The sequence below is a fragment of the Melanaphis sacchari genome, unplaced genomic scaffold (genome assembly GCF_002803265.2).
Source record: "Melanaphis sacchari strain LSU unplaced genomic scaffold, SCAv2.0 Contig44_pilon_pilon, whole genome shotgun sequence".
Classification (NCBI taxonomy): Eukaryota; Metazoa; Arthropoda; class Insecta; order Hemiptera; family Aphididae; genus Melanaphis; species Melanaphis sacchari.
In genome coordinates, this window is record NW_020271295.1 from 3,250,094 (window position 1) to 3,322,182 (window position 72,089).

At 24.7% G+C, this 72,089-nt stretch overlaps 2 protein-coding genes across 2 annotated transcripts in view; both read right to left on the minus strand.

Annotated features, from left to right (window-relative positions):
- Positions 1-37,610: 37,610 nt before the first annotated feature.
- LOC112598021 (E3 ubiquitin-protein ligase TRIM33-like) lies at positions 37,611-49,739 on the minus strand. The gene is made up of 8 exons (XM_025344325.1): positions 49,702-49,739; positions 47,789-47,926; positions 46,061-46,118; positions 45,810-45,984; positions 45,498-45,696; positions 44,671-44,817; positions 43,898-44,001; positions 37,611-37,700 (listed from the first exon to the last, which is right to left on the minus strand). The coding sequence occupies exons 2-8, from the start codon at positions 47,843-47,845 to the stop codon at positions 37,682-37,684; spliced, it is 759 nt and encodes a 252-aa protein (XP_025200110.1). The 5' UTR covers positions 47,846-47,926; positions 49,702-49,739; the 3' UTR covers positions 37,611-37,681.
- Positions 49,740-68,942: 19,203 nt separating this feature from the next.
- The window catches only part of LOC112597942 (major facilitator superfamily domain-containing protein 6-like), a 13,449-nt gene continuing 10,302 nt past the window's right edge, over positions 68,943-72,089 (minus strand). Inside the window, exons 5-10 of the mRNA XM_025344199.1 lie at positions 71,974-72,089; positions 70,578-70,699; positions 70,270-70,512; positions 69,289-69,511; positions 69,136-69,190; positions 68,943-69,025 (exon numbers count right to left, since the gene is read on the minus strand). The exon at positions 71,974-72,089 is cut by the window's right edge and continues 21 nt beyond it. Coding sequence (XP_025199984.1) covers position 69,190; positions 69,289-69,511; positions 70,270-70,512; positions 70,578-70,699; positions 71,974-72,089 — 705 coding nt within the window. The 3' untranslated portion in view covers positions 68,943-69,025; positions 69,136-69,189. The remainder of the gene's footprint in view (positions 69,026-69,135; positions 69,191-69,288; positions 69,512-70,269; positions 70,513-70,577; positions 70,700-71,973) is intronic.

Sequence of the window (72,089 nt, forward strand, 5' to 3'; positions counted from 1 at the left end):
TAAGGTAAAAAAATTAGCCTGAACCTTTTAAATAATTTAATAGATGTCTTACATATTCTTAAAAATTATAATATTGTGCAATTTAAGTTATTCACATCCTCATACAAAAATATTTCAACATTAATCAGGTTATGAAGGTCCGCGGATTATAACTATACACTAAAAATGGTCAAATTATTTAGATTAAATGATTTTCGAACGCATGTTTCTTGATGATCAATAAATTTAAGTAGCATGTAGTCGGATCATGGTAATCGAACTTGATATACAAGCACTATATAATTATAGTAGTAATATAGTATTTGCTATAAAACAATAAAAGTGTTAATTTTGAAAGGCGGACTCGACGTTGTAAACAAATCCCATAGTAACAATAAAAAACAGTAAATACTCGTATATGTTTTCTGTATGGTAAAAGGTGGACATTGCATTTTTATAAAAAAGGTGGTTTTTTTTATAGTTGGTTTCAAATGTTATATGAAAATAATGTTTTTAGTCATCGCCCTTGCACATATTATTATTATGATATGACAAAAAACTAAATGCAATACTCAAACGCCCTCTAGCATTCTCGTTTACTTCTAAAATGTAGTAAAATTTATTTTTTCTACAAAAAAGATTCCTGAAATAGTATATAATTATTTGATTATTTTTTGTTGTGTACAACTATAATATGCAATTTATATAATTTATTTAACTATTTCAAATAAATAATTTATAGATTTCTAAATATACTTTTAACTAAAAAATATCTTATTATAAAGTTTTTTTTAAAAATAAATAAATAATTTTAAAATTGAAAATACTATTTATTTTATCTATAAGAAAGGAACAGTTATGACTATTTAACATACATTACAATATTGAATGTGGAATATAAATTAATTTAAGAATAATTGTAATCATAACAACCGATAATAAATATTAACTTAACTAAACCATACTTACTCTACGTTGGAGTTCATTATTATATTATGACAAAATAATAAATCAATAAAAAATTAATAATAATAATCATTGATACAATTTAAAACTGTTAGTATTTATTATTGTTAGTTTTTGAGTTAAAACAAAAAAAACAAAATTAATTTTGTTAAATATATAATTTAGGTGAAAATTTCTGCTTTTCGTTAATATCCTGTTATTTTTATCTATTATTTTAAAGAATTCTAGGAAATTCAATTTTTATCTCTTCAAGGTATAAATTAGATCCAATTTTCTATCGAGACCAATTTTAAAGTTTAAAATCAAAGAATTTTGCCGACTACTTATCGTGTAGATATAATAATATATGAAAAAAACACACACATCATTGTAAAATCAATATATTCATTACTCCATACAAAATCAAAAAAAAAAAAATTTTAAAAATTAGAATGAAATAGTAGATGTTGCAGACATCGTACTGGTACCACCACCATCTGTTAAAATCTATATTAAATTTTGTTATTTAAATTATTTCATTCACAGAACTTATAGAAAAGCGAGCGTGTCAACATTTTTATTTCAATTATTGTACTCGTAGAAACTCGAAAAATAAAAGTAGGATTCGCTTTAAAATAATATTTTACATACAATTTGTAAGGATGTAAATACAGCGTTTAATTTAGTCAAGATTTGATAAGATAATGTAATTGATGAATTAATTATTTGTAGCATATCAATCACAAATTTCCATACTAAGTTAGTTCACAAATCAATGATTTTAGTAGTTATTTGTAAACTATCAATTTAGTAACTATTCGGCGTTCGCGAGTGTATAGTGAAGTGCGTTTACAGTAAAATAAACTAATATTGATATATAAAGATTAAAATACAAATTGTTCATACCATTAAATAAAAATTTCTTGAATTTTAGTGAATTAAACCGTTTTAAATACATTTTAAACTAGGTACATTTTTGGCATTTAAATGCATTTTTGACATATTATTTAATGTATTTTTAAGGTTTTTTACTGCATTAAAATGCACAGCCCTAGTTATAACTGTATATCATATAGTGTTTCAACTGTCACAGTTCACGAGTATTTTTTTGTTTTCACATCATTTCCTACAAAGCGCCTTGACACGCATATTGCTGAAGTTGTACGGGAACAGCGTGGTGGCGTGAGAAATAATATTATGCACTCGTATGTACGCGACAGGTAGGAATTTTTTTTGCTCACGATCTATGGATTAGTTTATTTGACGCACGGTGTAGGACTTGGTGTTACCATATCCAGCAAATTCCACACTACGTACCCGGGCAATTGATGAAGTATTGGAAAAAAAGGCGCATCCGTGACGACCTCTGGACGACGCGAAAGACGTGGTCGCCCACACAACCACCGCAAACGCGCGTAGTAAATGATAATATACACATTGTTAGATTTATATGATTTATATTATTACTTATATTATAAATAAATATTACAGTACTACACAGCGAAAACAATATTAACAACTTTATTATTTATGTCATGTACGATTATCGTCGCTACTGTACATACTCCAATGGGGTGAATTTGGCGTGGTTGTTATCCCAGGGTGGAATATTTAAGGGCTTTGAATTCATGAAGGCGTGTTTATATTTTATAATATACATATTAAATTGTTAGAATTCTTACTTTTATCATATTTATTGTATTTTTACTTAACTTGGTTTACACCATATCAACGAACTATGTCAACGCATGTCATAGATTATCATGCTGCCAATATTCCGATACTTATCCTTGAAATTAATACCTGCCCAGATACTTCTACAGCAGTGCTCAATCACTTGAAACAATGTAGTCCATTTAATAGATATGCGTGAAAGCCAATTTTTTTTTAACATTCTTGTCTTGCTGCAAATATCAAACACAATATTCTAAATCATTAACGAATATTGATTTCCATACCTTTTTCTACGATATCTTCTATTTCCAACATTATTATTTTTCATGTACTCTATTGAAAAATTGCATAGTATGAATTACAACTGTAATCTAGAATGTTAGAATGGCGATAAACTACGTATATTAAACTGATATTAAATCATTTAAATCGTTATCATAATATTATATTTTTGTTAATTTTAATTGGTCTCACACATAATGATTAATGTATTGAAAAAATAAGCACAGAACGACTTTTAGTAGATTTTTTGAGGCCATGCAATGTGCCAAAAGCATTATCGGTATTCACTGAAGACGTTGCATAACAAAACTTATTTTTCATAAAGCTGAATAGAATACTAATCAACAATTTATAAACGACAGCAATATTATTTTAGGTACCTTTACCTATATTACAAAAAACCCGTCCACTTACACTTGTCGCGTAATCTCCGTTCACCAACAATGCGAAATGTTTGTGTTTATAACAATATACATTGTTGTAAGGAAACAGTGAACTAAAATTTCACACGAGCCCGAAACCACTGCTTTTTATTCGCGGTGGCTGTGGTGTATGAAAGATTTCGTAACGATTTCGTTTTTGGTAAATGTTTTTTATAATTTTCCGTTCTTTGAATAATAACGCGCATACTATAATGCATAATACATAAACAAATATGTACTTATAACTGTTTCTGCTATCACTAGATTAATTTTTTTTTTTTTTTTTTTTTAGTATAGGCATACCTAATTTTAGTGGAAACAGGTAATTGCCCGCGTATGATCTTGTTTCGTGTAACCCATATAATTTTATTTTAGGTTTAATATCTATGAATCTGATATACGATAAACTATGATAAATTAAAATAATTTAACCAGAAAAAAAAATTCTGGATACAAAATATCATAAAAACTATATTAAAAATATGTATTGAGTTCTAACATACAATTTCGAAATCTTAGAACTTTGAACATTATAATTCGTAAATATTATATTGTACAATATTACTGTACCGCGTGTACCTATATATAATATTAACGATGATGTGGAAAAATATAAAGAGAATATTTTGTCTTTGTAATTTGACGTCATTTATCCCCAAGTAACAAACTTATTAATATATACGTACATCTATATAATATTATTTAAATGGCACTCTAATATTTGAGATAAAGTAATAAAAAGCTTAGGCCAATCTTAACCTGACCTATAAGATAAAACAAAACTAAACTTCAAAAACCTTTTTTATTTAAATACAACCAAATAGTATAATATAATTTAATTTTTTCCGGTTTTAAAATGTTTACTGTGAGTTAAAATGTAACGAACAATGTTCGAGTTACTAGAGTATATAAAAGATCTTCAATATGATATATTAAATTATGTAGATATAAAAAAAAGTTAGTAGTAAATTTATAATTAATTAGATTTCTATTTTTTACTTAAGCATTTTAAAACTGATTTATAAAATTTAATTTACTTAATTTTTATGTAATTTATTAAAATAACTAATAAGAAAATAACTCGATTAGTTATGAAGTTACGGAGAACAATGTAAAAAATTATATGACAATTTGGTTTTATATAAAATTATTTTTGTTAATTTTTATTAATACTACACTTAGATTTTTCGAAATATCTTTTCTGAAGCAATCCTCGTTACAAATTTAACAATGTTTAATTATTTTTAATAACTTCAAAATAAGTTTTACAATAGTTAAAAATTGAATAGTTTCAAAAAATATCAAGCTAAAAAAAAGTTTAAAGAATATTTTGATTTAGAATTTTTTAAATCTTATTTTCAATTCATTTTATTATAACGCATCATCAGATTACACTTTATACCTAGTATGAACATATTAAACACCTCAGTCACATTAAAAATATTATTTATTTTAATTATTTTATATAATTGGTTACGATTTAGACTATTAAAAGAAAAACTCTCCAAATAAATAGATAGAAAAGTGTATTCATTTGATACTCGAAAGTGTAAATGCGGTATGTCGTTTTCCAGCCAGATCACTGCTCGATGTTCCATCAACATATTATAGCCTCTTCAACAAGTCAGCAAACACGTGACTCCATTGTAATTCACTTATGCTAATTAAAAACCCCTAATATAAATGATTTGAATGTTCAAAAGATTAAAAATGTGTAAAGATGTACATTTTGACGAATAAAACACGTCATACTCGTATCTATACATTATTTTATAAATTAATTGAATGCATGATCACCTATTTCTTTAAATAAGAGTATATTTAAAAGATATTATTTTCTTAGTCAAGAGTATATTTGGTAAAATTTTGATTATTTTAAATGATGTTTAATACTACTAAACTTAAAAATATTATATTTTTACATAATTTTTAAGCAAATTTTTCATTTGAATAAATTTTAAAGAAATAATTGAGGGTACACTTATTATTTAACTTATATTTTTATAACTTTTGGAAAATTCAATCACTGTACTTATGTGCAAATTATATACAATTTAATTTATATATACATATATTGAAATAAATAATTTGTTTTAAATATATTATTGTAATTTCGTTATTATTATTTTTTTTTAAATTGTTTAATAATTTCATAATTACTGTGATTTTATTACTATTAATACAAAAATAACAATTAATTGTATCCATTAAAAATAATGATAGCATTGTATAATGTGTGTACCTTTTGCACAACGTGCGTACAATTATTTTAACTGCGAACTCTACTGCAAAGCATTTTATATAAGTTGACTGAGCAACACTCATATTTATGTTTTATATCTATACGAGTATACTAGTATACCTATGTAGTAAATCCGAAATGTATTTTATTGTTAACTGGTACTGCATTTTGCCAATCCACTTCATCTTAATTTGATTAAAATGATTTACTTGTATAACTTATTGACACACTTTCTATTAATTATTCAAAAAATGGGAAATTTTGAATATATTTAAATTGTTTTGAACAAAAATATTAATAACTATATAATAACAATTTATTAATATTATTATATAAATCAATTTTTTACAATATGCAATTTTATTTGTGTAGTAAACAACAGATATAAACCACAAAATCACTATTATGGAACTTAATTATATTTTTATAACATGTTCTAAAATATCTCACAGATTTATCCTAGAGTACCAATTTTTTTTTTTTAGAAAGTTACTAATGTATAAAATCAAATTCTCTAAAATTTGTAATATATTTGCTATATATTAATATAAAAGTGTTTTAATCAAAGAAGTAAGTCATTGAACATAATATGTTGAATTTGAATTAAATGATAAATCTTTGTATACGAAAAATTCTGAACGGAAACGATACTGAATTAAATTCTTACATTGACTTTTTTACGGTTTTTTAATTTCAATACAAAATAAATATTTTTAAATTTTAACAATTTACATCCTCATAACTCCCATAAAAGTCAAAATATCGTAAAAAAACCAGCCAACGTAAGAAAACAGATAATTTCCTTAAATTTAAGTTTGGTTGTAGGTAATTTTACTCTATGTTAAAGTTAATATCATACAGTTGATTCTGCAAACACAAATTTTATATATTGAGCATAAGTCAGAGAAAAAAAACAAATAATAAACTGACATCCATACTAATTTTATATATCAATTAGTAATATGTATTTATTTATGTTGATTCATCATATTGTCAAATGTGAAAATACTTAATATTTTAAAAGTAAATTGTAATAATTTCAAGTAATACATCATAGTAATATAATTTTAATATCAGTGACAGTCATTGAAATGCTATGTATTATGTAAAGGCATCGATGATGTACATTTGACAACAAGGACGATAACAGCGACCAACGGTATAATGTTATTATCATCATAATTAAAATAACGTCAACACAATTTCATACATTATCTAAATATAACAATGGCGAGGATGGTCAAATAACTTACAAATATGTACAATAATAATAATAATAATATTATTATGATAAGTGATAACAACAATAACAAGAGTATAATAGCATGTGTGTTTTGGCAGTGGAATGGTGGTACCTATGCATAAAGATAAATATGCACATTTACAATATTCGTATAATTCAATATAATTTTATATAATATGAGTAATATTTTCTTGTAAGCTAATAAACAAAAAGTTTGAAATATTTTATGACAAATCATAAAAATGAACTTTATACGTACACGTTTTAAAACTTAGTTACCTACCTACTTAAACTACTTATAATTTATAATACAGTATAGTATCTACTATTTTAATAAGCTAGTACTACAACAATTTAATTTTCAAGCTTCACATATCTTTAGAACATAAACAATAATTAAATACTAATTAAATCATTCGAGTTTACAACGGATAAAGTTATGTATTTTAAAAGGAAAAAAATTAAGTGCATTTTATTTTTCAAGTTATTCGTGTTTACAATACCTATACGTAATACGTATGTATCAATCTTTATTAACATTCAAAAAGATATTTTCTACCGAAAACTTAAACTATGTCCATAAAATGATAACATTTTATCATTGAAAGAAAGTTATTTTTTATTAGTTATAATACGGGTGAGACGAATATTGTATTGATTTTACAATGATGCATAGTTTTTTTGTGTGTGTGTGTGTGTATGTCTGTGTACACGATAAGCTATAATGAATGAAATGCTTCAATTATCAACTTTAAAGATGGTTTTAAATAGAAAATTAAATCTAGTTTATACTTTGAAAATACGTATAAGAATTAAAAATTCTCATTGTTTTTTTTTTTTTTTTTTAAATCGGGAAAATTAAAAAAAAAAAATTAAGGAAAAACAAGAATTTCTACACCAAATTAGTTGTTGACTAAAATGATAAAGTTTTCAAAATATTTTGAAATTTTGAAGTTATTTATACTACCGTCATAAGCTATTAGACAGTGACTATTTTTTATCCAAATCAAGTTTTTGGTATCTTTTGATAGATATTTTAATTCTTTATCGATTCTTGTAATAAAATTTAATATTTTTTTTTTTTTAATTAGAAAAATATAAAAATGTATGAAAAAATAACAAAAAATACAGTATTTCCATGAATTAAGATAAAAAGTGAATAAGCAATGTATTCATGTACTAGAACAAATAGCAGTGAATGATCTGGAATTATTACTTTTTTTCTAGTTATTATTATGTTCACAAAGCAGTATGTTCAACAACATTTAAATTTTTGACTTAAACTTTATATTAATCTCGAAATAGATTTAATATTTATACTACAATTCTACAGATAACTTAATAAAGAATAATGTAATATTAATTTAAAAAAAAAAAACAATTTTAACCATATTAATTGTTGCTGATTAATTCGTTAATAAATATCACATTTTCATAGTGCTACATTTTTCTATATTTGCGTTATTAATTAGAGTAAATACGTATCAAAAATGAATAACAAAACAAAAAAAAAAGGATCTACCTTATGGTTTTTAAAAAACTCGCATTAATTATACGAGGAAATCTATGAAACAATTTAAACTGGTACATTGGTTAATATATCCTGTTGCTTAAGACGACTTATATATTATTATTTTGCTTAATAAAATGTAAGAATATTATGTAGCTAAATAATTCCAATCATCATTAGGATTAATTAAAGAAAATATAATTTAATTAGATATCTATAATAATTATAATTATATTTTATACATTAGAAGAGGACTTAACATCAATATTTAATGTGGAAATGCTTTCAAATGCAAAAGAAGTTTCTCAAAATCCAGAAAAAGAAATCTTTACCTTGGCCACTATGTGATTACAGTACCTAATACTAATATTACCCTGCATTTTTTTACCTAATTTTATGCTATTCAACGATACTTTATTTATTAAATTTATTTTTGTTAACAGTTATCAATTTATGACACCTCAATTCTGAATAATGCTAAAATTATGTTTCTAAACTCAATGATTGAGTATAATTATATACTCCCTCTCTAACTATAGAAAATGTATCTAATTTTGAAGAAAACTACCATAGGAAAAATATAATAATAAAATTAGAATATATATATATTTATTAGCTTGCTATATCTTTTATAAGTAAGTACCTAACTATTATGTTTTAGACTGGCTTATACGAATTTCAAAATATTTTTGCAACCCAAAGAATATGAACAAATTATTTAAAATGTATAGATAGTATACATTTCAATAATAGTCAGAGTAGTAAATCATTGGAATTGGATTTTATTTATTATAAGTTTACCATTCAAATTGACCCAAAAGTAATTATTATTTTTTTAATTTTTTTTTTATTACAATAAAATTCCATTAATTAATAATATGAAATATTAAACTATAAACAATAGAATATAATTTAATAAAACTAAATATATAATTATCTGAATTACCAATTCTTTAATAAATACATAATAAATCCCTACATTATTTTAGATGGAAAACTTAAATTATCAGGTTGAAAAACATAGTGGAGGTAACAGATGTTATGTAAATATTTTCAAAAAATTAAATAACGTGGTTCAAAGAAAAAAAGTTATTTATTTAAAAATGCATTAACTAAACGTAATGAGACAAAAATAGATTAACAACGGCAATAGCCAATAAGCATAGCTTAAAATCATATTGTACAACAACATATAAGCAGAAGTGTAAGGATAAAATCACTAAAAGTTTAAGAAGAACTATTAACTAATAATTTTTGAATTTGTTAAAGACTGAAGGACATATTCATATTACGTTCAGTATAAATAAAAAATATTAAATGAAGAAGAGGTGAAGCTATATAAAAAAAAAAAACTCATATATGCATATAGATTTAAGAGTAAAGATAGAATAAAATTAAGAGTTTGTAAGACTTTTTTCTTAACAACCTTACAGTTTGTTGCCAAAAATTATAAATTAGTTCTTAATGTATGTAATTTTATAAGTCTAATTATATTAAATATCATCCAAACAAAGATAAAAAAAAATTTATCAAACAGCATTGAATAAAATTGATGTTGAGTCTTCAAAATTGCACATACAATCATTTGATCTTCTCGTTACACATTAAAAAGAGGAACATAATGCCTCGAGCAGAAGATATTCCTAGGAAAATAAATACTAGGTATATATTTTATGATTTTTTACAAAAACACTTTGATCATCAATGTTCCTACGATTTTTACAGAAAACTGTTAAGAAAGATGAATATTTATTTCACAAAACTAAAATATGAAGAATATGAACTATATGGAACTTTTATTCAACATAATGATGTACATACAAAAGACAAATTGGATACACTCAATTGCATAACATTTGAAAAATACGAAAAGCACCATAAATAGTATGTAACTGCTCACGTCAAACATGAAGCACATTTAAAATCTGAAAAAAATAAAAACGTGTTATTTATTTCTGTTGATTTACAAAAAATGATCATGCTCCCACATATGGACTACATCGAAGCTATTCTTTTTATAAAAAGAACAATCATCTTTAAAGAAATTTTTTAAGACTGGGTCCAAGAAGTGAACATAAGCTCTTTGCATTATATCATGAGGGTATTTTTGGACGAAAGCATAAAGGCATGGTTAGTTGCTTTAAAAAGTTTCTTTTATTCGATAAAGATATTGAAAAAATCATAATATACATAGATAATTATTCTACTCAAAATAAAAACTGGTGTTTCTTGACTATTCTAGTGTACATATATAATTCAAAAGAAATTTCAGCAAGTTAAATCAATTTACACTATATAACGTAAATATTCTTTCTAAAGAGCAAAAAAGAACAAATCATTTGCACAAACTGTAAAATTTAAATTGTAGTCAAACGCCTATTTATTAAATACAGCCAAACAGAAACAGCCAGAAACAATCATAGCATCATCAAGTTCTTCAACCAGTCTTTAGGCCCAGATGAGACATTGATCAAAAACTCACTAAGAAGCCAAGGCTTAATTTTTAATAAAAAATAAAAATAAAATAAATGAGTTTAATATATATATATATATTTATTTATAAGTATACAAAAAAAAAGTATGAAATAAACTTAGTGATAAAGGCTAATAGACCGTCTTCACTCAGAATCGATTTTCGTGTATAATAATATATCGTTAAATTCAAAGTTAATACCCCCCGTAGTAGTGACCCACTCAACACCTAATACAGAGCAATGAAGTAACCTACTTGCCTATCATTTTTTAATTATATTTTATAGTTAAAACAAGCTTAAAAGTACTTCCACTATTTTTAAAAGATACTAAAAATGTATTTACATGCTCTCTTGCAGTATGCAATTATCTGTCATTACTTAAGTATACAAGTTAAGTTTCATTTTCTAATTTTTATCGTTATGAAATATTAAGTTAAAATAAAAAATAAAAATTTACTCAATATTTCGTGAAAAGCAAACAGTCATTAACAATGAAAAAAACAATGTTTAATAATAATATGTACTGGGTGTAGAATAATAATGTCTTTCAGTCGTGAGTAAATAAAAACATTAACATTATTTTCAAATTCATATTGCTTCATCTTTCACTATTTAACTTATATAAAAAATTTCAAAAACAATAAAATAACATACTTGTAAATGGCATGTATTTACTTAATATATTAATATATTAATGTTTGTATACCAAAATATTTTAACGATAACACTCATGAAATATTAATAAAATAAAATACACTTGTTATTAAAATAAAATGTAAGTATAGATAATATTATTAAAAAACCTATAAAAAAGGTATAAATAACTCAAAATAAGTTGTTTATGTATCTAATAAAAATAAATTGCTTAAATTTTTATAATAAAAATGATTTTTCAAATTGTTTACATTCAAATTTCTTGCATACATTTTTATTTGACTTCGAAGACTAATAATTATTTGTTAAAGACTCAACTGCCCCCAATTATAAATTATATTTAACGCAATGTACAACTTTGAAAATTTTTAAATTTTAAATGTTGATGCATGATGGTTTATTAATAAATGCTTACGAAATTATAAAGTAATAGAAAATTCGATCAATGCTAATAAACCTCAGATAAAAATAGTTATAGGAAATTAAAACTGTTTTCTAAATTATTTAATTGTCTGTGATCATTATTTGTGAAAAAATAGAAATCGTGTATACTGAACACTAATATTATATTGTATAAAAAAATCAACAATCTGAATGAAAGTACCTAAGAATTAAATATTGAAATAATAGACACCTACTTTTTTACTGAGAAAATCAAAAATGGTATAATTTTATAATAATATACGTATAATTTTACAGCTATATTATTAAAAATGAATTTTTTATACACGTATACGGTATAGTTAATTGGTCAAGTAATTGATATGTTTAACTGTATACCGTTGACGATTAAAATTTCTTACTAAAACGTATAAATGTTAAAACAAATATTAAATCATGTCAAATAATTATTACTTTCCAATGGCCTTATGTATTTATAAATTTTTTTTAAGAAGTCGTGTTATCATTATTAAATAAAACAAAACGGCAAGCTACAAATAAAAAAAAACTTTTTGACCCTATTATTATACACATTAAAATAATAACTAAAACTATCGCTCTAAATGTCGAAATATATTTTTGTCTAACGTAAAAATGAATTTATTGTGTTTTAAATTATAACATTATGTTGTCAAGGCTAATATTATTATTTACAGTTCATAGGTCACCAACTGGATATCGATATGTGTTTAATAAACTAATATAATATATTTGAATACCGTTACAAATTATTGTGTTTGAAAATATAGGATTTTAACGCGATGCCTAGACGAAACCATAATACATAATATTATTATATTACGTATAACGGTGTTTGGAGATATCTGTCTGTGCTTTGGCGAGGGAAGGGTAGAAAAACTGTATATACATCTTTACATAAAGTTGAGTGCCATAACAATTGGACAATCGCGTAGAATCGGCGGTAATTAAACGATCGTGACTTCGCGAAAGTCACGAATTCAAGATAACAATGCGACTGGCCCAACTGTTATTAAATCTTGTGAAATTGTATACACTTCGTAATAGGAGGGAACGTAAGTGTGTGTGTGTGTATGTGTTAGATTTTTTTCCAACACATTTCGGCCATCTCACAAGAATAACAATGCACCTTGTTACAGATGAATGTGTGACGTCGTGAAATTACGAGTATATAGTAACACATATATTACATCTAGCGCATTTGACGGCAAAATAAAAGTAGTATACTTGTTAAAAAATACTCAAAAACGGAAAATTTGAAAAGAAACCAATATTAATTTTAAAATATATTCGATGACTTTTGACTGAAGTTTAGGTAAACAATACCTAGAAGGAATACACTCACAAAACAAAATTTATCAACAAACACTTCAATATAAAAAACGATTTAGCCTGTAAACGAATTATGTATATTTTTATCTAAATGATAAATATCCAGTCACAGTATACATTAGTATAGGTAATAAATTTAAAAAAATAACTTTTTTTTAGAAATTCTATTTAACAATTTCGTTAGAAACACAGTATCGTGAGCTCTTACAATAATAATAAGTGTATATATAACTTAAATCAAATCACAATTTATTGGTATATCGAATTTTATACCTACTGAAAATCGCAACTGCTCGCATTAAGATGTTTTAAACATAAAGTTACTTATAAATTAATGGATAAAATGAATTATTGAGGAAGATTAAAATTAATGAATAAACCAATAAATAATATTTAATCATTATTGATCGTTACTTACACCAAAATTGCATTTAGGTATAAGTTCTCTTTAATTATTTTTACATTTATGTATATAATAACCAAACATATTTTTAATTCGAGGTCTCAAGTTTATTTCAAAATTGACCGTATGGAGGACGTTATCATTTGATTTTCAATTAAGTATTTTTTTCCTCATAAGCTTAAATATTTATTTAATTGCTATAAATACATACTTGGATCTAAAAAAAAAAAATAAAAAATAATTTAAGTTCCGTCAGAAAAAAAAAATATAATAGAAGTTTTTCGATTAATATTACAATTGTCGATTAACTGTAAACAAATATCTACAATTAAGAAAAATATTTTGCTTATAAGCTGAAATCTAAGAGGGAGGTGTATTTAGGCCATAGTCCAGGGTTAAGTTTGTCGTGAATATATTAGCCCCCCTTAGTTATACAGCTCAATATCTTATACTGCCTTTAACCTAAAATTATTTCTGGTAATTTTTATTCAAATTACTAATAAAACTATTTTATTTGATATGAATCTATCTAAATATTATTCACTAAGAACTCGAAGGACGTATTTATAACGATCAAATGAAAATTATATGTATATTATGTGACTTTGGAAAATACAATAATATTCTTGTGCCTCATATTAAAATATAAAACTATGTTATTTCTATTATTTCATTCGCAATTTAAAATCATTATAGATGTAATGGAATACAAAATCCTCGATAATAAAACATAGATTTTATTTTAAAATAATACGGGTTGATTCATGTACTATTGGTATTATTTTTTAAATCGTATTACTTCATGAACTCTACTGTCTGAGCTTTATAACAAAGTACACCCGACATACAGTACATAAAATAATGACTATAATATTATATAGTTGAAATTTACTAGATAGGGAATTATAAATAAATTTATTTTTTTTCATCTTGGAACATAAGATGAATTTTACATTATGATAATAGTTATACATATATATTATATTAGAATATAGTGCACGTAAAGCCAATATAAATGCGATCCAAACAAGTCGTAAAATATAACTACATCGATTGCAATGTTATTTCACTAGATTTTTTTTTCAGATTTTTGAGTGCGTAAAATAAAAAATAACTCTCAAACCAAACTCAAAACACGGTATCACTCATTAGTTCTAAAATAAACTTCCTTGTTCTTACTGTTGCTATATATATAATACATGCAAGAATTATGAAAAATAATGATGATAATGAAATTTTTCGTTTCTTTTATTCATCGTGTATTCATTCCAATCGTGTTGCATAACAATCGTTGAAATCTAATCTCCATTTTAATATAAATGAGAGTGTTTAAAATTTTTTGTTAATCATTGTACGACATTTCGAAGGTTGTCCCAATAAAGTAATATTATTGTGTTTGAAATAACAGTGTAAGTGAAGTTTATTAATGTATGATAATACTGATAAAGTACCTAGGCATATGTACATTCTAATTCTGCAGTTTTTTTTTTCATATTCTTATTATTTTATACTTCTCTTTACTTCTGTACAATAAATTTAAAATTATCGTAAATAGTCGCTTATTACTTAGTACAGGGGTTCCCAACCTTTTTATCATCGAGTACCACCAGACACTTTTATAATCAATACGCGTACCACCTCAATTTTAAAACTAAATTAGGAGTCAATTTTTTTTAGCGTATATTTTTATTATTTATTCAATTCTTTACATTTTTATTATTTGATATTTATGAAAGTAAAAAAATCATAATTTTTAGTTAAATCTAAATATTTAAATTTTAAATTACAATTTTCAAATTAATAAAAAAAAATAATAAATATAAATAATAATAAAATTAAATAAATAAAATTAATGTGATATTTGTTGTTGTTTATTTTTTACAAGGTCATCAATATACCATATTATATAAAATATAATATAAATAACACAAACGTTAAAACACTTAAAACTATAAGAATGCGCTTTATCGATAAGAATAGATTATCTAAAATTCTAAATTGCTACGATTACAAACCCCATGTTATCGACATTAAATTTATTTTGATAAAATAATAATTTTATAAAATTAGCTAATATCAAATAAACTAAACTAAATAATATTGAATGCAAATAGTAATAAAAAAATTTCTTCGCGTACCACCTACGAGCCTTCCGCGTACCACTAGTGGTACGCGTACCACGGGTTGGGAACCTCTGACTTAGTATATCACAATTTCTAAATTTAAAACACGTGACTGTATAGGCATTCGCCTTGCGCGTAGATATACGTATAGTAGGTACATTTATAAATATCAATACTTAATTACATACGTTAAATAAACTCTTTTTATAACACTAGACGGTATTGATAACATGATTCGTGTGTAACTAAAATAACAACTAGTTTAAACTTTAAATCACTGAATAATGGTAAATTTACAAAAATATGCTGAATAAGTCAAATATTACACGAACGAACAGAATCTTAATCACGATATATTATAGCTCTAAATCCTACCTTATAACCTGTAGGGCTGTGAATTCCGTGATTTTGCATAGGTACATATTGGTGAATCGCATTTTAAATTCAAAATAAGCGATATATTGAAATAATTGAATCTAAGATAGTATGAAGATATCTACAAATAGTTTTAAAAATTTTAAAATCTTTGGTAATTTATACTGTTGGTGATTCAATGATAAATAATTTAATATAATATAACTTGACAACAGTAATAATATTCAATTTTTTGATAACATTTTGTTTTTATACCAATTAATGTAAAATATTATTTTATTAAATTGAATGTATGAATAAGGATATTATCGAAAAAATCTTTCATCACTAGAAATGATTTATCTATAAATTAGGTGTATCAGAAGTTAAGATCTAATATGAGATCTTATATTAAAACTTTTAAAATACTAAAACACTTTAAATATGCAATTAGACATCTTGAAAAAAAATATATAAACAAATCATAGCACATTTTTTGTTGAAATAGTATACACGATACTTCCATGGTGTACTTCCTTTAAATTATTGTAATATTTTAAAACAATAACACCAGTATTTATCTATACTATTTGTTAAAACGCTTTCATTTTCTAGAAGACAAAATAATATAATTTAAATTATAGATTTACAATACACTTATAGCGCCCTTCACAGACGACTGAAGTGTTGAAGAATTACTAAGTATTTAGGTGCTAAATAGTAGGTATAGACTGTTACAACTATTTCATAAGATTATATTATACATAAAATACGCTCAATATTATAAGAACACTATTGAAATTATAGATTGTAAACGTAAACCAGACCAATCTGAGAGATACACAAATACTAACCTAGTACGTCTTGCATTACATAAAAAATATTACGTTTGTTTTCACTCGCAAAATAATAACATTACGAGTACATATAGTAACAATACACCGCAATACCTAACACCTATGAATTATTCAACTATGACGTCATAAACGGTGATTATAACTTATAAGTAAGATTTACTCACTTGTATAAACTATAAGTCTGTCTAATCTATTATAACGTCGCGTGCGTGCATATACCTATAAGTAATCGTATAAAAAAATTACTACCGTGAACAATAAAAATAAATAATTGAATTTCTAAATTCTTGAATTATAAATTTATTTTCACAGCAGGTTAGACACGACGATCGTAGTAGTAATAAACACACATAATATAGCTAATAATTTAATTATTTGAGTGCATACAGACAAGGTACATATCAATTAAAATTATTACTTTTTTTACATGTTCCCATTACCCATTAATTTTAGATTTTATGTTTTCTGTTTGTCGAAAAACGATTGCCAATAATATTATTAAGTATTTTACATTATATAGGTAGTTATTTAAATTTCATTCTATATAAATCACCTGACCTTCAGTCGATCAAAATTGCAAGCCCAACACACTCTGCAAAATGAACTAGATATACACACATACACATTCAAGCATTCCCGCCATAATGTACTACACCGGATAGTTATCATTATAGTTATTATTATAGCCGAGATATTATAATGTACATTATGCGTACGTACGCTGCACGATAATGACACGATACCTACACGCCAATTTGTCCGCGATGTGTTTTTAGCAGCGTTGTGCAATACACACACATAATGTAGCTGTTGCTACTATATACATAGTATATAGACTATTTATATAGCATAGTATATTATATCTTATAATAGCTAACTTTACTTTGAGTTTGTATTTCGATATCGCTCGTATTTGCGGTACCTATATTTTTTTTAGTTTGCGTTACTTACAAAAATCTTTTTAGCGCTAGTTTGATTATTATTGAACTATACCGAATTACGTTAAAACCCCACCAAAAAGTAATATCGTAATATTTATTTATTTTTTTATTGATATTAAAAATTGTTATATTGGAATTGGAAAAAATTTAAATAAATAATTTATGTCAAAATAATCATTTTATAATTTTCGTTTATAAATCGATAAAAGTATATTTAAAATCTATTTATAAACCAGGAGAAAATTAAATTGACATAAAAACCACAAACTTATAAAATCAATATACTATTTTAAATTTAAAACAGAAAAAAACCAATATCAATAAATGGAATTGAAATAATTTCAATTAAAACCAAAAAGTTTAATTTCGAATTCGAACCCTGATTTATTTTTATATTTTAGTACACATGTAAATCAAAACCAACCTGTTTGAGTCTAATAATTGAATGAGTATATTAATTACTAGACCAATACTCATAATAATTTATAGGTATGCTATGAAACAACGAATTTTACTGTTAATATAACTATAATAAAATGCAATTTAAAACAAAAACAAAACTTTCATTTTGTGCTATAGTTATACGATATTCATATTTCTGCAATAATATTTGTAGTCCTGCAGTGTAATTAAAACATATTTTTAATTGTAAAATGCTAATTGAAAAAAATGACAATTTTCGTTGGGGTAGGTATAGATAATATGTGTAAAAATTTTAAAATATGGAGTATTCAGCTACTAAATTGTTTTACTTTATTTTGGTAGATGTTTTTTAAGCACAGGAATATTAAATGGTGTAACTGTTTCCTAAATTGCGAATAACTATACAATGACTTAAAATATTATATTTTATTACAATAATGAACATAAAAAAAATTAGAGACTATAGCTATTTACGCGCTAGTATTACTCGACGCGATACCAACGTGGTGTAGCATATCTTATGTAATCTTTAATAATTTAATCCGTGTCACACATAACAAATGTAATTATTTATAAATTATCATTTGTTTAATGGTTATTCATAAATTATGTATTCAAATACTTTGGCGCCTATTTTAGTATAATAATTTGCAAATTATAATATGATAGATGAAGATACAACGCGATAAACATGTTTAATTTATTCGACACGTCATCTGTATATTTATTATTATTATTATTTAGACTTTGTAGTAAAAGTATATTATACGGGTATTTATGTAACACATTATTTCTTAAACTTTATCCTGTATGAATTTCAACAATAGTGCCACTAAAGCAATATCCATTAAAAAAAATCAAGTATAAATTCCTAATAAAGAAAAAAAACTAGGTATTTTGCATTTTCTATGATCTATATTATATGCATCGAATTAAAAGAAATAATTCTAAGTTATGCATGTATAATGTATACACACCGACAAAATAATTTTTCACTTTCATTCACACGCGGAGTCACAAACTAAAGGTTTTTTGTGTTTAAGACATTTTGATAACGATAATTTATTTTTAATAAATATATTATATTAATAATTGCAGCAGTGCATATATGTTACTTATATTATATATTATTGTTAGTGAAGTTGACTTATAGATAGACTGTAAAATGCAAAACATTTATTCGATCCAAAAAAAATTTAGCATAAGGTGAAAAAGGAATTAAGCATCGTGGATATTATACTATAGCAATAACCGTTTTATTGTGAACAATGCGGTTTATTTAATAATAAATTAATATATACATGAAATATGATGAAATATTAAACAACCATACATTATACAATAATCGATGTTCGATATTTACAACTAACACACAGATGTACATTCATCATTATAGTTATTCATATCGTTTAATATCTCCGTCCCTTTTCATATTATATAAGAGAGTATAGAGTATAATATAATAATCTTTAAATGTTCTATTCAAAATCAACTCAATCCATATTGACATCCTAATTAATATTATTGTAACTTTATATGTAAATATAGTAGGTATTATCAATTTACAAATTAAATGAATAAGCAACTCTGACCAAACCTCACTAGGGAGCAAGTCACAATAAATAGACTCAGAATTCATCACACAAAAATTTAAAATAGATAACTGATAGTCAATTACAGTACACAAATTTAAAAACACTGTCGTCCACTGCCCATATTTCTAAGTAGCCAGAAACGAATTTCATGGGTGTGGTATGAAATGTTGTCAATCAAAATGTCGACAAGTTAAAATGCCAATAGTTAAAATATCGAAATGTAGAAAATATCGACAGATTAATAAAATTAGTCGATTGTCAAAACAATATATATTGAATGCCAGTATTTTCCATAACTTAATAATAAAAACCGTTATACCTGGCAATATTACATAGCATAGCATAGACATTGGAATGTCTGATTCATATGTTAGCGTTTTTCGGTTTCGGTTTCTTCAAAAGCTCCAAAAATCAACAATAAATACGAAAATTATATTTTGACAAAAATCGAAAAATAAAATGAAAAGAGGGAGAAACGAATTAAAAATATTATTTTACATCGTGAAAATGTAACTGTTTTGGAATTTTTACGTAGAATTGCATATAATATATTATCATAATATTGGAATTTATTTGTACCCAAATAGTTTATGTTGTAGTAAATATTTTTTATTTTAATTATTTTAATAAATGGTTGTTTTTCCCAACATTTTTTTATTTTATTTATTTTGTCAACAAACACTATGGTAATAAAGATTGGTTTGTTGATATTTCGTTTTTTTCGATTTTTTCAAACTCGTCATTTCAATCTATCGATATTTTGTACAATTAGAGATTTCAAATCTAATCTAAAACTTTATCATTACAAATCACACACAGATTAGGGCATATAAATGTTTAATTAACCGAGACTTGAAATTTTTAATGTTTAATTTATAACTATCCCTAAAAATTATTAATTTTAAAAATACCCTTAAAATTCCGATATTTTAGTGAATACCTTATTGATGCGAAGTCCCGAACCCTTAAGGATTTAATGACCTTATACTATGCTTATAATGAAATTAAACACGAAAGTAAGTAGACACGACGGTATTAATTCTTCACGTATCACCAATATTTTATCTATTTTAATTTCTTATTTAAATTTATTATCAGCACACTAAATTCACTTATACATTCAGTTATAAATGTATTACATGCTAAATAACATTATTTAGTCTTAAATCTTAACTATTATATTATAGAAATTAATCATTATTCATTACTCATCATGTTAATATCATCTTTTTCTGATATTAATATATATTTATGTTTGTTTTATTATTTACACTTAAATACTTATCATATATTACTGTATTGAATATTAATGTTTTTTAGGAATATTTTCATTTCTTATAATGTTATGTTTTAATTGTCAAAACATAATTACTTTAATAAAATGTTAGTAAAAAAAATCCTTCATTGTTTCTTGAATTTTTTTCATAGGACATTCGAAGATTATTTTTTTTCCTGAAAACATATACATTTTATACAATATTTTATATTATGACCTTGTATTATAAAAATCATACTTTTTCATTCGTCATGTCTCCACACGTTATTGTTAGTAAAATATCTTAACTCTTGAAGCAAAACGGAAAACCAGTAAAAAAAAATGACCGACCGCACGTAGAGTTAAACCCGAGTTTCCCGCTGGTTACACATAACATTGTACAACTAAAATCTATTATAATATAATATGTCACTGGATAGCCTTGGAATTTTTACTGGAGTTTCCGTACTATTCATCACTTGAGGAACCTATGGAACATACCACTACGCGCTATCAAGCCACTGATTTTATCATACAATTATTACATTTGCGTATTAGTAGATGCCAACAAGCAAAATCGTCTCATATAACTAGATAAACACTGTAAGCTCTTTATGACCCCTTTCATTCTTAATTTGTTCACGATTTATGCATAACACAAACCAAAAGACATTTACTTTTTTCCCTTCAATTTGTTCTCATCGGTAGAAGTCATGTTCGTTCTGCATTGTTATTGTTGGTTTTTATATAAATTCTTAGTGTAATATATTATTTTCTATTTGTTTCGTACGTCACGTTTCTATAACTGCAACTCAGGCTACTCAGATATCATCGATTACGAATTTAACGACTCTTCAACTGTTTATAACAGTGTGCTATAACCACTGACCGGTTTAAAAGAAATTGCGGTCATAGTCACACAAATATCAACCAAATTATTTGAAAAAAACAAGTAGTGAGAAACTAAAAATAGTGTGGTTCTATTACAGTACGTCATTAATATATATTTATGATGCTAATCAAATTAAAACGACTTTATAGCCTTGATTCTATATACACTATAGGTTAATATACATTTCTTTTCTATCACTAAATGCATTTTAATATTATTTAAGATATTCAAATCGTTTTTATTTCTTATTTTTTAATGACTCAAAATTATTTTACTAAAATATGCTATTAATAATAATGATTCAACTCAATAACATTAATTTATTCGAACATCGCCTATTATTTTTTCACTGAATTGAACTCTTATTTAGATATAGAAATAATAATAATTTTTTAAAAGCTAAAGAATAATAAAAACATTGCTCGTTCGTTTCTCTTGTAATAAATTCACGCATCAAAATGAAATTAAAGTATTTAGAAAAAAAACTGGTAGTATAAATTATTTTAGTATTACTGTGCTACTTATTTGAACCGACTAGCTTAAAAGTCGTTTCCGTCTTAATTCTTTCTAATGAAATCCTCGAATCGTTTAGGATTTGTACAGAACTCAGCCCCTGTACTTTCCATAGATGTTTCATAACAGTTTTTAATACGCATTTTTAGTTGGCGTGGAAATAGAAGATACATTTATAATCCTGAGAATTATCTGAAGCTTTATGTAATACATTGACTTTTCTTTTACGGCCAACAACTTCGATAGGTTCCTTGAAAAACTAAACAGGGAAGCTCTATAATCTATAATAAGCTGTAGGTACATAATTTAAAATCGATGTATAAATATCATCATAAAAATGCTTACATATAGCCATGTCATCATTAACTGAAGCAAAATTTTTGTATCAGTTAAATGATAAAAGAAACTGCGAGCTTTTTCCAACATCTGCGTGATGAAAATCAAAATAAGAGATAGATGAATTAAACTCGGAAAATTTAATAAGTGGAAGTCAATTGACTAGGTTATATGATTTTGATTTTTAGGAATTAAAATTATCAAGAATTAGAGATATGTATAAATGAGAGTAGCTAAAAAAGACTAGATCTAGTAATTTATCATATGCATTATAATTATAATTATTATTATTTTTAATTATAATTAATTTGGAAAACATTAAGTACAGCAAATGTTCTAGGTAAACTAGCACTCTAATTTCACTGTTTGAATAATACACTAAGTCTCAAATTGTTATACACAACAAATAAGTCTAGGTACGCCTTATATATCAAAATACAGCTATCTAAGACACATGCAAGATCGTTAAAAGGAACTTGGAAATGATGGTAAGTATCCAGCATTTAAGTTTCCAGGAAAAACAGCTAATAAAGTAGATTAACAACATAATATTATGTGATAACAACAAAATTATTAAACTTACGACTCACATATACGATTAGTTGAACTAGAAATGTGTACTTGAAGCGGTGCACACGAATTGCGTCCCGAAATCAATTTCCAATGAATTGCATCCCGACAATATTTATCGAGTACACGAATTGCATCCTAGTGATATTTATCGAATACACGAATTGCGTGCCAACGATATTTATTGAGTAATACGAGTTGCGTTCCAACGTAAAAACATAATTTTCCTATAGACTTAAGACTGTCAAAATCACATTGTAACTATCGATAAGTTAAAAATATGGTTTTTTTTTTTTGTCGTTTCAAGCGGCTGCTTGAAGATATGTGTCTAAGTAGCAAAATCAAAGCACAAGACAGCAGAACAACATGATGAACAAATTTGGTAATAGCTTAAAAATTACAAGATCAATTAAATCAAAAAAGCACTAAATTTAAAAGACAAAGTGAAAACTATTGCAATCATATTTTGATATTATTTATACCACTTGGCATGTAAATTCATATAGAAGATTACGTGAACTAGAAATTTGGATTAGTGCATTTCAAGTAAACTATAACTTATTAACTAAAAATACGAAATCATTACAAATATTATAAACATAATATTTGCTTAATTTTTGTTTTAGATTCCATCGTCAGTATGGCTAAGTGGATTTTTCAATCCTTGATAATTTTTATCTGCTATAGTCTATAATGCACTGCAAAGCTAAAAAAAAAAAAAAATGGAATGACCTTTAAATAAAATGTGATGTAAAAAAGTGTACCAAGAAGAAATTATGTAAACAGCAAATAATCTTAAAAATTGAGCAAATTGAACAAATTTATATTAAATATTCTAAAACTAATAATTACGTTTAAGAATTATCTTATAATATTTTAGGATAGCACCTAGGGACGACATTATACCTAATAAATGGATTATTATTAGAAGGGGCTCATTGAGACATAACTTAAGGTTGTATTGTCAAAGTGATTACAAAAGATTAATTTCCTATAATGCCAGTAATACATATAGAATCTATTATCAAGAAAAATCAAGATTTGCAAAATATGAAAAATGCCCAATTTACAAAATTAAACAAAGAGGCCCAACATACGTGTGGACATTTAATTAAAAAACACAGCTAAAAACATTCAAATGGATTATAGCTGGTGTAGCAATATTTTTAGTATATAGTTTATAAAAAAGAGTAAGTAACAATTAATTTATATTTAATTAAAATACGTAAGTTTGTATATGTTTGTTTAGTTCATCATACAAAATTAATGTTAAATAAATTTTCCTGATGTTGGGCCAAATATTGTATAATTTAATAAAAATAATGAAAAAAATAAAGGTTAGTCCTGCATATATTATAATACCGTATAATTTTAAATTGTAATGGATATTAAAACTTCAAACTCTAATGTTGAAGTATTAGTATAGTCCTAATATAAATTTAGAAAAATGTCAAATTTTTTTTTTTAAGTATGTTAATTTGGAACAAACACATGAAAAATATAGTATAAATAGTGCGATAAGCTTAAACAAATATCTTAATCTTTGTATTGATGTATATTAATAACGCATTATTTATTTATTTTTTGCATCTATATTAATTGTTCGTGGTGATGTTAACCTTTCCAACGTTACCGTTTATTTTTCAACTTTTAAGTTTTAAATGTCTCGCGGCGAATAGTCTGATGGCAAAATAATTGCGGAGAATTTTTCCGACAGTAAATCGGTTACAGCTAAACGATCTGCAACGGTATTATATATTCGTCGACCAAAAAGTTCATGATAAAACAATCTACGATAAAATGACAAAATGTAATGTCCGATGACAAGACGGTTGCAGTAAATCAACTGTTATACATAAGATAAATTATTAATTTAATTATCAGTAATCATTTCTAAATAGATATTGGTTTTATACACATTTATTATTCATTTTTATTATTAGATTTATCAAGTGTATTTTTAATGTTCTTATAGTTATAATTTAACATAATAGGTTTTATTAATATAGTTATATTCGCTTTATTGAGTGTTAACAGGATACTCGCATCCAGCATTTTTTAAATTTGAATCGATCATAAAATAAATCTCTAAAATGTTTAATAATAAAATATACCTATTAATAAAATAAAATATAATATTAACTATATGAATGCAATAACACCAATATGAATTATTCCGTAAATAAATAAATACATATAAATATATTTTCATAATACCTCACATATTTTACCGTAAATGGTTATATTTATCATAGTTTCTATAATTAGTTGGGTATGTAGTATACATAAAATTGATAGTTTTTAAAAATTATTCTCTACTTATTTTTGAATATTCAATAAAAAAAACACTAAAAATATTTGTAAAAATAACTTTAAATTGACTTTAAAGTCATTAGTTTTACGATTATATTTATGACTTAATTATTATTGGTTGCAATATTTGCAACTATCGCATATAGTAAATAACCTAAAATTACTTTGTTAATTACAGAAGTTGACAATAAAATCGATTGCGATCATTTTAAATGGTATTTAAAATGTGTTTTTGAAACCGATAACATTTTGGTTCGGTTTACTGTACTATAAAGATTAATGGTGCAAGTAAAGAGAAATCTGAAAATCAGACCGTGAGTCAAAAAATGAATATCTACGAGTAAATAAGCACCTACCTGCATACAGCGCATTTATTATAATACAATAATAATGATGTTATCAGAAAACGCATAGTATTAGATATTAATATATTTTAAGTATGCAATCATCAGAAACGAGCCCGTAGCAACTAGCAAACATACGTAATCGGCGGCTTCGTCCCACGCCACGTGCCGTCGGATGTAAGAAACTCAATGGGTGCTCTTGTGATCATCGTACAAATAATAGAAAATTTGTACAAATTACGAAGTATTATAAGCTACACGTGGTAATCAATGAAAATAGTAATTTAATTAAGGAAATAGCAATAATATTATGTTATATGTACTAAAACTCTATGAGATGTATTACGAAGTTCACCGGACGTATCATACATACTTGCATCATTAATATCAGATTAAAATGTATTTAAGTATTCACAACTTTTTTTAAATGTTGAAAGCTTGATAATTAAATGTATCAAGATCATCTGTATTACCGATAATAAAAAAATATTACATTTTTTATCTTAGCTGATGAAGCATTTCTGTTAAATGATAACATTATGAAACCCTACTCTGGCAACTATGATAAAGTCAGTACAGGTAAACGATAATTCGAATTAGAAATATTCCACGAAAATCGACACAATTATCTTAAAAAATCCATGAAACTTTTGCACAGTGCAGTATACTGTACGTATAACTATTGGACGTGTTGTATCGAAACATAATTATTATAAATATTATTGATTGTTAAATAATTTCAAGTTATTGTTAATACGAGTATACACATAATTTATGAAATTTATCTTCCAATATCGATTTATTGTAATACATATTATATATATATATTATATAGGTATATATCAATGATATAACCAATAATAGCAATAATATTTTATTTCACTAATGGTCAACGAATTTATTTTTTAGTTGAAACTACCGATATATTTTGATTGTGTGAAAATAATATTTAAGATTAGTCAGTCTTGAATAAAAATGAAGGTAATGACAGCTTTACTAAACATCTATACGTTTTTCATCATTTCCAATTGCAATGGAACATTGAAATTAACCAATGTAAATATATTATATTATAATTTATACCTATAAACGGGTAACTGCCATAATTTTTGAATCACTGTCAGTTTGCAAAAAAAGCAGTTGCCCCTAGACATTTTTTTTACATCGGCGAGCAGTTTGATTCTTGATCAATTTCAATATTTTTTCCACTACCGCTCTTAAATGTCATCATTGAAAAATAATTTACGAAATTGTTTCTTGTCTTTAGATTATGAATACTTAAATATTTTAAAATTTATTATTTGATAAATTTATAAGTAATAATGCGTAATAATGCTGTAAAGTAAATGTACCAAAAAAAAATCCAAGATTATTTGGTCTTTAAAGAAATTCTAAAAAATCATAATACTTTTAATTGATGTATAATTGAACTCATTGAAGGGTACATATATTACCAAAGGAAACAGAGTTGGATATCACTCTGTATAACTGTATACACACATAATTATTGATAGTAGAGACTACCACAAAAACCACAAAAAGTATACATATCAAATTATGTAGTCTGTAAAATCCTACCTAGAATGTAAGACGATTTTCTTCCTACAATATAACCTACCTTTACAATATATATTTTAACGATAATTTTATCATCTATATTTCGGATCAAATGATAATTTAAATCATTCAATAAATTACGATGATAATTTCGTGTATTATGTTGTAAGAGCATGTCATGAATTATGTTTTCCCGTGATTGACAACCCTTGGTTTTAACGTTTATTAACTGATAGTGGCTCGGTGCATTTTTCTATAAAGTATCCGGACGACGTTTAGAAGTAGCTCATAATATAATCAACATGTTGTTATTACGTATATTATATTTACTTTGATTATTTTTTTTTTTATTATGCATATATATTTTATGCATTAACAATAATATGTTTTAAAATTAAATTGTGTAAAATATTACATACATGATAAAAATGAATAAATAATCTGCTTTTATAAAAAATTCATTTTTATTTTAAAAACACCTTGTAATATATGAATCACATATTATAAAGTTCATACGAGCGTGTATTATTGAATTTGATTTTCCGATAAAAAATTTTAAAAAATCGACGAAGCTCCAATAATTATATAACCATACAGAAAAGTCAGTATACCTGCTACCATCATATGTAACTCAATGTGAAATCATATGCATTTAAATTCGTTTAGTAGCATGTCATCTCATGTATCGCCAATACGCATAGGTAAGTAATGTAATGTGTAAAGTAATGCATCCGTTTATGTATAGTCGACGCCCGACGGGTTACCTGGTGATGGCAAATAACACGGATGAATACGCGCGTACAGCAATATAGGAAAGACATTATGCAAGTGACAGTACCCAATTTTGAAATGACAAATTGCCGCACGCGCGCATTAATTATAAACATTATAATATTAAACGCCGTCGGTAAAACTGTGACGCGTTATGTAATAATATTCGAGAGGAACACTATGTAAACATTTCGAGATAGTTCAATTCACAATACGAACCGTCTTATTTGAGCTGAACACGCGGGTATTCAGATATTCCATTTTGTTTGTAACAATAATATAATTTCCAAACAATTCCATATTCGCATAGGTACACCTGCAGAGTGACTCGCACGTAATGTTCGCAATCTCATAGACCGTATAAAGTATAAACAAAATACTGTCGATTAGTAAAAGAACCTGATTTAGGACTATTGAAATACTATATCCACCAATATTACAAATCACTGTACCTACTATATTGCACGAGTATATTAAACTATGGACACAAACCCATCGTTCTGATTTAAAAATAAAACTTTTTTAATTAGCATAAGTTAAAAAATAAAACAATATAACTACTAGTTCATTTAAAGCTCATTTAATTTAAAGGTATTTTAAGGAGGCTTCATTTTTTTGAAACAAAGCTGCAATATTAAGTAGACAAACCCATTCACATATCACAATAAACGCTATAAATAATGTTTTCCCTGTTACAGCAGTATTATATATATATTATCTATTGTACAATAAAAACGGCAGTTCATATTATTAATTAACATAAATAATCATAGATATGTTTGACATTTTTTTTTTTTTATTATATCTTAAACAAAAATTATTTTATTTTCGAAACCAGACTTATAGTCAAAGATAAAAACTATAGACCCCCAATAGAACCAAAATATAATTTAGTTTATAAATAATTTATAGAATAAAATTGTTTTAAAATAACATATTAATATATACTCAATTACCAATAATTAAATATTAAAATGTGAAATTTTGAAACTTCTATTTTTATTTAAGGTGATTAAACTTCATACCTATTTTAGAATCAAGTTTTATGGTCTGACTCTGTCACTAAGTTTATTATAATAATTACATACAATATATATACTAAATATTTTTATGTATTATATACTTAAACTTATGAGTCATATATTTAGTATAAATAAATCATAAAATATTTGTACAAAATCGAATGTCCAGACGTCGAATCGCCAGAATTGTAATATTGTTTATCGACGGTTAAAACGTTACTTCTCTTCGGAAGTTTATGTCCGACAAGTTTTGTATGGTTCAGCTCCGGGCAATTATAATAGATACGGTGATGTCCACCTACGCTTCCTGTTTTTGTGCGCCCACTATATAAAGAGTAAAAACAACTATTAATAATTATACGATTCACGCGGCTGTAGTTCGCAGTTCTCGTAAAATTGACCATGCGTACCATTAAGGTCAAAGTCAAGCGAAGTCCGGAAGCCCGTGTCGTTGCTTATACAATTTTGTATAATATTATGTTATTATAAATAATAGTATTATGTATAACACGGGAAATATGTTTGTGTGTGTGTGTGTGTGTGTTGCCGGGCAAATAATGTCACGACTTTTAGCCGATCGACCGGTTTTTGTTTATTATTTTAAGTATCGTTTTATAATTGTTAATAATAAAATAAGTTTATAACATAACTTGTAATCGCGATTATATACATTGTATAATCGAGTTATGTATTATTTAATTTAAACAACGAGTAAAATAGGAAAAACGGTATACGGGAAAAAAGCGACGCCAATAGGAATGTATGATGGACGAAAGGGCACACGCCCTCGACCTTCGTCGACTATTCGCCCTCTGTATGTATATATAATATATATTGTTATTAAATGTATCAATCTATAGGTGTTGTTCACGCATACCTTCCTACACAACTAATCACACACTTCCTGGTTTCCACCCGCATAACAAGAACTTTCATAGTTAATATATAAACGTTACATGTGTACATTTTGTTTTTATTATCATTTTATGATATACATATATACCTATATCATATCAAATTCTTACTAATAAAATATTTGACTTGGTATCGCACGCGACACGGTAAAGAGCTAAAGAACCGAACCTATTTCCTTATATTATTATTATGTAGATCCCGAGTGAAATCGCGAACGTTTAACCTCTCCTGCGGACGTTATTCGTTTGCTTCCTTATCCATTGTTCTCGACGAACCCACACGGCACACACACACACACACACACACGATGTTATTTCTCGTTATCCCGAACACAATATTATCTTCAATTATTTCAAGAGCCAACAAGAGAAACAATCGATCAAACTCTCGCGATTAACTTGTTTTTATATTATAAAGATACACAGCCACACAGATCTCATATAATACCACACAGTTTAGTTATAATGTTACGTGTTTGGTGTGCATCGTTACTTCCTATGGAATAATCGTATATCCTACACCTAATCCTATTCCCTAACTGAAAATGTAATTATTGACAAATATACATTAACTAACTTTGGTTCTAATAATAGTATTTAATTATTATATTTATTATAATATTATTAAGAATCAAAATTATAACATAAAAAAATCGATTAAAAACAAAAGTTATTTTTCTCTCTTTTACACCTTATGTGAGTGTGAATGTGTTTAATCAAAAATCATATGTAAGCCACATTGTCACGTTTCTTGAAAATATATTTAAGCGATTCAAGAGTTTTTTCCATTCCTTTGCTTCAGCAATAAAAGTCACTTTCGCAAAATATCCAGAAATGTTGCTAAGATTTTTTTTTGTAAATACTTGAACGATAAGACTATTGTTTACTATAATGTTGATATATAAGTTGCGTACCACTAGACTAATAGTAGAGAGCATTGTGTTGATTTTTTGACTTTTTGACATTGTCTATTCAAATTATATAGATTATATAACATTATAAATGTTCAAGATTTTAAATACAATTAAACTACCAAAATAAATTATTTGATCCAACAAAGTATGAGGATCTGCACCTTTCCATGATAATGTATAGAAAATAATAATTTACAAGTGAAAATTGCAACAGAATTATGAATTAATTATTCAACTAATATGATATTACGGTATAAAATATATATATATATTTTTTTTTTTTTTTTTAATAAGCTAAGTTGTTTTATGCCAAGCTAGTGAAATTTAGCCAAAAATAAACAAAAATTGTTAAAAAAAAAACTCTGATTAAATTGAAAAATGTATAAGTTTGTCCATTAATTTTGATTATTTAAAATAAGGTATAATTCGTAATAGTATAGTATATTTTTTTAGTATTTATTTTTTTTGTTTAACAAACTATGTTATACATCGATGTTTAATAAATCTCACATTAATAAAATGATAAAAAAATATAAAATAAAAAATAATTACAAGAAATGAATTTTTATACATTGAAGGGCTAAATGATTGAAAATTCACAAATAAATAAAGAATACCTAAAAATATAATATATTTTAATTACAAATAACAAAATAATTTTCCAACACAAAGAATATAATTTAACGTAATTAAATCAGTGTTTAATATAAAAAATGATTGGAGATTTCATATTATTTTACAACTAGATATGTTCATAATATTTTAAGTAAAATTTACTGGTAAATACAATACTAACGTTAAATTTAAATTTATTAATTTGACTGCAAATAAATTAGTATAAGAATATTACCTTTTATTTATTACCTATTACTTTTTGAGATGAATTTTGTATAGTATTATGTATTAGAAAGTAAAAATCATACATTTTTTTGTAATTTAAAAATAATCATTAATTTACATCACCTTAAGAAATTAACTATTAAATAATAAGTAAACAAAATATAATGAATTAGTTTGAAACAAATTAAGCAACATTAATAATGAAAAAGTAATTGGAAATTTAAATGATAAAGCTTAGAACGAGTTTCAGAGTTGCTTAACACAATAACGTGAAAACTGAGGCTCATCTTTCAAGGTTAATTAATTATAAATTAACACCATAGGTACATAAACATAATATTATATTGAAGAGGGTTGAGTTATGTAGGAGCATAAATCAGTAGCTAGTTAAATTAAGTTTAATTATACAAGCGTATAACACTTAAACGTATTAAATATTAGTCCAAGATCGAATAATAATTGTATAAATAAAATAATTGTAAGTACCTACTACCTACCTACTAAACGAAATGATTGTATCGTAGACAAAGCCTAATACTAAATTCTAGTTCTTACTTTTTTTATTTTAATTATTAATATATCATAAAAAAACTAACTTTAAGGTTTTGAATATTTGATTTTTCTATATCTTAACTAGATAAATTAATTTTAAAATAGTTTTGAAGTTGATTGACGTTTTATAACCAATTATAAGTGGTATATTACTGCAAATTTTCCAAATTTATTTATAAGTAAGGTACGAAATTAAATTCATAATGTGTAAAATAATATGTCCTTAATTTATCTTAACGTATATAATGGTTAACCTAACCTATAACAAATCCATCAAATTTCGTCAAATGGAAAATCAATAATAAATATTATTAGCGATTCTAGGAACAGTATAGATACGTACACTGTTCCATATAATTTGTTAACACAGACCGTAATAGAAATTGAAATTTTTAGTGCCATAAAGGTTTCGCAGAAATTATAATAACAAAGTAGTTTATTTCTATTTCATTTAAAATTATTTACCACAGTGGCACAGTGTCATACACCTTACATATAATATTAATACCATCTAAGTAATATTGAACTTCCTTAGTAGGTGTGTGACGTGTGTAAATTCTAAATGATATGGTATTTTATATATTTCTTCATAATTGAATATATTATTAATTTACTATGTCACTGAACAATCATAAAATATGAAAAAACTTTGGATACTGTTGTTTATGTATATAGGCCAAATTTAATAAATACTAGCAAGCTAATTCGTAGTTTTCTAGAAAATCACCATCAACAATAAGTTAGAAATTAGAATACATGGTATTTTATGTGAATGTTTAATTTCAAACTACCAAACTCTTAATCTTAAACCCTGAGGTATACAGTGCCTTGTGTATTTTTGAACAATATTAAATCTTTTACAAAAGTAACTCAGTTAAAAAGTTATTTGTGTTAATTCCTTTAACTAATACATATATTATGTAAATGTAAGTTCCTACATGGTAAAAAATCAAATGTCAGTTCTTGAACTAATTCTGTTGATTTATTTTATTTTTATAACATTTGCATCCGTTTGACTATATTTAATATATATATATATGATAAATTATATACATATTTTTTAAATTATTTATTTATGAAACATAATTTTATGAAATATTTTTATTTTTTTAAAGACATTATGTAATATTTTTTTTACAATTATTTAATAAATTGACATTTATAAGTATAAATAATATAATATTATAATAAATATTAGCATCTAATATAAACAATCAAATTTCAATAATCACAGATAAACGATAAGTAGCTTTTTATGTACACGACAATACGAGGTGGGCGATCATCATTTCCGTAATCCCGTCAAAATAAAAAATGGTTCGATTTTCGTTTCCATCAAATCTTTTTCTATCTATATAATTGAGATAGATTTTGAAAACCCCTAATCCATTTTTTAGTGATAGCTCTGGGGTCTTATTTTATGATAAGTATTATATACCTGTAATATTAAAATATAAAATCTAGTTGACTATTACTCTAATGAGACCCATAATAGGGCTATATTCACCAGTAAAGGTTGTATAAAACTTGCAATAAAGACCATAGTTAATAACTAAGAGAACAAGCCAATGATGGACTATAAGATGGAGTTTAAAAATACGCTTAACATCTCTTCCGCCTTTTGACTACATTTGGATTAACATTTTTAGATCCTTGAGAAGTTAAGAATTTTTTTTTTCGAAGATTTTATGTCGACACCGGAAGAATATTAGCATATGTAAGTATACTGATTATTTCTAACAATTATATTTTCGAAAATAATAAATTTCCTCCAACAATATGGTCTGATTTCAATGCAAGTATAACTAAAACAACAAATAATTGTGAATCTTTTCACGTACATTTTACTGAATATTTAAATCTTATAAATCACATCCACAATTTAATACATTTTTAAACATTTTAATTTCATTCATTCAAAATAATATATTCATTGCAACTTAGGTATGCAAAAAACTTACAAAATATAACATAAAAAGAGGATTTATTAATATATCAAACACAATAGAAGAATTTAAAAACAAAACTATTTCAAGAATAACACTTTTAAAAGAGGTATGCAACAATTATTCAAAATAATGAATATATTATTATGATAAAAATGTTAGTATTGTTAGAAATATTTGATTATAATGTATAAATATTATAAAAATAAATATTTTTTTTAACTTAATTTAATTTAAATTCTATTTTTTTAATTTTAATCAGAAAATTATGTCAAACAAACTTTTGAGGATTAATGAGAATCTCACTCTCATAATAGTCCTTGTGTAGTTAAATAGCTTTTAAATTATATTTTTAATCATGTTGGTAGAAATAAATTTGCTGGAAATGAAAATTAAACCTTTTTCATTTTGACGAAAAAACTAGTAACCCCACAGGTCCATGAAGTTAACGGTTAAAAATACCTCCACGGTACCACAATAATAAAGAGCATAATTTTGACACTTCAAACCTTTACGACTATGCGCGAAATTGTAAATTACGTTGTCAAATTTATTACTATAAATATATATATTTTAAATGGTAAATAGTAAGTTTTGGAAATTTTTCCTAGTACTATTACATTACTATACTTAATGGTTACATATATTATACCCAATATATTATAGTCTTTGTCATTCAACAATTATTATGGTTATAATCGTTACATAAACATAAATATAATAATTACAAATATGAATAATTCGAAACAGCTTAATTTAACTTGATACTTATTTTCAATTATGGCTGTAAACTTTAGTAAATTTTCTGGCATTTTATTGTTTGCATAATCTTCATGTTGCTTGTACAAATAAATTCAATTTAGTTTACTTCTTTTTTTGAATTTGGCTTATTTATTTTATTGGAAATAGTTGATAATTCTACCCAAGTTTCATAAGGATGATCTACTTTAGTAATATACGCCATCGCATTTCATTTTGTATTTAATTATAGTGATAGTAACTATAATGCTATTTTTACTCGTATATTGACAACATTTATACCAGAATACTGTATAACAAAAATCAAGTGTTATCAGTCTAGTTCTAACATTTATTGCAATGGCGTACACAAGTATTTTTATTATGTGGTGACTGGTGAGACAGTTTACATTCAAAAAAAAATATATATAAACACATATATTATATATATCAATAAGTTTAATACAATATAGGTATACACATTTTAACCATTTTTATACATACGTATTACAAAGACCGATTGGGAAGGTATGTGAATGATATTCCACTGATTCACCAATTTTATATTTGACAACGTTGTGTTGAAATAAAAATAATGTAGCACGCGTAATCGTACGCTTAAAAGTGTTGCCGATAAAGACTAAATACAATCGTTTGTTACCCCTATTAACGACTTTTAAAAACTAACTGTGGAATATCAATATTTATAAATGGCTCTGCTGATAACATTGTAAATCTCAGTGATATGAATATAAATTTAATATTGCGAATACATGTTAAATTGATTAGATAATACTTTTTTAAAACTAAATTTAAATACAACTTATCACCCCAATTTCAAAATTAATAAACAATCACATAATAATATTCTCTTTAAGTTCATAATAATAATTGATAGGCACATGGGTACATAAATATTTTAGAGGCGAGTTTATAAATTAGTAGTAAGAAAATATTCAAACTACTTTCATAGTTTCATAGCCATGTCAACAATTAATATATTTTAAGATAATTTTGGGTTGTGGAATTGTACCTAATAGTTGTGATAAATACAATATTTGCTATTGATATATGTGATGATAATATTAGTAGAAGTTTAAATTATAACTGTACTTCGATTTTAATGATTTATAAATTTTGTAATATCAAAAGATATTAATATATTATTATCGATTTTAATAATATTTTAAATGGCCATAACAGATTATAAAATATACAATTATAAAGATTGAATTATTAATTTATTTATTCGAAACTATTAAGGAATGCATATTAATTATTATAGAAATAGTAAAGTTTTTTTATACTTAAATAATATTGGAGTTTAAGAAATTGCTTATAATTCGCAACTTAATTCATTGAAAATCACTATTAATTATAAAATTAAAATATATCTTAAAAAAAAAAATAGAATGAGTTTATTTTTATAACTGTATATGTATTGCGATTTATTAATTTTCAATACCTAGCAAAAATACTATAAATAAAAAATGATAATGAAAATTAATTGTTTACATCAAAACATAGTTGTACGAGTATAATAATTAAGTGCGAACTAACTACATTCTACAAACACATAAAAAATCTTATACATACATTTTTTTAGATTTATCTACTTAATATTATAAATATTATAAATAAATACTTAAATAATATGTAATAGCTAATGCATTATTTTTGACAAATAAAATATTAAAATATTGTTTTACATAAACTTATAATAGTTAATTTACCTAAATTAATAACTTAATGGATAAGTAATGATTATTGTTTTATGGAATAAAAATAAAAATATTGTGATGTTTAAAAAAATAACTTAAATTTTTAATTTTATCGTTTTTCAAAATATTCTATAGGTATTGGAAATTTAATATTATATTTGATTATTCAAATTCGTTCACTTACAATTAATATTTAGAGTTAATGGATACATTCTTACATGAATACTTAATATTTTAGAAACATAATATTACAAGGCCGTATCTGTGAAAATTGAGAGTTCAACCCTCATACACCAAAAATGTATTCTGAGTACAGCCTTGGTTGCGTTTATTAATACAAATCATAATACAGTATAAGTTTAGTATAAATATAAAATTAAAAAATGGTTGGTAAATTACTTTTAATATTTTCGAAATACAATATAATATACGAGTAATGGAGTACACCAATAATATAACTAGATTATCATAATAATACTTAATATTTTAGTATTATAAAAACGAAATAATTTTTAAATTTAAGATTTAAATCCATGAACTTACAACTAAATATGATGAAAAAAAAATTATATTCAAAATAATTTTCTTTTTAAGACCGTTGTTTGATATTTCAAACGGCCATTTGTTCACTGAAAAAGATAAAAATAATCGTTACTAATTTACTTTTCTAATATTGCACAAACGACTGAAATAATTTTGTTAAAATGGCAACGTCAAATATTTGGTTTACGTTCGCTATGTAATTGTTACTCACATGGTGTACGTTTTCTTCGTGTACGCGTTTTTTTAATGGTTTTCAAGTTAATACATTTTAAATTATAGCCTAATAAAATTATTACTAATACAACCATATATATATATATATAAAGTAGTATGACCTATCAAGCAATTATATATATATTACTTTGACACAAGTGACCTATACAATATGATGTCTACGTATAAACATTATAAGTATCTTACCTTTTTTCTGTACCAGGTGTACCTTACTACCTGGATATTTATAATGTCTGTAAGTTTTGACCTACCGTATGGACATAATATAATTATAGAGTTTAATTCGTAGGTGAAATAAAATTTATTTAATTTAATATCTCTTTAAACGGGTCTCACATTATATAGTGGTTAATTTAATCGACATGCATCGATAATATCATGCGAATTTATTTTAAACATTACAAATGTTCTACACACATGTGTGTAGAGTATATGAGAAAAAAATGAATTCATTTTCAGTTTTTGACAAGGATTTCGCTAATATATATTATTAAAATAATGATAAATGATTGTAAAAATGTAAATGAAACAAACAGGTATAATGATTTATACATTCTATAATATCTAGGCATACTCTACATATACTTATAATAATATTTGTTTGTTAATCAAACTAAATAATATTTTATACTTATATACAAACTATAGGTCAGTCACTTTTAGTTTAATACATTTAATAAAATTGAAACAAAAAATTAAAGTTATAATTTTTACATAAGTATTCAAAAATTATGAAAAAAAAAATTTATATCACTACTTACGCCATAAACATATTTTTCTTATATAACTATTCATTAAACCAAAATAAGTTTTAGAAATCTCGAATAATTCTATTTATAATAATTTAATATCATAAAAAGGTGTTCTGTTAAATAATTAAAAGTATTTATACTGATAAATATTTATAGTTTTAAAATTTTTTGTGTTCATATAATTATAAACATATATTTAAATACAGTTATGATATAATGTTTAATATAATATTTAATATATAATAATATATATTTATATTATAATATTTAAACAAAAATTAATATATATTACATTTTTTCATTATTATTATTATTATTATTATTACCTATTATACATACATATATTTTTTTTTTTTAAGCAAACTCATTAAAATAATTTTGAAACGCTATTTTAAAGCTGGACTTAATTTACATTATAAAAAAACTAAAATCATGTACCTCTTTCGTTCTAAGCAACCTTTTAACTTTCAGTATTTATTTTTACATTAAATATACCTAATTAATATGTCATTAAATACAACATTCTCTTTTTTTTTCAGATATTAAAATATTATACCCTTTAAAATATATATATCTGTATTTATTAATACCTCGTATATAAAGTTAATAATGTAATAATTTCATCAAACATAAAAGCATTTACAACTATAAACATAAAAATTGTTGTTAAAATTGTATTTATTAAATTACGCTTCTATTAAAATAAAAAAAATTATATATATATAATTTTAATGAATAATGATATTGTATTTTTATAGAATATTTTTTTTTATTATTATTTAAAACTTTTTAACTATACTATTTTATTACTTATAACTATTAAAATGTTAATCAATGAAATATTTTATCTAATCGAATAGTGGTTTATTGTTTTTATGTATCCTAATACATAGAACTTATCTGGTTTTTCGATTAAGATATTTATGAATTATTTATGCACACTAAATCGTTGAAGAAGATTAAATGTTTATTGTAACTTATTAATAGCCACTTGAATTTATACTTAAACTTGTAAATTATTGAAAACTACAAATAATATATTACATTTTAAATATTAATATATTTTATATTTTATATTATATTATGGTTCAAAAATCAAAATTGAAAGACGAAATAGTTTTGAAATCAACTTCTTATATTATTATGAATATTTTTCATGGTCCATTTTTTTTTTTGTTTTATGTATAACTCGATATTACTTACTTTTTATAGTAAAATAAATCTTTAAAAATTATTTTTAAGAAGAAAAAAATAATTTATTTAATAAAAATGCTTAAAATATATAAAATAGTACCTACTTAAAAAAAAAAAAATTAATTAAACCGTTTTCATCAAGACTTAACCTATTGTGTTATTCTATTATGTTATTGTATTTTGATAATAATCTTTCTACACACATCAACTAACGTTATGGCTGCATATACTTAATTTAAGTTATACTACATTAATATTTTATGCAGTGCTAGTATGAATGTGAAAAACGTATGTATATATATATTACTTAGAAAAAACTACAATTCCAGTATTAGAATAATACTAAAATATCAATTATCTTTAATATCATAGTAATTTACGTATTATTTATTTATTATTTCTGCCAATACTATGGCTATTATAATAATATTATAGAAATTGGTAAAGTATTCAAGAACATTTTTCAAAAACGTGCAAAAAAAAAGGATGTAACTGATAAGACCAAAAAATCAATTTTTCTTTTTCAATTTATACATACAAATAATATATACAATCTGTAAAACTTTATTAACAATAATAATATGAGCTATAAATAAATATAACGAGAATTACATGAAAAAAGAATAATAATTTATATTTGATTTTTTTTTTAAATTTTTTATATACACATATATAGAATCAAATTTAATATTGACTTACAACTGTAAATAAATTTATTTTAGCTCCTTTTTATAAGTCAATCAATAAATAATGCATTTTTCATCATATGATTAATTTATTATTATAACATATTGTATGCATGTCAATATTTATTATTAATTTATTATGCACTTTTCAATCATCAATCACATGACATAACTAGGTAGATATTATATTGATTTATTTTGATCGATAGTTTGAGATAGATATTTATTATTCCTATATTACAAATAAAAAATGACTGAAAAGTTATATTGCTTTCAGATCATTTGAAAAAATAATAATTTTTGATTGTATAACCAGAATGAATTTTTTATGTACAAAAAGTTGGGCAATAAATAATTATTTTGTAATTAAGACGCTAATGACCAATCCTGCCAAATTAATGTTGGCCAAAGACGAATAAAACTTATTTTCTTTCATAAAATAATTAAAAATATATAATAAAACCAAAAATATAGAACGTAACTTTGGAAATAATTATAACACCATTTTATTTTCATTCAATATAAAAAGTTGCAACTCATCAATACAATTTCGAAATAAAATTTTAAAATGTTGTTGATGCTAAATAAAATGTTATAACATGTTTTTTTTTTTTTTAAAACACTTATGAACACACTATACAATAAATTAATTTGTACGGCATACAAGCTGCTATAGTTATGACTTATGATCTATACATATTTTTATCGAGAAAATGCTGACGAAAACAAGTTAACTTAAACTGCTGGGTGCATTTAAAAAAAGACAAATAATATAAACTTTAATTGAAAAAAATTCTGAATTATGAATACTACCAATAACTAATAACAATACATTGAATATAATTTATTTATAATCAATAAATTAAATATTACAATATTATTGTCAATCACATGATAAAAACCTTTAAGTATATTTCAATTATTCAGTTTAAATTATTCGTTCATTCGACCGTTTAAGTACCGAACACTAATAAAGAGGTAATTATCGGCTTTACAAAAACATTGATAACTATTTTTCTCTTGTTCCAAAATGTCAAATTACTCCGAGCTGTTTAATTTATTTGATTGCTCATTAATTATTCCCATACATTATTAGAAATCAGAATAAGTTATCAATGATTTCAAAAATTAATTCACTGGAGCTAAATATAATTGGTTGATAAGAGAAAATTATAAGTCTAAAATTTAAACAATCAGAAAGATGATAATATTTTTATCTGTTCAACATTTTATCAGCAATATTTTTCCTATTTACTTTTTGTAAGTAGGTACTTAATACATTTATTATTCGTTAATCATTATTTTTGAAGATCTATAACCAATTTAATGCATATTATAATTACTGTGTTACTCTAAAGGTATTATGACTCATATGATTCATACTCTTCTAAAAATAAAATAATTATTTATAATACTAATCATTTGAAGCTTGGTATATGACCGTATGAGTAATGAGGAAATAACTAATTATGTATAATTGGTAATAATTAATTAATAGTGAATAATGTACGAATAATGTAATTTTTACTAAATCATTATCTCAGTTAATGATACTGTTTTTTTTTAATTTCTATGCTTCAAACAACTCATTGTTGATAAGAACAATTTTTAAACTTATAATGGTGCCAAACTACAATTGATTTTTTTTCTATAATTTTAAAAGAACAAAATAGAAATAAAATAGATTTTTAACGCCTTCGTAAACATTATATGAATGAAATACTATTAGCCTGGACTGAAGTAAATTAAATATTTAAATGAGTTGAATGCTTAATACTTTACAATTGTGTTCATTCAAGCTACTTTTAGTTAAGTTATGGATGAAAACGATTTGGTTCAAAGTCTGTCTATAATTAATCTGCATTAAATACATTGCATCAAAAGTTTTTATTTATTGTTTAAAATAATGGACAACTGAAAATATTAACGCTATCTAGTGATAAAAATTCGTACAATATTTAAAGACTTTTGCCATCTATGTAAACATATAAATACTGCTAATTTTCATTTCACTCTTTAAAGAAAAATGTAAATATATTATTTTTATAATTATAGGTATACAAAATCTATTGAATTAATCTTCGAACTCCAACACATAAATATGTAGTGCATGAAATTACATAAAATATAAAAATAATAAAGATGTAAAAATAATTTTAAAACTTAAAAATTCCTTATTCAACCAGTCTAAAAAATTCTATGTTTAATAAATTATAAATAGTTAGAGTTAAAAAAAAAATTAGACTTACAATTTTTTTAAATCGACAACATTAAGACTACCAGTTTTTAGAGCATATTCTCATTTCGTATATTAAAAAAAATTCAATGATTTGAAAATAGTTTAATTATTTCCTGTCATTGTTTAAAAATATTAGTTAAAACTAAAATAACAAAATTATAAAATTTCAACTATAAAGTTAAATTGTATCTATCCATAAATATATAAAATACCAAACTAGATTTTCCAATAACGTTTCGTTTTTTATTATACGAACCTGACAATATAAACAATAAAAAATATAAATATAATTATGAATATTAATCAGTTCTTTTATGTGTTTTTTAAACCCTTATAAAATCAATCGTTATTGGCCACATGTTATTAGGAAATCTATGAGGGATATTGTATTAAATTTTATAATTTAAGATAAAAATAAAATATCTTATAATTATTAACTAGAAATTAATTTGTGAAATTTCGAGATTTTAACAAATTATGTCGATGTTTTAACTTCTAACACAATATATAAAAAAAAATATTGTGACTTAAAATTTTCAATATTTTTTAATTAAACGAATAACTTATGAGGCGCATCGTATTCAGTTTTCAAGTGGATTTACCAGCAATACATTTTTAATATATATTTATAGAAAAAAAAATTTAAGCGTACTTTAAATAGCTCAAAGAGACAACAATTTTGAAAATGTTATTAAAATAGAAAATGATAATATGAAAATGTGTTGATGAAAATTTCATGCATCTACGATTATTTGTTTTTTAATTGCAACAAAAAAAAACATAATTATTCTAGTCGTTACTATAATTTTTATAAAAATTCCTCTTTTTCCTAGTAAAATTGTTTTTTTATTTATCCTGATTATTTTTAATACACTGAAAATGTTTTTATTTTTAACTCCCCAAAAGTATCAAATTGATCCAATTTATATCAGTAACCACCCCCAATGTTGAAAACCGATATAATTATACTACTCCAAAGAGTGATAACAGACATAAAAAACACACGTTATAAAAAAAATCAATACATTATTTGTTAGGTTTAGAATCTAAAAAATACTTAAATTATTATTTTATAGTATTTTAGAATTATTGTTTTAGTATTTATCAATAAGAAATACAGCGTTAATAATACAACTTAATCTATCATTAATTATGTAACTATTGTAAAGATAAATTACCTGATTTTCCAGGCTTTCTTCGAAGGAGACATTATCCACTTATCGTACATAGTGTTGAAAAATTTAAGAAGGTCAATTGCGAATTTTAAATATGGATCACCAACCTAAAAATGTGTAAATAATAAATAATATATCTACAAAATATAAATGATTCAATTCAAGAATAAACATTAAAATGTATTTTCTGAAAAATTGTTCCATATACATAACCACAAAAATCTATTGCTTGCAAAATTCGTTAAAAATATAACAATTCAATAAATCATAAATGGCATTCTCAATAGAAATAGATTGTTTAACAAGCTAATTATAAATAATAAGAGAAATATGAGCCAAAAAATACAAAAAAAATTTTATCAGATGTTCTAAAAAAATATTAAATTATAATTATGATGATGATTACAAATTTTAAAATTTATTAATTCTCACAGCTCTTTTACTTTTATTAATGACAAAAATATATATTTAGCATCACAATAATGAAATTTAACTCCTTAACTCAATACCACATGTCCACATACATCTGCACCATGATTTAATAAAAGTAATAAAATTATCAAAATTATCATAAGAAACATCAGTATAATTCTTATAAACAAAGCTTATATAATGTTATAAGAATAAAAATAAAATTCTGATCTTTAAGTAGGTATTTTGCAGATAGAAATTTAAATTTAAATAATATCCAACTTGACACAAAATAGTCTTTAAATGGTCAAGAGTTTATATAAATTAAATAAACACTATTACTATACTTAGTAGTTAGTACTCACACTATAGTATGACATAGCATTAACAAACATTTGTTTTATATCTTCCAAAAAAATATTAAGTGATTTATAATTATCATTTGTTAACAAATCAACTTTAATATTATATAATCCCTTAAGATTTCGAATGTTTTCAGGATACCTCTGAAACTACAGCATAAAATAACAAATAATAGTAAACTGAAATAATTGCGAAGTTACTTACTTCAGACCCGTGCGTAAAAGGAGTAGGGTTAAATCTCCATATAACCAAAAATAATTTATAAATTGTGTTTTTATTTTTGATTAATTATATTATTAAATATTTTATAATTTTGTTTGTAATAATACATAAAATAATGGTACACTACTATTAAAGTGTTATAGTCACTTTTGTTGTTAATCGATATCTTTCGTTGTTGTTATCGACAAAGTATAATGACAATACTACTTTTTTAGTTATGTATATATAAGTATACATGGGCGTCCATAGACATTTTTCTAAGGGGTGGGAGGCAAAATTAATTTGAAAATAAATGAAGATTTTTTTATACATTTATGTATAGAATATTATAATGTTTCGTCACTATTACATTAAATTATTACAATTAGGTAAAAAATTTAAAATTCTAGGGAGGGAAGTGCCCCATCTTGCCCCAGTGGGATACGCCATGGAAGTATAGATGAACACATGAGATAATATTCAATAATTAATAATAAACATAAATATACAATACTATTTACTAATTGTTATGTATCTATTTTCTACATTCTTTCAACCCCTCTCCCACCTAAAATTATGAAATTCTGCGCACGGGTCTGTCTTACTTATTAGTTAATATTTAACTTACAACAGCTGGATTGGGTGCGTATATGAAATGATCAATTTCTTTATTTCGACAGAATAATTCCATCAATATACGCTCAACAATTTTTCGTCCGACCGTACCAACAGAAATATCATCGATGTCATGATATTTTCCTAAATCCTTAGAAATGGTAGTTATATCTTCACACAATGTACACTCCCATTCTTTTTCATTTTCATTTCTATTATAATAAGTGTACTAGCATTATCTTAAGATTTTAAAGTAACTTTTTTGTTAATTAAAAAAAAAAAATAAAATTTTAAATTACATCAACTAATTGCAACAATGTTATACCTGGCAATGATTGTAGGAATATGGCATTCTTTATGATATTTTCTATTACAACGATAGCATTTATACATTTCATTCGCCCATTCATAGCAGCATGTACATACAGCATTTGAACTATTGAATGCATATTCAATATCTGGAATAAATGCATCTGAACTATCGGACGAATCTTCAGTAACTGAAATAAATGCATACGAAAGAAAAATGATTAAATTAATTATTGTAAATTTTATTATAAATAATGAATAGTTAACCTGAAGATGAATCACTATTTTGAGTTGAGAATTCGTGTTTTTTATGTTTTGATGCTTTCTAAAAAAAATTAATAAACTTATAATATTTATATTATGATATACAAATGTATCTACTGTAGTATTTTAAGAAGTAAATAAAGTTATAAAAAATTGTCCACAACATTAAGCAAAAGAAAGCTAACATGGTCATCTCAAAAAAAACATTTGACAAAAAAAGCTGAATTAAATAAATAAAATGAATTTAGACAACTAATGAAAAAGCAAAATAAAAATCTAAAATTACAAAAAATGGGATTTGTATACTAAACAACAATATTAAAAGCTAACGTTTTATCTCCCTTTTAAGTTTAATTGTAAGTTAATAGAAATGTCTTACTATAATATAATTTTAAATACTACTCACAAAAACAACTAAATATAATACAATATTTGTAGGCTTAATAGAATTTGTTGTGATCAAATATTATACCTAACAATGCAAATCGAAAATATTTAAGAAAATCAAATGAAAACTACATACGAGTATAAGTATACAACGAAATCATTAAGATTCTATAAATTTTACTATGCATTAATCTATGTAATAAAATCAATAAAATTTTTGGGAACCAAAAAGATAGTCATAAGGGATAACATAAGAAAATTGAGAATTTTTAGCAATGTGTTACCATTTACCTTTTTAGCGTCTAATCTCTATCCTATTTAATATTTACATGAAAAAGTGATATTTTTTTCATAATTCATCACTTACTTATAAAAGGGACCTATTAAACATAAATTTCAGAAAATACATTTATGTAGATGATATTGCCTTTGTAACACAAGAGAAAATTTTCAAGGCATGTGAAAAAAATTCTACCACTGACACGAATATTCTAAATTAATAATTAAAAGCTATACACTACGATAAAACTCTTTGATTAACGTGTCATTTTTCTATCTGATAGATGTAACATGAAATAAAAATAATTTGTAATTAATAAGAAAAGTGAATGATCATAGTTTAACTTCTTTTGAGTCACACTAGATAGGACATTGTTATGTAAAGAATATTTAATTACTATTGTGGTGTAAATTTAAATACAAACTAATATAAGTACTTGGAAAATTTGCAAATACCATCTGGGAATCAGAATTTAATTCATTAATGGTGATGACCATTACTTATTCAGTTGTTGACTATTGCAGAACAGATTTCCGTCTTAATATAATACCCAAATTTTAAAATCAATACCTAACTATAGTTAGCGCTATAATCAGGACAATAATTAATATAATGACAAAATTTAAATCCACACTAATATAATGACCTAACTCTACTCTAAGCTCAATCTAATAAAAGTAAGATAAACGAATTAGTACGAGAATGAAATAAATGTTGCCAAAATATCAGCCTGCGTATAAACAATTATAGTGAAAACAGAAAAATTCAAAGACTTAATATTCATAAGCCTTCTTAGAAGCTGCCTCAAAACTACAAATGGACAGTTAAAAACAAACACCAATTAGCCATTAGGATTAGGTATTACGTAAATTGAACACCGGTCAACGTTCATTTTTCATTCCTGTCCATTGTACATTTGGTAATAAAATGTTAAGAACCAATAGTTATAGCAGTGAGTATGATTATTTGAACGACTGGTAGTGATGGCCAACGCTTTTTTTTTGTGTACGAGAGTCCAGACTATAATAGTATACAATAACGCACAGATAAAAACTCGTGATTACCTTTGAACTTGGTTCATTGTTCTTTGTATTGAGCTGGTTGTTATCTTCGCTTTCCATTTTATCCTTTGTTACGTCTAGTATTATGAAAATTAGTTTATAAGTTTGCCTTTGATGACTCTTCTAAATTTATACTCTACTCTATAAATAAATATTTTTAAATTAATTACATTGTTATAGGTAATAATATTTATATTTATAAATAGTACCAACACTTTTTAATCATTATTTTTAAAAATGATTAGAAATATCAATAGATTTTTTAACGAAATGTTCTTAATTTATTCTCATTATTATTCTAATCACGCAATTTTCACAAATTCCATTTCGGCATTTTAACATTTTTAAATTTTTATCCGATCATTTACAACAACACACACTTATATCAACTACTAAAATTAATAACAGTTTGTCTGTAAATTATAACAAAATTATCATTCATTACACCCACAAATTTTATTTTGTTTTTATTATTATTAAAATTAAAGATAATATTTATTGAAAAACATAGAAGAAAATGTAATGATATAAAAATATATATTGTAAATGGGTCTTATTAAACTTAGTCATAAAATCTATAAATTATAATAATAATTAAAAATATATATTATATATACCTACCACATATGTAAATATTATTCACGAAATCCAACATTGTATTGTTAATTAAATAATTAAAAATTAAAAAATGTACGACATAATTATTCATAACTTATTTTAAAATGATTGAAAAAAAGTTTGTCAATTCAAAAAAGAGATTATTTCTATTTGTAAATACTATGTAAATTGTAATAACAATCAAAAATTTACAAAAAAAAAAATTAATCGTAAAATAAATTCATTTTCAGATTATATTCATCCAGAAATGTTTGGCAAACTTAAAAAAAATAATATTTTTAAACTAAACTTTCTCGAAATATAACTAATAAATATTAGAATGCTTTCAAATCAAAATTCTTGATAAATAAGCAACAAAAATTATATTTTGTTTAAAAAATATAAAGTAATAAATTTTAATAGTTTTTTAAATATTTTTAACTAGATAATGGTTTATTTGACGTAGTATATTACAACAATTACTAATAACAATAATTGATAGGGTGGTGTCATTTATTGCTGTTACTGTGATAAACATAACCTTAAAAATATTAACAAGCGTTTATTTTTCTATGTATATGACAACATGCGTGTATTTTTTTAATTTTTTAATTTTTTATTGATCTTAAAATAAAACATCAGCTTCTATGCCCATTAGTTTGAAAAAAATAGGTATATACATAATATTCATTGATTTTAGAACAACAAAAAAAGCGAAAAAAAATGAATAGACAAATTAGTAATAAATTATGTAGGTGAATTAAAATACGTAAAAAGGAAATTGTCTTTATTTACAGCTATAATCTGTTGATTTTAATTAATTACATTTTTTAATTTATTTTTCACCCTAATCTTATTTAATATTATTTTTACATGTTTTTTTAAAAAAAAACTATTGCAAGGTTCGATTTTTCGATTATTAATGAGCATTGTCAAGTAAAAAAATATTGTAGAATACTTAAAATTACATTTTATTAAAAAAACATTTTTAAGTATAATAAGAACATATGATATGATTTAATCACCTTTTGAACTTAATAGCAATTGATAAAACTCTAATACCAATTAAATTATTGCGAAAATTTATATAAATAACATTCGGTTTGTAAATCAATATCCAATTATCACACACACTAACAATAATATATGATACGTTGAATCAATTTCGATCTGCTTAAAAAAAAGAAAATCTATAGAAAAAATGTTTGAGAATTTAAAAATATTTGTATAATTCATAATAACATTTAAAAAAATGTTATACCTATACATTATAGAAGCGAAAAAAAGGGCATTAAATAGAAATCAAAATTTATACTTACTAGAAAACGTGGTCAGAGAGAAATGAACGTCAGTTATAATACTACGTCCGTTTAAATATGACTCCCGTCGCGCACAGTGGTCGATGGATGCATCAATAGTAATACAGAAATTCCATTGCCCCACCATAAAACATCGGCTTACGGGGATGGGGGATTCGAATGATGTTTTTTTTCTTTCAATCACGTGAAATGATTTCAGTGGTAACAAATATTTGTTATTTTTTAATCCATGAACAATTATTTATTTTAACAGCATTTATAAATTTAATTAAACAAAAATTGTCATAGTGGTATTATAGTCTGAAATTGAAATATTTAATCAATCACTTTCAATAGAAACAAACACAATTTTCTCTAATATATTAATTTTATGCAACATTATTAATTATATATTATGTTACTCTAATCACAACATGCGTAGATTGTAGGTATATATTATAACACAGAAATATTTATTTATTAATTTAGTTTGTATTGCCGAAGAGAATCGAATATAGCGATATTAATTACAACTATTACACAAATTATTATAATTCACTTAGCCAAATTACAGATAATTAAAATTACGGTAATGGAGTATTGACAGTATAGGATGGCCACGTTCACAGGGGCGATTGTAAATTCTAACGATTTATAGATAGTCGATTTTTTGGTTGAATTTAAAACATTTCCACCAATGCGTTTTTTTACCTGAAAAAAATTTTAATTCCACCGGTACGTATTTTTGATCTGAAAACATGTTAACTCCACCAATGAAAAATAAGTATTTACTAACTAGTGATCATTATTAATTATTACAAGTAGAAGTATCTAAATTTTAAATATATTACCCATGTAAATAGGTAATATACTAATATACCTATTATTTATTGTAACTTAATGTTATTATTGATTACTATTGTTTTATTATTATTGCGTGTTTAATAATTAAATACTAATCAATTTATCGCAAATGTAAAATGGTAAATCCCGAATATTTAAATAAAAATAAAAATATACTGGTAGAATTTACATTTTTTTCTCAGGTAAAAAAATGTACCGGTGGAATTTACATGAAAAACGGTTCAAAAAGGTCGCAATCGGTGGAATTTACATGTGTCCATTCACAGTCAGTTATTTGAGCAGTTATAAAGTAAAATCATCTAGGATGATAGGGTCGTAGAAGAGGAATGATTGTAACACAATGCGATACAATATAGACCATCGATCATTATTCATTAGAATAGCAAACACCTGTGCCTGTATCTGTGATTCTGTCGAAATTCCACACGACTTCGGGTTGATGCGGCCGTAAAAATGTTTCTCCCCACTGATGATGTTATTGCGACGCACACCAGACAAAACCAGTTTTTCAATAGAACGATACTAACCGTGTCTCGTGTCGAATTGTATTCAGGGCTGTTATATAATATATAGCAACAACCCTAAATTGTATATATCATGACGGTATATTTTAATATATACATTGAAATGTTAAATCGCATTCAGTATAATTTCGATATTTTACTTAAAAATGTATCATTTTCGTGTAAAATAATCGATAGCCATGATTTCGATCATAACACTATGTGTTACATCAATGTAATATTATTTCGAAATAGTAAAATTATGCATGTTCGTGACATATTGTCAATTATCCCGATTGGATCCGTTTATGAGAGTAATGTTCCACCTGGCTTTTATAAAACTATATACATCAAATAACATTCACCAATGAATAAAAACTGTAGTTATCATTTTTTTAATGTAAATTTTGCGTTATGTTTGATTTATTGACTGAATAGAGTTTTATTTACACAAAAAATAATAAATTATGTTAATATTTATTAAATTAATAAACAGATTTAGAACGACGTACTTAATAACAATTAGGTGTATAAATTATTGACATTCAATATAACAAAAAAACATAAAAAGAGAAATTGAAAATATATGTTAAAGCTATTTTATCAAAAAAATATTCAATATAGTGAAGAATAAACTCTACAAAAGTTTTTTATTTAATAACATCTGAAATTACTTATAATATTTTATATTCTTTTACAATATTTAGGATATTTAGGAGTTGTTTTAGGGATCAACTTTAAAAATTTAAATGGTAAACTATACTTTTTTCAAGTATAATAATATGAAGAATTGTTTTAATAAATTCAAATGATTATATAACATTGAATAACTCTATACTTGAGAGCGATTCACAATTTTTAGAAATTTTAGACTACACTTATGATCGGTGATGCACTGACGCCTCTATTAGCCATTTAGTATTTTACACTAATGTCGTAAAAATAGAACTTTCAGTTTGATATTCGATAATCACTTAAAAAAACTGCTGCTTGGTGCATGAGTCATGCAGTAAGACGGGAAACGATCGTTTTTCGTGTACAAGCTGCACAAATATTTAACTCATTTCTTATTAATTTATCAAATCATCAAAAAAATTAAATTGATAACCATAATATATATAATAAATTAAAAATAGTTTTTTCATTTGCTAATTTTTTAGATGGTGTTGTCCCGAAAAGCAACCTTGGTGTAAAGTATAAATTTAAACACAGATATTGTCATCGATAAAATATTTTAAACATAATATATAAAAATAATAACTTCAAATAGGCGTTACGAATAAAATTCCAATTGCAATGTAGTATATTAAATAAATATTAAATCCTTGAACTATTTAAAAATAAATTGCTTATACATATCAATAATTAACTTTATCTTTAACTGAATATATTGTATCAATATTTAAATAGTCAAAATGTCAAAAACAATTAACATAAAAATAGAAATACTTTTATCGCCAAAACTGTCTTTTTTATTGGTGCATTAAGATTAATTACACAAACTCATTTGATATAGAAGTGTAAAGGTTAATACCAATATTTCGACCGAAAAGTAAGAAAGAGCATTATAAATTATAATTATATAAATAATTAATACTTCTAATATTAAAATTAATGTACAAACCAGCAAAATAATAGACATATGGGTTTTTTAATATTTAATATATCTTAATAATTAAATTAATATAACATTATAAGTATACACGCATTTATCTGCACCATTACTTCATATTAAAAATTCATAACTAGGTGTAGATTGAACTAAAGCAATATATTATACTAAACTTAAAAAACCATTGCTAAAAATATCTTTTAGATCTTTACATTTTTAAAAACGTTTTCTAACAATATTTAATACATACTCAATTCAGAAATCCCATTTTAAATACTGGTTGAATGATTTCTATGTACTTACTGATTAAACTTACTTTATGATTGGGTAACAAATATTTTTTTTTTTTAATAATGTAACAAATATAATTCAATTTATTACAGTTTGATTTTTTTAATTATACATATTAGTATATGGTTTTAAGAAGTTTTTATTAAACTTTTTTTCTTTTTTGCAATATTTATTGTACAATTGACTAATTTTTTGAATTTATACCTACATCAATAATTGTTTTACTACTAACCAAAATAACTGTTCGTGCAAATTATCGGACCTTACGAAGTTATAAATATATCTTATCGCCCTATTCGTGATTCATCTTCCCTGGGGTTAATGGCCTCCTACAATACGACATTTAAAGTTAAATTGCCTGGTGTTAATCTCCGATTGCTAGGTTAACGGCCGTCATATTATTGAGGCATACGAAGATATAAAAGACTCGTAAAGATTATGTACATTGATTTTTCCCTACTTCGCCTAATATAGGGTCAACGGCCACGATACAGAGCAATATTTTCGGCGATATCGGAATCGCTTAAGAAACGGAAAAGGAGTTCCCCGTGCAACACTTACTTGTCAACAGTTTGTCGTCACTTGCCGCCACAGATTCGGACACTCGGTTTGGTCTCTTGTACAACGCATAAGCGTGCGATCGCGTTAAATCCGACATTATTTGTCAGACCGGGTTTTCTGTGTTGTGCGATCGTACCTTTTTCTTATAGTTTCATACGTCATCTCGCGTTCCGAGTCGTATACTTAAATATGTAAATCGTGAATCGCGATTCCGCATCACGTAAAACCTAAATATATATATATTGTGTGTCTCACTGTTTTAATATTTCCTATAAATTACTTTGTAATTATAACAATTCTTATAGTGTTTCGCGTCTGTAGTCTTGCGATCCGAGTGTTATGCATGTATATATTGTACGTCACGGTTTCTACACTATGTGAAACTTAAATATATAGTTATATTGTCTCGCAGTCATCATTTTACGTGGTCACTAATAATTGTATTGTCGCGTTGTCACCCCAATCATCGCCGTATTAATATAATATTGTACATCGCAAACTCCACGGTGTAATGGTCAGTTAGTGTGTTTTGAGTACTGTCAATTATCAACAATAATCTTTCCATGGCTAAATACTTAGGTATGTCAGCAACTCTGTGATACGCATGTCATGACGTCCGCCGGCAGGAACTTTTATCACAGTTATAACTAGTTTCAAGATTTAGCCGATTAAAATCCTTGCTAGCTGACGTCATATTACCATATAATAAATTAAGATTTGTTTATTATTCCATGAATGCGCTTTTTAGAACGAATTTTAGTATTATTGCTGACATACCTGAGTATTTAGCCATGAATTTTACTGTCAATTTATTATCTACTTGTTGTTGTTGTGCCGGTGCGCACCTGAAAAACAGCTGACCAATGACCTGACTGTCGCCGTCAATTCGTCACCGATCATCAACACTATAATATTTGGAACTGGAGTCGCGTAAATATCGTTATTTATATATTATATATTATACAAGTTGTACCACGATTTTGTTCTTGTTATCGTGTTTGTTGAATAATTATCACGGTCTTGGAAGACAAGGTCAGGACTCTTTGCTTATCATTGTGTTCGCTTAGAGAGGATATTTTAGTGCCTACTCATTTAATTTAATTCGATATTTTCATAGCGCCTCTATTCCAACTTTCAGAATTTTACTATTTAACAACTTAATTACCATCGCTCATTGAGTAGCGGCATGAATGTAAGGTGGCAAAAATGTGATAAATTTTGAAAAAAGCCTGGTTACCAAGACACCAAATAATAATTAACTATAATAAGTTCACAAATAAATTGATGATAATGATTTACTTTAATAAATAACCATATTATATATTTTATAATTTTAGTATTTACACTTTACAGACCTACAGAATAAGTTATAAGCTATATACTAAGTTATGTACTACCTATGTAGAATATAACTTTGCAATTCATTGTCATGACTTGTATTTACCGATTTACTATCTACAAGCTTAAATGGAATAGAATTAGGGTTAAGCCTTGGTTTAGACAAGTCCATCTATACAGAATTATATTTAAAACAGAATATTTTTAAATATCCATAATACAATATTTACAATAATCAATCAATCAATGACATTTTGTTGAAATATTTACTATTTGTATGTAAGTCGAATAATATGAAAACAAGAAAGACATTTTGTAAATTTGATACTCACAGAAAATATAATATTACCATTATTTATAATCTTTTTTAATCACTTATTGTTCTATATCATCAAAATTAAAATTATATTCATAAATAATAAAATTATTTTTAAGTTTGATGCCAAGATTAGTTTCCCCCTGGGATTTAATTACATCATTTTTGAGACAACTAAACTTGGATAATTTTAAATTTTTATTGCAACCAAAAAAACAAAATAAATTGGGCATATTTAAGTTTAAAGAAACAATTCTTTAAACCAATCTAAAATAATAACAGTATGATGTTGTATTAACAACTGACAAACATGTTTGTGAAAACAAAATTATAAATTTACTATTTAAGAAATATTAATATAATTTCTATGTCCATGTAATATGTATATAAATCACAAATGAATATCTATTTATGCCTTATGGGCTTATGGCTCTATATTCTTAGACAAACAAAGCGGTTCACCAAACATACTCACGCCTTTTTTACTCCAATAATGCAGTTATTCAAAATTTTCAAATTTTTTTGAATAACTGCATTATTAAAGAAAAAAGGCATGAGCATGCTTGATAAATCGTTCTGTTATAATAAAACCATATTTTTAAATTACTTAAGGAGTGTTCTGTGGAAATAAGAACTTTTATTTTTCTAATGAGAAAACCCCTTTTAAACTGTAAATTATACAGTTTATAATTTTTCTGAAATTTTTTTTTGACGTACAGTATCAACTCATTCGGGTAGTTTTTTATTTCCTTATTAAATGGAAAATTGCGAGTGAGCATAGTTATTGAATCACTCTATACATAATATAACTGTTTTCTAATTTTAATTACAATAATAATTATTTATTTACTGTGATATTAATAATTTTTTCTTTGCTGTTAACATATTTAAAATTTATACATAACTTAATAAAATTCAGATCGAAGCGTCCCCCAAAATAGCAACAAAAAATTCAACTAAAATGTCCTCTCTAAGCGACCGAATTGATTAACGTTGTTAAATAGGAAAGTATCCCAAACTTATCTTCTAAGACCGTGATTATTTTTATTATTATTATTATTATTATTATTATTATCATCACGACAATAGTTATTGTAGTATCACTATCATAATATTTATTTTGTAAACACATTGTCGTTGATAATATTTCATTTCACATGTTAATTGTATTATAATATAATCTTTGCGTACATTTTACGTACGGCGTAAATATTTACAACTTTTTGTATGGTCATCTTTTCCCTTAGGTAATTCTTAATAATTATTAGTACATATTCTTTTCGGTAGTGTAGTCATCGAAATCGACCGCTTAAACCGTAGGAACCTCGTAACTAAATTTGATAACCCTCCAATAATTATAAATTATCTTAACCTAACTTGATGTAGGCGAGTTTAGAATGTTCAGATAAATAGATTAAAGATTTTCAACTAATTTTCTATTCAATATATTATTATTAGGTTATAGTAACAACTAACAACTAACAATAGTTGTCAAAATGCATCGCAAATAAGATATATTTTAAAAAATGTGATGTAATTTGTTCGAACATGGTCAATATTCCAGAAAGAGTTAGCTGCTCATTCCTCCGTCCTCCATACCCTGCATCGTTATCGTGTATGTCGTCGTCAAAAACCGGCTTTTCGGACCCAACGTAACGTTTGTCACACTATCTTTTTCACCGCTCTGGACAACGGCACATGGAACGGCATAATCGTCGTTACGTAATTTTTTTTTCAGTGTCGCTATTTGGTTTTGTTTTCTGTTCGTGTCGGTATAAACGTCGTGTATGTGTCATCAGTTTTTACCACAAATATTGGGTAGTCATATTATTCGGTGTTCTTTTTTACTCGGTTGTTACCTTTCGTATTTTTTATTCGGTCCGCACTGAGACCGGCCAGTGCATTTTTACTGTCTGCCGCCAATCCACGTGGTTGGTGTCCAGCGTCGTGGGTGCACCTCTCTCGCGATCATTTTAGTTATAAATGTTTTTTTCGTGTGCGAACTTGAGACCCGGTAATACGTTATACGTCACTCCCGTTCGTGTGATCTCAAATCGCCACTATCGTCATCGCAATCCGGCCGAGCACGCCAACTCTCCGAGACACTTAGTGAGTTCAAGTCTAATGGTCAATAATTGGTCATCGTCATCAAGGAAAGGAAATCTGGGTGTTGGAGGTTGGTCCATTCCACGATAGACGCTTGACCCCAGTCCGATAACAGTGTTATTGTAATCTTGCATATCTCCTTTATCGCATGTTGTAGCATCTGTATGTATTGTTGTGTATTTATATTATTTTTAAAATTGTATTGATTTTTCTATATACTTTTTTGGGGTGCCCTTTACATGTATAATTATTTTGTATTATTCTCGTCATAGTAGACTCATTTACATTGTGGGGTTGTGTTCCCTATAACTAAAACACTGTGTGTTCTATTATTATTATTATTATCATCTTACATATTATTTAAATTGATCACCTACCTACTAAATTGTAAGATTTATTGCAGCGAAACATAATTTATTTATTAGAATATAAAAGGGCAATTGTAAATTGCGCCGACAGTGAGCACTGAGCAGGTAATAAAAATAATAAGTAAATTTTGCTCGGTGTTTTTCGGTATTTAAAAAGGGTATAGTAAATTGCGCTCAGTATTTTTCAGATATAAATTTACATGTAGTAAATAATTATATCCATAGTATCTAAGTTACCTTTTTATTAGTATCTGTTATTAATACTTTTGTACATTTATCTATTTATCGTTCAGTTTTCACACCAATGAATCTACAAAGTGTTTAAAATCGTTATGATATTAGTAATACAATGACTTTTCACATATTATATTACGACTACTAATATTTTAGTAGGTACGTTTTCTTCACACCACACGACAATATCACGACTGATATGCGACTGCATTAAGCCAGAAATAAAATAAAATTATAATCATAAAAATTATGAATTTTCAAAATTAAAACGCTAATTGTCTTTGTGAAATAAACTGTAGTACAATATTGCATGTAAAACACGTCATATAATATTGTAGTGTAAAAACGTGTAAAGCATTTTTTAAAACGATAACAGAAAACAATAATATTACAAAATAAAAGTAAATCATAATCATGATATTAATCTCATTCTCAATTTTTATTTACTAATTTATTTCTTTTAAGCAAACTGAGCAACACGCAACTTTTTTGAAGATAGTGAAAGTTGCCTTCTCGTGATTTCCTCTTGGTAATATTAAATGAATATCATGAAAATAATATTTCTATGCGGCGAAATTTACTACATAGAAATTTATACCTTAAAAATGCAGGGCGCAATTTACGGCTGAAACCCAGTAGCACGGTTGCTATCAAACAATAGGAACCCAAAAAACCCCAAAACATAACATGATGAACACGAAAATAGGTACGATGTTGCCACTTTGTACCTAATTAGCGAAATTTGAAATCTATAGTGATACCTTAATAAAATAATGTTAGGTACAAAAGATATAACATTATTATTAAGATATAAATTGAAATTATTTGTATATCTAGGTTGTGTGAAAATGACTGATCTACATTTTTGAGGATAACATCGAAAGGCACTTTTATTAGAATATTACTTAGATCTTTCAGTGGTGGTTTTAGGGGTGAGGCAAGTGAAACGATGCCTCACTTAAAAATTTTGGATAAAGAATAACATGTTGCGTTAAAATAATTAGTTATTATTAAATTACTTTTTTGTTTCTTTCATTTGTATAATTTATTATTAACAGTCAGAATTCTGTCATAGTAAAATATCGAAAAAAAAGTTGTATTTTAATATAAAAATAATTTTGTAGTATCAGTTAATATGGGAGTACGGCCGTGCGAGAATGGGACATAGGTTATGACAGGCCAAACATCACAATTTTGTTGTCCAGCGGTCGGCTGGTCTCGTAATCTTCCGACCGTACCAGTAAGAGCAATCCACTGCCGGTGCATCTCATGTGCTGGTATATTTAGTATTACTAAATTATACGTAACCCACACTAACACGCGCCGTACACATTGCACATGCACTCCATAGGCAATGATTGATTATTTTGTAATATAAAATAATTACAACCATAGGAGTCTTCGATTACAATACTGCAGCTATCTTATATTTGTATTTCATATTTTCGTTTATTAATGCTATTACAATTTAACTGATCAGTAATCACTAATCACTTTTATTTTGTATTTGTCGACTCATAGACTGTACTTCTGTAGTCTCTTATTCGCACAAATATGTATAATATTATAATATTGTATATATATATGTGCGTATTCATATGTACGAGTATATATTATATAGAAATGTACAGTATAAAAAAATGTACGAAAAGAACCACTACATGGTATATTCTAGGCAACAGTAGCAATTTAAAGCTGCTACTGGTTAATCTTTTCAGTGAATTAAATATTTTTATATATAAATTTATGTTTTTATATATAAATGTATGTAAAAATTTAGTCGCTTCACTCAAAATTGAACCCTAAAATCGCCATTGGATCCTTGAGGGCAGAGTTGAGATTATCAATAGCAAGGTTAAAACGCTTATTTGAGGAGAAAATACTATATCATCAGCATAAATGAGACATTTATGACCGGACAGAGAAAGAAGTTTTTCAACAATACTCATATATACATTTAGTAGAATTAGGCTAAAACAACTGCCCTGTAGAATGTCAGTAAAAAGTTAGGAATTGATTTTTAAAGAAATTGAATCAACATTCAACGGTGAAAATTATTTGATTGTACGCGACATACTAAGTGATGTACATCGATGCGTCGTGCAAATTTGCTTTACACGCAAGAACAAGTAAATTTTGCTTCAACAACCAACCTTACATACTAATAATCACTTAATACTTCTAATCGGACTAATCGTATTATTATGAGTTTTGAATCACTTATTTATGTAGGGCCGATAATAACGTCGATTGTAATTTAATATGATTATCGCGGTAACTAAAAATAGGAGGGTAAAAAAACAAAAAAATTGACGGGAGTAGCATAGATGTGGTTCATTGCAGACGTTGAAACTATCCGTGTCGACCTGACCATTAAAAAGATAGGTAGTACAATGGATCAATGGCGTATTTATAGTACGTAGTATATTTTTATAATGTTCTGATTAATATACACTACTTCCGGGAAATAGGCCCAAGTCGTACGGAAGTACTGGCGTTGATTATCACAAGCGTCCTGAGTAGAAGCAATTTAGTCGTATCTGTTTGTAGCAAGTATACCATAGAAATAACAAGATAGAGTTAGTCTACGTATACACCGCGCGCTCTAGCAGTGTTATACTGTCACCAGTTTTCTCATCATTGGTTTTAATAATTGTGGTAAGAGCGCAATGTCCTTATCAACCCTTTATGAAACCACTACTACACCTATTTAGTTTGTTGTGAGTTGTTTACATTCTAGAGAATAGTACTATCATCGTCCACTGATTTTTGTTTTTTATATTTTAGTATATTCTAAAATCAATGGTAAGTACTAATTATTATATTATAATTAATCTAATTATAAGCTATTTTCATTGTGACAATAAAAAAATACATATTATATATTAAGTACCTTTACAACAATAATCGTGCGCACGAGAGGTGTCGGGTATGCCAGACTCCCCCCTCCGACACGCAGTTGATTGGGGCCCCTAAAATTTAAGTCCTATAGCAATATACATATATGGGTCCATATTTTAACTGATGTTATTAAAATAAAAATTTAATTTTTTTCCAAGATATGTGGTTTTTAAATTATGTTTCGGGACAAAAAAAATTATTTTTATTATTTATTTTGTTAATTGCCATTCGTATTAAAACTATGATAGCTCAATAATTACAAAAGGCACAAACAGAGAATATTAATAATAATATATAATATAATAAAGCCAGCATCCAATATAAATATAATCCTGATTTTAATCGCAGTCATGAATTTTGTATTGAATACGGGTAGAGGGTTAAAATAAATAATAAGAGATTTAAGAAAGTTTATTAAAATTACACGTTTAGCTTGCAGAGCAGGACAATTAATTAATAAAATATGGGAAAGATCACAGACACATTCATATACAGAATGAAGTATCGTTTAGGCCAAATTTAAATGAGTTTCTAGGTAGTAGATAATGTTCCATACATAACCAATTGAATTGGACTATGTATGGTCTATATAAATGTAAGTTATTGAACCAAGTTTTTTTGAAGATAATATAGATGTAATATTTCAATATCTCGACGCAGCGCCTGCAGAAAGGTTTTTCCAGTGAGAAGACCTTAAGTTAGAGATATATTGTTTTACCAAAGAGGTGAAATCAGTCTGGGGTAGCTGAAAAAGAAGAGCAGGCATGATTAAATGTAGATTTTTCCAGGTTGTTAGCAATCTCGTTGTCGTGTATCCCAGTATAAATTAATAAGTAATATAGAAAAAGTGAATGTTATAGTTTAATTGAATTAGGACAAAAATAAGTGATTTAATACAAAGAATTAGTGGAGATAGATTAAAGTTAAATGGGTTGGAATTTAAGGCTTGAAGACACGAAATGAAGTCTGAGGCAACAAAACAATTATTAGGGATAAAATTTAAAACTAGTATTAAGGCCTTGGTGATGGTATAAGGATTATACACAAATAACAATCATCAATGTTTTTAACTAATACTAGTAATTCATAAGTATTTAAATTCTTGAATAATGTCCACATATTTAAGAAAAACAATTTCAAATATGGATTAAAATAACATTTATAAAACATCATTAGTACTATAGATCATAATAACATAAAAGACTCTTCTATTTTGGCATTCTCATTCTTAGAAAACTGATTTATCAATTTATTTATAATAATTTGTATTATACATATCGCTGAAGTGACACTGCTTAAAATCTTGAGCGTAATAATAAATCCGAAATGATCAAACTTGTAACCACTAACGAAAATCCCGAATAGCATTCCTTAAAGGAAATAAATGTTTTGTATTATTAGTTAATAACCGAACAAATTTATTGATTTAATTAATATACTTGTTATGCTATATATGTACTTATTCTCATTAAAGTAGTCTCCATAAGCCTTAAAAGTGTCCAGGAGCTAATTATGCAGCGTAAGAAGTGGCTGTTGAATATCCCAATTAGATAGAGCACGCTATTGTGTAGTTAAATAGAATTCGTTATAATCGAGTATGAAAAAAATCTAACGACGAACACAACAAACATAAAAAACGTATTCACGTGGCTCATGCGTTCGATGGCAAAACCTATACAAAACATAGTCATAATAATTTTACAATATTAAAATATTTTAAGGACATTGTACGAAAATGTTTTATTTATTAATAATTTAATATTTATTAGAAAGCAAAATAATAGGAATTCCCTCGAAAAATGTAATTAAAAAACTCTTAAACTGTTGTATAATTTTATTTCTGGTTGGTAAATGTTTGTTAATTTTTCCAAATACCTTTAATATTTTAGCATGTTAATAATCTATTTCATATTTAAATTTAAACTACAAGAAAAATCAATTACATTCAGTTGTTTGGATTCTGTATTTGAATTATAATATTTTAAAGATAAATATTTAAGAAATAAATAATGTAATTTAGTAATTCTTTTAAACATTAACATTATAGGTGCATTGCACATTGTTACTTATCAATAGATATAATAAAAAATAAAAGGACTGAATACATTAAATTCAACTACCCATAAAAATTATAGAACATATTTTATTTTAGAGGATATTTTTTCAAAATCTGATACTATAATATTTTTTTTTGTATATTTTCAACAACCTATCAAGTTAAAAAAATAAACGTATAATTAATTTTACTTTTAAATAAATTGTGTCAAACATTTATGAAATTTATAAATCTACGGAAAGAATTTAAAATTATGTAAAATTATGTAATTATACAAAAATAATAGGAATTCAATACCCACTATTTTTAAGAAGTCTAATATAGACAATTTTATGTACATGTTATGTTGGTTTCGTGTAAATATGTGCATAGTGGCAATAAGTCGTGTGGTTTAGGGGGCTGGAATGCTGGATCAACCTACATTTTTCATGCAATAAGTCGAATAAGCGAAAAATATTAAACATACAGTAGCTCGATTTTAATTTTTAAAATTAAATTTTGTTTATTTTACTTTTTTTTAGGTTTGCTCGGAAGTGAATTTTTATATTTTATTATTTCATAACTATCTACAATTAAGTCAATTTTAAATTTATTTTCAGAAAAAATTTGACTTAGTGTACATTATTCTATATAAACTAAAAAAAAAATCATAAATCTATTTCCGAATAAACCTAGTGAATTATAACATCATTTATTAAAATAGACATATTGTACATAACATTTTAATTGTTATTATGTGTTTTATTTAAAAAAATTCAAAGAGACAATTATCTTTGGAAAATCAACATAAAAATACAACTAAAAACATTTTACATAGATTATAATTCATCTTTTAAAAGAATTGATAAAACAAGAGTAAAATTAATTAAAAAATGTATATATATATTTATTCTTTATTGTGTACTATAAATTTATAAATAATTTTTAACTATAACAGAGATAGGTATATAACATTTATGTAGTAAATAACATTATTGGATTTTTCATTTATTAATTTTTTAATATTTTGATTGTTTTGTTACCAATGCTATTGAAAGTATGACAGATAATATAAAGATATCTTGCTGAAAAAGATGTAAATATATTATAGTATAGCATTAGGTATAGAAAATTGATATAAATGTATATGAAATAAAATACGGCCGAAGCAGGTATCTGAGGGTGGCAATTTGTTACATAAATCGGTTTTGTAAACTCAATTATTAAAAAATAATAATGTGTCATTGTCATTGGCCATTACTTTACACAGACGAAATTCAATGCTATAAGTAGTTGCCTATACTTAACTTCTTAAAATAGTCTTGCTACATGTTTAATGAGATTGCAAACAGACATAAATAATATCAATGATATATTTATTATTTATAAACTAGATGTTACAATAAATAATTTTTAATGAAATTATTCATAGAAATGGCTTTTATAGACCCTCCAATCTATACCTGTATTATATTCCTAGGTAAAAATATGTAGTGGAAGATTAGTGTAAAAATGCTTTCTTACATGTATAATCGCATTATTATGACTATCTATATGTTTGACACTAAGATTGGTATATTTTAGTTGAAATAATAAACTTTGCATTTATCTTAGGTGTAAATAATAGCGAACCTCTCTGGCTTTTGTAAATGTATAATATTAATAACGTGTTTAATAAATATTAATTATTTTGTTCCTTATTTTCTAAAGGAACTAATATTTTGACGATTTTATTAATTAACCTAAATTAAATTTGGAATTATCAACTTTTAGATTTATCTTATTTAATTCAATATTATTATTTATTAATATTTTAAAATTCTTAGCATTCAAAATTTAAAAATTACATTTTTAAAAGATTAAAGAATTGCATTTCAAAAAAAGTGGAATAGTTGTTTTTAAATGAACTTTATAAAGAATTAAAAAATGATTTAAAAAATGTAATCGTTTATTTTCATTACTATAGAATAGTTAGTTCAATTGACATGAGATAAGTATATTTTTATGAACAAATCTGCCAAATCTTAATTCGACTTTTATGTTAAATTTGAAGGTGAGGTGATTAAAAATCCGAATTCCTAATTAAATAATAAAATTAAACAGGCAGTTGCTCTTTTGTAAGTGAAAATTGTTGTCTTGTCCTTTAATATGGCGATTCTGAATAATTACTTGTTAGACTAAGCAAAGTTATGAAATATTAGTTTTTCAATAATGAAATTTTAGACAGAAAATACAAATTTAATAATATTATAAATTTAATTGATAATATTTAAATTTTCTTTAATTTCGATTAATTAAACTTGAGAAAATATTGAAGAAGATAATAAATCAAGAAAATAATGCATTTATAACTGCGACACTTTGTGTTGTAAATTAAATTAATAATTTAATTGTTATTGAAACAAAACATATTAAATAAACACAATTAAGTCAAATACATCAAACTAGTATTCTTATTGGGTATTTTACAAAAAAAAATACATGTTTCAAATATTAAACATTACAAAAAATAAAACGTTTTAGCCGTTTTGTTTTTCATACATTTAATATAGGAAAAGTAGAAAATAAGGATCACAGTATACCAGTTTTTGCTTAGCCTTATTTAGCTTTTGATTTAGCTTAACGCAGTAACTGAAATAATTTTACCCGTTTTAAGATTATTATTTATTGTCAATATTGGTTTTTGTTTTTATAACATTGAATTATATATTAATAAAAAATCTATATTGTCATTCTCAATCAAACAAAATATGCTGGCGTTCTCGTGTTAAAATTAGATGTATACTCGTAAATATTCCGTAAAACAACATTTTTAGTAAAAATGATTTTATAAATTACATTTATTCGTGTGATATGAACTTGTAATAGCTGAATAATTCCCGTTACATACACAATCGCAAAGAATAATATTATTTTATATTACTTTATAATAATTTTTAACTATAAAAGTACATGCGTCATCCTAATGTATCTATAAAAATAAATTAATAGAGCATATCCAATACAGTACTCACTGCTACCTCTTGTGCTAAGATGACCTATTCAAAACAACTTGTGGAGTAATAATCAAGCACATAACTCGTTGAATACTGACAAAAAGTAACTGCCAGAAATCAAAACAACACCCTCAAATTTCTTACCTATATCAATCACTAAGGTAAGGCAAAATGGCCAACAAGCAAATAATAAAATTCATTAAATAAGTTACTAACCATAATTTATTGTAATTACAGCAAACGTGTTTATTATAATATTTTATTTCATAAAAGTAAAAAGTTGTCAGAAATAGCCCAGATACTTAAGTTTGTTATATTATTTTAAAAAATGAACTTTTATCACAGGTATTTCAAAATACAAAAATTAAATGAACATTATCATTTACACTATATTATACATCTATTTAATTTCACTTTTATGAGTCAAAAATGTATTTAATAGATTTGTTTAGAATTATTATTGCGCTTATTTGAATTGAAAATAACCAGCTACTTTAAAAGTTTAAAGCATTAACTACGCACTCAATACTTCCAATCCAATTAAATATATAAACAAATAGCACTATAACCATCAATAAAATATTTAGATTCTGAGTTCATACATAAAAACATATTTTTTCCAATCATCTAATTGGTGATGACATCGCGCTTTGGTGAGATTCAAATACATTAGAACAATAAAAATAAATTTTTTATGACAAATAGGTTACGATAATAGCACCCTAAATTAATTCTTTATTTTTAAATATGTGAAAAATCTGAAAATAAACGCAAACAAAAATAAATATCATGAGATTATGCGTGGTTCAACATATATACGATATCTAATAATAATTACAGTAATAATTGATTTGAAATCATTTAAAACTTTAAAACAAACAATTAGATATTATTACTAATTAACCAAACAATAAACGATTATTTCAATACAATTTAAATTACAAAACATTTATACAATGGTATCACTTAAATGCATTGTTATGGAACACACAGTCATTAAAATAATTACAACTTACAAGATAATAATATTACTCAAAGAAAAATTATTTGTCATTATTAAACATCTTCAGGCGTAATTTATTTTTCAGAATTATTAAATTTAGCTGTAAACGTAAACCAACATTTTCGCATTTAATAGGTAGTTCAATATAATACATCAATACATCTTGTAATTTTACAATGAAATTTTTTTTGTCTGTCAATGACCTTTTAAAACAGTAATAATACATCAATTTCCAATTTATGATAGGAAAGTAAATATAGTTAGTATGTCAAATGTCAAAAGAAAAACATTTCTGGGTTTTTTTAACAATGGAAAAAAAAAAATTACGAAAAAACAAAAAAATTTACACAAAACCAGTTGTCTAAAACCTAAAACAAAATCTATTTTATTATTTTATTGCAACTCAAAAATCAATAGTTATAGATACATAAAGTGTTTACCAAATATTTGTTTTATCTTATTCTATACAATATGGAATAATTTTCTTTTTAAACTATATAAATAGACATTTTAAATTTTTGATTTTACATATTATTTTCTGTTTAAAACTTTAAAAAATGTTTTATTTTTACTGAGACTTTTTTATCAGGCATTCAAGCTTGACAATTTAATATAAGCTTCTTCTCAATAGTTTTTACTGAAACCCAAAAATCTAAAATATATATATATATACAAGATTTTTTATGGACGTGTTAAGTTTAAAATATATTTGATATATAAGCAAAGAATAAAGACTTTAGATAGTTTGTAATCATTTTAAAATATTCACAGAGACTTGAAATTTGAAAATATATCATAAGCTATATTTACCATACGTAATGGCATTTTAAAAGATTAATTTTAAGCTATAGCGTATTGATATCGTATTACTAAGTAAACTAAGTTAACTTAAGTTTAAAATTTAAATTACTATAATAACAATATGAATAAATTATAAAATATACCTAGTAATAAATTCCTTGTTTATATGCATCCATCAAGATTGATCAATCAAAATTGATTTTTGTATGCTATTATTTATCGTTGAAATCAAATTAAAACATTTACTATAGTAACCTACTCAATGACGAGCACACTCAACTCCTGCGTACAACCGAGTGGTTATCTACTTGTCACTTTTTTATTCAAAGATTGACTAAGTATTTATTCAGAAAGCTTTTATTTAACAAATTATTTACACTAAGCCATGTAAAATTACTTAATTCAAGTAGAAACTATATCATCTATTTTACCCAAATCTATTATTATTATTAATCGTATAAAAAAATGTATTTAAAAATTTAATTTTGATTGTATGAGTATTTAAAAAGCATATGTGCTGTATTATTATTAATTTATTATATATTTCAATTCATTATTTTTTTTTTTTACATACATTTATAAAAATGTTTATTTTACATTTTTATTTTAAAATCATCATTTATTTTTTACTGTAATTGTTTAATTGATTTTTTCGTTTCCTAATTCGAATAATAATTTTTAGAATAATATGTTGTGTGCGTAAAATTTAATATTAATATAGGTATCAGCTATACTGCCTATACCTACCTAATATATGAGTTATACTTATATAAAAATGAATCTGAAAATACATTATTGCTATATTTAAAATCTAAAATAAACAATCATTATTGTTTAATTATTAAGAAGTAACAATAACAATAATACAAATCTGAACTACAAAAATCAAAATAGAAATACAAACACCTCATTTGATCTATTTTTAAATTATTATTTTCTGGAATTTATAATTTTTAGTTTTGTTTCATAACGTGATAATATTAAGAACAATTTTTTAATCAAAGGCGAATCAAGACGAACTTAGTCACTACTATTTTTACTCTTATAAAATAATCCATTATTGAAAACTTTAAACTTGATTACCCATAGAATTATATTTTTTATTACATGATTTAATTTAAAGTAAATTATACAATACTAAAAGTAATAAAAATATATTCTATAATTTGTCTAGTTAATAATAATACTGTTTACCTTTTCGATGTTAATTTAAACTTAATTTTAATTTTGAATTATCAAAGTAATCATTATTGGTTTTATTTTTAAAAATTTCATGTTAATAAATATTTGTGATTTATTTATTTTTTATCTATTTCAAAAATAGTTCACGAGATTCAAGATTCAGATCATTTATTTCCTTGTAAGTATAACAATTCATTAAAAAAACATTCTTCCATTGTAAATTCTGTTTTAGGACTAAAACAAAAAAAAAAAAAAAAACAGTTAATATTTCAATTGAATTATTTTTGTGTTATAATATTTATTTGCTAAAAATTATATTTTAATATTTATTATTATATATTTACCGAGAATAAGAGTTCATGTCTGGAATTTTTCGATGGAAATTAAAGTTTGAAAAATCTAAAATATAATGTAGTATTGTACACATAATAAATAACACAAATATGCAGCTATATCTTTTATAAGTAATAACAAAATAATATTTTAGCAAATAATACTAGGATGTTAAAGTTATGTCTTCTCCCAGATTATCATCTTTAGTTTCAACTTTAGAATATATATCCTTGGCATCTTCATTTATTGTTAAACGATTAATAAGATAATTGACAATAATTTGTATAACACAAGTGAAAAATACAATCACGCTCAACAACTTAAATGAATCAATACTTCCACTATGTTTAAACATATAACCACCAACAAAGCTTCCAATGGGCGCACCTATGACATAACCAATCGATGTTATTAATATTAAAGTCGTTTCAAGTAGCATATTACATTGATATATAGGGTGATTCGACAAGTATGCTTACCTAATAAAAATTATATTAAAATTAATACAAATTAATAAAATGTTTAAATTTAACATAGATATAATATCTTCCAAAATCTTATTATGTACTTATTAGCTTAAGTTTATTAAGTTAAATACCTAACTCAAAAACTACTCGTTCGAACTCAAATTATTATGCAACAAAATTTTCGGAAAAATAATCTGGTAAATAATTTACTGTTTAAACGAGGGTTGTAATATGAAAAACAGAAGTTGATGTCTCGTTATATTCCTTTTTAAGTAATTCAGAAATTTAAAAATATGAACTTTGAGTTAATTAAAAATTTTCAAAAATCAGATTTTAAATAATTGCCTCAATTAAGAAGAAAGAGAGAGTATGTTTACTTGATGAACAATCTTGTATATTATAATATATTTAATATTTTTTTTTTTATTCAATAGCCATTAGTATTAAAACTATGATAACTCAATAATTATAAAAAGTGAAATCAGAGAATACTAACTACAGTATATTATAAAATAAAACCAGCATCAAATATAAAAGAAATTATAATTTTAATAGTAGCTATAAATTTTGTATTGAGAATGGAGTAGAGATTAAAAGAAATATTAAGACATTTAAGAGAACTTATTAAAATTATGGGAAAGGTTACAGACATATTTAATATTATTTGATTTATCGAACCTATTCCCGTGTACGCTGTCCCGACAATTCCTTGGAGCGTTCCTTCGGCGCCTGTAGGAGTTATAATAGCTGCATACGAGATGGCTGCCGAATATGACAGAGCAAACGTTAGGCCGTTGAGTAATTCAACTGGTAATGTCCAAAGAGGATTCTTAATGATCGTATACATAGAGAAAATACATGTGAACGTAAAAAACACTATAGAGAATATAGTCATGTGATTCACACGCTTCAGTATGTAGCCTATAAGATATAAAAGGCAATCAATATAAGTAAAGTTATAAAATGATTTTTAAATAAGAACTTACTAGACAAAAAAAATAATGGTACTTCGCCACCAAAACATTGGATTAATAAAGCTGTTCCTTGGAGGGTCTTCATCCATGATTTCATTTCGGGATGGTAAATATTCGACAAGTCTTCTATGTACCTATAAGTATATATTATACATTATTGTAACTTATTATTAGTAATCAACAAAATTAAATATAATATTACGTTCATTTAAAATAATTGATTTTCTAAATAGCAGATTATTTTTATATTTATACTATTCATTCAAATATGTAATAATTGACACAATAATATGTAGTATGTATTTATATTTTATATACAATAGGAGGTAAAAATGAAGAATTTTATTATTTATCTATAAATCACATTTAATTTTAGTTAAGAATATAGTATTGAACTATTACATTACATAGAAATATGTCTATATCGCTATTATATTAATAAAACATAATAATTTTGAGATTATTATCAATCGATTCTTAATTTTTAGATGATGATAATAATAATAATATTATATGTATGTATATAATATTATTGATATTAAAAATATATTTTCATCTAAACAAGTTATTGTAATATGTTAACTACATTATACCTACTGTTATATATTTTTATTTTACTTTAAACAATAAATGAAAAATAATATCGTAGATCAATTAACTAGGTATTCATCGTAGTTAGCTAGTAGCTTCAATAGGAAACACATACATCTATTATTATAAAATACGTGTATGTCGTATATTATGTGAAAAATTAGTTAAGTACTAAATTTTAATTTTAAATAAGATATTATATAACATGAATTATCATATTATTTTAAGAGGACGCCATACTCGCGTGTATTGTCTCCCTCATACAACTACGTAACATATTAAATTTACACTCAGCATATCACGTTTAGCTCCGCTAGTTTAAAAATTGGTGTGAATCGACCTATTATGAAACTTGATGATAAGAACATTATATGTGTTCATATGTTAGTTTTTTTACGGTTATTCAGTTTTTAAGTGAGTTATGAGCATTTTAAATTTACTCTTTATTATAATTCGCATAACTTACTAAAAAATTAAATAATCGTAAAAAACCAAAATACGAACACAGATTATGTTCTTACTATCAAGTTTTATAATGGGTCGATTCACTCTAATTTGTAAACTATTAGAGCTAAACGTGATCTGATGAACGTAAATTTGCCAAGTTACGTACTTTTAAGACGGAGACAACACATGCGGGTATGGCGTCCTCTTAATAATAAGGATAGAACATTTATGTAGGTACATGAGTATATTCGCAAGATATTATACAGTCCTTTTAAGTTTATATTTTTAGTGTTTCGAAAATGAAAACATAAAATCATGTCTATATTTTATTGAAATAATATTTTTTAAATGTATGTAATTTGTTGCTTACCAAAATACAAAGTTCCATATGAAAGATATAAAAAATCCAATAAGAATAACCCAAAGAAGAAACGCTAGTACCTTACCATCAGTGAATATTTTTTTTACATCAGAACCTAAAATGTT

Bases quoted from the DNA above. Each gene is read 5' to 3' on its own strand.
- LOC112598021 (XM_025344325.1), bottom strand. From the start codon at position 47,845: ATGGAAAGCGAAGATAACAACCAGCTCAATACAAAGAACAATGAACCA. The intron at 45,985-46,060 runs GTTAACTATTCA...CATTTATTTCAG, and splicing joins AAATAGTGATTCATCTTCAG to TTACTGAAGATTCGTCCGAT. The intron at 44,818-45,497 runs GTAAGTTAAATA...TTTATGCTGTAG, and splicing joins ACGCACCCAATCCAGCTGTT to TTTCAGAGGTATCCTGAAAA.